Here is a 71,183-nt window from a genome sequence, read left to right on the forward strand (position 1 = left end):
GATTATGGACATTGGGGAGGGTATGTGCTTCGGTGAGTGCTATAAAGTGTGTAAACCTGGCGATTCACAGACCTGTACCCCTGGGGATAAAAATATATGTTTATAAAAATTATAAAAAATTAAAAATTAAAAAAAGTAAATAAAGAGACTGTCTTTTTCCATTGGAAAAAAAAAAAAAAAGAACTGTGCTCACCTGTTTGGTCCACCTGTGGCTGAGTACACAGCTGTGAACCCAGTAGAGAAATCAGAACTTGTCTTCCCGAATTATTTAATTACTATTAGAAGGAAAAAGGACTATGCCCACCAAGCTCTCCCTGACATTGAAAACCAGAGCCTGGAGCCCATTGACCTGCCTTCTCTCTGAGTTTCCTGAATCCTGCACCTCCAGGGAAACGTACATCCAACCACAACCCATGAAAAAGCTCAGAACATGCCAGAACATTAACCTAGCTCTGCATGGAAGCCATGCTTGAATGGAGATCTAGAATTTTCAAAGAACCTGATGCGCCCTCTGAGAGGAGCTACAGCCTGGGGTGGGGAACAGGAGGAGTGCACTCACTTGGCTGCCATGCCAAGTGTCCTATTGGGTACTGATGCATTCCACCAGTGCACTAGGAATGGAGGCTACAGGTGGGGAGAAGATACAGTCTTTGTATTCAAAAGTCTATAGTCCATGGAGATGCTGACAAATAAATATGCAGTTAGTGTCATGGGACAGATGTAAGACTGGAGGGCACATAGGACCTGTGTGAATAACTTGGAGGGGAGTCAGGAAGGGACTGTTCCCCACTGGCCCGCAGGTACATGGAAAGCACCCAGCATCATGAATCTATCACAGTACGCCAACGATGACAACAGAGATGGCTTCACCCATATCATCACACAGGTTTCAAATATAAGTGTGACCACACTGGGTGTTTGGGGACAACACAGCAAAAAGGGAATTCCCATGTTGCTGCTGTAGCAGCGTACGTTGCTGTGTATTAACCACGTCTTTGTTTTCCGTGTTCCGGCATGTTGACACGGGGCCTTGCTGACCATGGAGAGACAGCCCCTCCCCAAGATTAGTAAACCAGAGCCCACACACCCCACCACCTCCTCTACATGCTCTCACACTCTGGCCACTCCTGGCCTCCCCGCCTCCCAGCCACCTGGGGCTGCCCTGTGTGTCTCTTGAGACTTCCATGACTCCTGTTTCTAGAAAACCATGAGTGGGACAAGCTGCTTCTGCCTGATGGTCATTTCCTCCATCTGTGCATCCAACCACAGTGCACAGCCACAAAGCCTGGGCTCCCTTAAAGCATGCATGCCCCTTGGAGGGCGGCAGGCCAAGCCTCAGCTCCCAGAAGCAGCTCTGGTAGCTAAACAATGAGGCTCACACCTGGGAAGCAGCTGGGATGGGTCCCATTCTTAACTGGTCACATTCATGGCAGGTATTCTATGATGGTGGGAAATTTGGAGCAGCCTGGTGCAGGGGAAGGCACTCAGGGGAGCCCTGCAGCCCCCATCTAAGCATATCTCCCTAATGGACGAGCTGAGACACGACGGGGCCAAGGCCACAGGAGTGGTTTCCTCTCTCCCCGCCAGCCTGGGGCAGTGATGCCCAGCAAGGGAACCTCGGAGGTAAGGTCCACCTCCTCCATGGTGGTCATTCAGGGACATAGGCACAAAGCCACTTAACTATCTGAAGTTCGTGGCTTTCAGGAGCCTCTGGTAGTGCTTTCAGAAAGACCTGCAGGGGTTAATTACATTAAAAGTGTTATCTTCCTGACCTTTTTTTCATCTCATCACCTTGCCTTTTCTCCTGTTTTAAGATTCTTCCCTTTAAAGCCACCCTCAGCGCAGCACAAACCAGTTACTCAACGTTCACCCAGCATTCATTCAGCTTCCTTACAAACCTAGCCCTGTAGCACTTACACGTGGCTTCTGCTTATTCGTTCAGCAAATATGTTTTCCGTCCCAGTGCGGAAGATGCTCTCCGGGCCATGGAGAACTAGGACGGAACAAACCAATGATGCTGGTCTTCCTGGAGCGCACATTCCACAGAGGGACACTGCCGTGACTCATCCCCACTCCCCATGCTTCCAGCCCGGAAAGGATGTCCTTCACCTGGGACGTTCCTGATGTTTCAGGACTTTTCTTCTGGAAATGGTTGCCATCTACTGGGAATCTCTAAATTGACAGAGAGCAGGAACAAGGTCTTAATCTTCACATCCATCATGACGCCAAGGGCAACGATTATCCGCTGAATGAAGGAAGGGCGTGTCTTTCCACAGAAACACAACCAGTGTGGCCAAAGCAGGCACTGGACGTGCTTCAGTGAGTGATGGGGACATTTTCTCAGGGGACTTCCTGGCAGAGGACTTTGTAAATATTCACAAAGCCCCCATGTGTAACCCTGCAGTGGACCTGGGACCACCAAGGACAGGGGTGGGTGCAGTCATGGGGCTGTCCTCAGTGGGAATGAGAGTTCTCAGTGGGGATGTCCTTCTGGTCAGGGAGGTAAGAGAAGACTTCAAGAAGAAGTCTTGGGACCAAGACTTCAAGAAGAAGCCCCGTTCCTTTGGGGGGGGGGGACAGTTACTGATGTTGCCCAGAACAGTGGCCATGTAGAGACCCAGATGGATAGACCAAGGTGCCTCTAGCCACCTCCTACTGATAGTAGCCTGGCCGAGACCCTGCCCCAGCTCTCCATGTGGGTGCCCGGGCTGGAACTGGGGGCTAGGGGAGGGCCGAGGGTGCGCACCTACTGATAGTAGCCTGGCCGAGACCCTGCCCCAGCTCTCCATGTGGGTGCCCGGGCTGGAACTGGGGGCTAGTGGAGGGCCGAGGGTGCGCACCCAGCTGCTAACTCCAGCAAAGGGCTCACGTACACGGGCATTATGCTACACGCAGACCCAGTGGACCACCCCGGCCAGATCCCCATGGCACAGCGGTCCCCCTTGTTCAGAGCTTCCTGAAAAACACTTTTCCTTTGAAGTTAAAAACCCCAGGCTCAACTGTAACCAACCAGGGGAGGGAAAGACAGACTTTAAAAACTCCATGCTTTTTTTAAAAGTTTTAACAAACTTAAACTTCAGAAAAACTTCAACAAAATGCCTGTTCTCTTGAGGATGAAAAAGTGACCCCTTACCGGGTACATGATGACATGCAACTCTTCCCCCCACGTTTCTACCAGAAAAACCTCTCTGGATGTTTAGCATTGCAAACTCTTTCCAATAAGATTCCAAAAGTAAGTAACTGTGCCGTTTTGCGTGTCTGGGTCACCATTAGCTAGGAAAGTGCTATTTTGACTCTTTCTTTTCTTCACAAGAATTGGCTAATTACCATCTGCTTTTAATTGCACAAAGGTGACAAATGGGAAAACCATCAAAATCCTGAAGTGCCGCTCCACCGCCAATGCCTAAAATCCTCTCCTGCCCCCCTTGACCACACTGGATTCCACAGCTCTGGTTTGGGTCCTCACTCCATCACCACGGGATGCCCCATCTGTGCCCCCTGTGTAGTACATCCCGTGTGTGCCCGCCGGAGGCCAGCCCCACCTGCGCGGCAGCCGCATGGGCTTGGCAGGGACCACGCTCACAGGGATGCTTCCGCATCCACTCCACCTGCTTACGTGCGGAAGCTCCCACGTGGAAGGTTCGAACCGTGCCTAAATGCTGGTCTCCATGGAAACCCGACTTTCATGGTGCCAGGCTCCTATCCCACTATTTTCTTTTTTTAAAGAAGTTTACAGACTACAGCTTTCATTCTTCGTAGGGCATGAGCCTAAGGTTTCCGCTGACCGCCCGTGGTGCTCACATGAGATTGGTTTTCCTTCACTGTTTGGTGGCTCTTGGATTGTTAGTGCGTCCGTGTCTTGCGTGCGCGCTTGGAGAGTGGCGCTGTGCCGTATTTGTAGATACTGTTACTCTGGGGCATCTGTGTTCTTGGGCGAGGTGAAGAAAACATGGGGAGGGCATGAAATACTGAATTTCTGTGAAACTATTCCAAAGCTGCATTTGGAAAATTCATAATTTACCCTCATATCCAGCCAGTGAGAAAAACACCTTGGACCCAGAAATTATCTTCTTAAAAAAGGCGATCTCAAAGGAATGCAATAGAAATATACCATGATATATATTATATATGGGGCAATTTTAAATTTACTAGTAGCCACATTAAAACAAGCAATATGTGAAATTAACTTTGACAATGTATTTTCTTTAATTTAAGAGAGAGAGAAAGAGAGAACAGGCAGGGGAAGTAGCAGGCAGGGAAAGAACCAGATTCCCCACTGAGCAGGGAGACGGATCTGGGGCTCGATCCCAGGACCCTGGGATCATGACTTGAGCCGAAGGCAGAGGCTTAACCATCTGAGCCACCCAGACACCCCAATAATGTATCTTCTTTAGTTCCTTTTTGTGTTTGAAATAGCATCTCGGGGCGCTTGAGGGGCTCCATTTGTGAAGCGTCTGCCTTCAGCTCAGGTTGATCCCAGGATCCTGGGTGGGAGCCTGGCATTGGGCTCCCGGCTCAGCGGGGAGTCTGCTTCCCCCTCTCCCTCTGCCTGCTCATGCTCTCTCTCACTCTTTCTCTCAAATAAATAAATAAAATATTAAAAAAAATAGCATCTCGGGGTGCCTGGGTGACTCAGTGGGTTAAAGCCTCTGCCTTCGGCTCAGGTCATGATCCCAGGGTCCTAGAATCGAGCCCCGAATAGGGCTCTCTGCTCAGCGGGGAGCCTGCTTTCCCTCTCTCTCTCTCTGCCTGCCTCTCTGCCTACTCATGATCTCTGTCAAATAGATAAATAAAATATTAAAAAAAAAAAGCATCTCAAGTATCCAGTATACAAAAGTGTTGACATATTTGGTCTACTCTCTCACAGTCAGTTTTTGAACTCCAGCATGCATTCTAGAACACTTGACAGTTGGAACCAGCCATAAAGTAGCTCTAAGAGCCAGGAGCGGTGCTGAGAGAGAACTTGAAGTGGCCAGAGCCAGCTTCCCAGGAAGCACGTAGAGCATACTCCCATTTCTGAGAGTAATCTGAATTGTGTGGTCTGAGCACGTTTGCCATATTTTCCAAAACTCCAACAAATGAAAAACAGGGGTCCCAGATCTTTATTTGGCAGAAGGCCCAAATTCTGGGGCATCAGGGAAATGCATTAGGGATTTTCCTGCCAAATAAAAAGAAAGTTGATTGTTTGCAGTATGGAGGAATGCTTGGCAGCTTAGCATTAGGAAAATATCTCTTTCATCTTCCCTGGGGGGCGGGGTGGGCATCAACTCCCCAGGGCTCCATCCAATGCCTGCCCCCTTCTGCTATGCTCCAAGCTCTCTAGCCTCCTTGGCAGCCCTCAGAGGAAATGTGTCTCCTCCCCCACCTCAGTCCAGTCCCTTCCAGGTATTTTATCTGTTGTTCCTCATCTCCAAGACTGTTGCTCCATGGAGCTGGTCACTACCATTCACTCCTGCCCAGGCTTCTCCAGGAGGAATCCACCCTCAGGTCCTGGTCCCTCGACCTCTGACCTGACCCCTCCTGGCCCCCAGCCTCTGTCCAGGTTCACCTTCCTTTTTGCTCACCTGGATCACCGAACCGATCTCCTTGCTCGTCCCTCTCCAATCCTCACTTCTCCCCAGTTTGCCCCCCACACTGCTGCCAGGCTGAGTTGCAAAACATAGACCCACTCAGGTCACTTCTTTCAGCTTCCAGACACTTCTGGGCCCCTCCCTGTTGTCTACACAGTAGATTTTCAGCTCTCTCTATAAGTAGAACTCCAGTTCTCCTCAATGAGGTGTTACCAAGAGCCCCAGGCTGTAGAGCAGGTAAAGCGTGAGCTGCTCCGGGGGGCAGAGAGGCAGAGGAGGGGCTGGGACAGAGGCCTCTGGGCTGCAAAGCTGCCCACCGGGCCTGGGGCCCACGGTAGCTGCCGCAATCCTGGAGTGGGAAGCTCTGCTCCCAGCCAGACATGGAGGTCCTCATGGAAGCCAGGCGTGGCCACAGTCCTGATGTCTTCACGTGGTGTCCCGGCTGCCCCTAACTTTCATGCCAACAGCACCTTGCGTGGAACCCTCCTGACTGACAACCCAGATGAACTCATCTTCTGAACTGGGCCTCTCTCTTCTAGGGATTCTGTTAAAGTCACTAACCACTTGTCACGTCTGTGCCCCAGATGTGTTTCTCCTGGCAACGAGGTGGGCAAGGGCTCCAGATGAACTTCTAACCCTGTGCCACGATCAAGTTAAGACTGTGAGCACCAGGAATGCCCACTTGGACCTTCACCCTGTTGCTGGATTAATCAAAATGGGTAAAGAACCCTAAAGGTCTTCAGAGCATCTCCTAGAGGCCAGAGTCGCACCACATGTGAGCCCACCGTCCAAGATGTCACCCAGAACCAAAGGGCCTGACACCCAGAGAAGGAGGCAATGCAGGCACTTGCCCAGGGAAGAGAAAATGCATGTAGCCCTGCCATGCCCGGCTGATGGGTCTGCAGGGGCGCGGCTATGGGACCAACTCTTGTCCCTTAGTGCTTCAGGCCCAGCCAGGGGAGAATGCTGGCACCCACTGCACTCCCGTTCCCCTTCCTCAGTTCAGCCTCCAAGCCCAAGAGATCTGTGAATCCCCCAAGGGTTGGGAACGAGGGAGTTGACCCCCCCATGGCGCCTCTGCAGGCCTGATTCTTGCACTGGGCGGTGACCCAACAGAAGCTGTGCGCATGCACAGGGGTTCCTGCACGCGCGCTCACTCCTCAGGTTCCAGGTTCTAAAGCTGTGTCCTGGCAACAGGCCCCGCATTGTGCTCTAGGCCTTCAGCCGTGACTTGGCAGCTGAAGGAGAGCGCTGCGAGCCTAGTTCGCTATCCTCAGCGTCTGACCTTACCGGACTGCTCTATGGGCAACTCCTTGAGCAGGCCATGCCCCTCCCCCCATCCCCGGGCTCTGCGGGGTCCGCACCTGCCAGGAGGGCTGGTCCGCCCCCACCGGGCTCACTGTGGCCGCAGACAACTCTTGGAGGCCAGGGCTCACCCGGCGGTCCACGCCCCGGGGTCCACTCACAGGCGGTCTTCCAAGTACCCGGCAAGTTGGCATCCGCGCTCCGTCCTAGCAGCTTGGAGAAGGTACTCAGGGACCCTGGCGACCCCGCGCTTTCTTCTGGGGCTTCTTACCTCCTCCTGTAGGTGGGGCTGCCGGCTGAAATCAGTGCTGTCAGATGCCAGATCACAGATGGCCTGCCGCTGCCGCTCCGAGTCCATCGAGGACACGGTCACCCCCTGTCTGCTGCAGAAGCGGGTCATCACTGGGCTGCGGCCCTCAACACCCAGAAATGACCATGGTGACTCCACAGCGGAGCAGGTGTGCAGAAATCCCAGACAGAGCGGCAAAGGGACAGCCCAGATAGAGACTCACAGAAAGGACCCTAAAGGCACTGAGGCCCCACAGGGGGCATTTAGGCGCCTGGGGGTCCACGGAGGCCTCTCTCCCTTTGTGCCCAGGCCTGGGCCTCTGCCGAGAGCCGTCCCCCGGAAAGAGAGCTCAGAAGACCCATACAGTAAGAAGTCCCCCAGCTCCCACAGGAGCTCCTGCCCCACTCGAAATGCCATCACCAGTTCTTACAGTTCCACCAGGGGCTGCCACCTGGTCCAGAAAAAGAGGCGTCTGGCCACAAGTCAGGCCTCGCAGCCCCCGAGGTCCCCCAAAAAAGTCAGCCAAGAGAGCCTCTTGTGTCCAGCCAGAGTGCCTGCACTCTGCCAAAAGAACCAGCCGGAAAAGGCTGCCGATACCACCACGGGGCAGAAGGCAGCGCAGAGGAACTATTCATCCCCAGCTGACTGTTCCAGGCCCCGAAAACGCAAGTTTCCTCTGCTGCCACACAGGCGAGGGGAGCCTCTGAGGCTGCCATCACCCCCTGAGCCGGGGTTTCGAGTGACGGTTGAGGACCTGGACCGGGAAAGAAAAGCTGCTCTCCAGCGCATCCAAGATGCTCTTCGAGGGGACACAGAGGCCACCTGCAGCTGTGGCCCAGCTAGCCCATCCAGTGCCTTGGCCCTGCCTGCTGCAGTGGCTGCTCCGCTGCCAGCCTCTGACTCCCAGGTCACCTCCAGGGACTGCTCCAGTTCTTCCCAGCCTCTCCCTTTGGGGTCTCACCCTGGCTGCAGTGGGAGCAACGTTGCATCTACCCAGGCCCCCTCGATGCCGTCCGGGGACATCACAGCCTCAGTCACAGTCCCCCCAGGGCTGCCTGCACTGCCTGGAGGTAGGGGCAACCCGGGATCCACTGCCCAGGCCCCACTCTGGGCTGTTGGTGGGCAGTGGCCCGGAGCCAGCACCCTTCAAATCTCTCCCGCGCATGGACAGCCGGCAGCTCAGGCTCCAGACCCACTCCAGGCCCTGAGCACGGCAGTAGTCCAGCTGTCCTTGGGCAGTGGCACCCAGGTAGGTTATGTGGTTCCCTTACCCACATCTGCCTCCCGGGGGACCCGTGCCAGTGCCCAGCCAGGCTCGGTAACCTCCTCTGCTGTCCTCGCCCCTGGCGCAGCTGCTGCCCCTGGCTTGACAGCGGCCCCCCAGTTGCCCAGCGCTGTGCCCAATGCTGGGCCCAACAACCAGCACCCCGGCCCCCCAACTGGCACCACAATGCCGGCCCCCATCAGCATGGGGCTTTCGGCAGCACCCACAGTTTTGGGGAGAGGAGATTATGTTGCAGGCCTGTGCACCAGATTAGGGGCTCTCTGCATCACAGCAGCAACAAGCAGGGCCCCAAATGGCCCACAGGGCTCCAGGGCAAGCCTGGGCCCAAACACAGGGGGCCGCCCATGCCAGAGCACCTTGTCGGGGACCGCTGGAGCCAGCACGACGAACCAGCCTGTGTCGGGAGCCCCGAGTTTCCCTCCCTTCAGTCACATCCCCAGGAACCTGAGCCGGAAGAGGTCCAGATCGGACGGCTACAGCACTTCCAGCAAGGCCGCCTTCAGGGATGGGAGCATCCTGGCCTTTCCTCCTAGTGGCTCCACGTCTCTGGTCAGCAAGGCCCAGAGCAGCCTTGCCACCAAGACCCCCTCATCCCCTGCCCTGCGACTGATTAAGTGCAAAAGACCTGCAACATGTAATAATCCATCTTCGGCCACATCACAGTCCACTGCAGCTGCCCCTGGCTTGGCGGTTGCCGCCCAGGTACTTGGCACCGTGTCCCATGCTGGGCCCAAAAGCCAGCACCCCGGCCCCCCAATTGGGACCGCAATGCAGGCCACCATCAGCATGGGGCTTTCGGCAGCACCCCCAGTTTGGGGGAGAGGGGATGATGTTGCCGATCTGTGCTCCAGATTTGGAGCACTCTGCATCTCAGCATCAACGAGCAGGGCCCCAGGTGGCCCGCAGGGCTCCAGGGCAAGCCTGGGCCCGAACACAGGGGGCCGCCCACGCCAGAGCACCCTGTCGGGGACCACGGGAGCCAGCACAACGAACGAGCCTGTGTCGGGAGCCCCGAGTGCTCCTCCTCCTAGTCACATCCCCAGGCACAAGACCAAGGGGAGGTCCAGATCGGAGGGCGGCACTTCCAGCAAGGCTGCCCACGGGGACGGGGGCGTCCTGGCCACTCCTCCTAGCACCATCGCCTTTGTGGTCAGCACGGCCCACACCAGCCTTGCCACCAAGACCCCCTCATCCCCTGCCCAGAGATTGACTAGGTGCAGAAGAGCTTCAGCGGGCAACAAGATATCTTCCTGCACATCCCAGCCGACTGACGCTGCCCCTGCCTTCACAGCGGCCCCCCAAATGCCCAGCACTGTGTCCCATGCTGGGCCCAACAGCCAGCACACCGGCCCCCAAACTGACACCACAATGCCGGCCACCATCAGCATGAGGCTTTCGGCAGCACCCCCAGTTTTGGGGAGAGGGGATGATGTTGCCGATCTGTGCTCCAGATTTGGGGCACTCTGCATCTCAGCATCAACGAGCAGGGCCCCAGGTGGCCCGCAGGGCTCCAGGGCAAGCCTGGGCCCGAACACAGGGGGCCGCCCACGCCAGAGCACCCTGTCGGGGACCACGGGAGCCAGCACAACGAATGAGCCTGTGTCGGGAGCCCCGAGTGCTCCTCCTCCTAGTCACATCCCCAGGCACAAGACCAAGGGGAGGTCCAGATCGGAGGGCGGCACTTCCAGCAAGGCTGCCCACGGGGACGGGGGCGTCCTGGCCACTCCTCCTAGCACCATCGCCTTTGTGGTCAGCATGGCCCACACCAGCCTTGCCACCAAGACCCCCTCATCCCCTGCCCAGAGATTGACTAGGTGCAGAAGAGCTTCAGCGGGCAACAAGATATCTTCCTGCACATCCCAGCCGACTGACGCTGCCCCTGCCTTCACAGCGGCCCCCCAAATGCCCAGCACTGTGTCCCATGCTGGGCCCAACAGCCAGCACACCGGCCCCCAAACTGACACCACAATGCCGGCCACCATCAGCATGAGGCTTTCGGCAGCAACCCCAGTTTTGGGGAGAGGGGATGATATTGCCGATCTGTGCTCCAGATTTGGGGCACTCTGCATCTCAGCATCAACGAGCAGGGCCCCAGGTGGCCCGCAGAGCTCCAGGGCAAGCCTGGGCCCGAACACAGGGGGCCGACCACGCCAGAGCACCCTGTCGGGGACCACGGGAGCCAGCACAATGAACCAGCCTGTGTCGAGAGCCCCGAGTGCTCCTCCTCCTAGTCACATCCCCAGGCACAAGACCAAGGGGAGGTCCAGATCGGAGGGCGGCACTTCCAGCAAGGCTGCCCACGGGGACGGGGGCGTCCTGGCCACTCCTCCTAGCACCACCGCCTTTGTGGTCAGCACGGCCCACACCAGCCTTGCCACCAAGACCCCCTCATCCCCTGCCCAGAGATTGACTAGGTGCAGAAGAGCTTCAGCGGGCAACAAGATATCTTCCTGCACATCCCAGCCGACTGCCGCTGCCCCTGCCTTCACAGTGGCCCCCCAAATGCCCAGCACTGTGTCCCATGCTGGGCCCAACAGCCAGCACCCCGGCCTCCAAACTGACACCACAATGCCGGCCACCATCAGCATGAGGCTTTCGGCAGCAACCCCAGTTTTGGGGAGAGGGGATGATGTTGCCGATCTGTGCTCCAGATTTGGGGCACTCTGCATCTCAGCATCAACGAGCAGGGCCCCAGGTGGCCCGCAGGGCTCCAGGGCATGCCTGGGCCCAAACAGAGGGGGCCGCCCACGCCAGAGCACCCTGTCGGGGACCACGGGAGCCAGCACAATGAACCAGCCTGTGTCGGGAGCCCCGAGTGCTCCTCCTCCTAGTCATATCCCCAGGCACAAGACCAAGGGGAGGTCCAGATCAGAGGGCGGCACTTCCAGCAAGGCTGCCCACGGGGACGTGGGGGTCCTGGCCACTCCTCCTAGCACCACCGCCTTTGTGGTCAGCACGGCCCACACCAGCCTTGCCACCAAGACCCCCTCATCCCCTGCCCAGAGATTGACTAGGTGCAGAAGAGCTTCAGCGGGCAACAAGCCATCTTCCTGCACATCCCAGCCCACTGTCGCTGCCCCTGCCTTCACAGCGGCCCCCCAAATGCCCAGCACTGTGTCCCATGCTGGGCCCAACAGCCAGCACCCCGGCCCCCAAACTGAAACCTCAATGCCGGCCACCATCAGCTTGGGGCTTTCGGCAGCACCCCCAGTTTTGGGGAGAGGGGATGATGTTGCCGATCTGTGCTCCAGATTTGGGGCACTCTGCATCTCAGCATCAACGAGCAGGGCCCCAGGTGGCCCGCAGAGCTCCAGGGCAAGCCTGGGCCCGAACACAGGGGGCCGACCACGCCAGAGCACCCTGTCGGGGACCACGGGAGCCAGCACAATGAACCAGCCTGTGTCGGGAGCCCCGAGTGCTCTTCCTCCTAGTCACATCCCCAGGCACAAGACCAAGGGGAGGTCCAGATCGGAGGGCGGCACTTCCAGCAAGGCTGCCCACGGGGACGGGGGCGTCCTGGCCACTCCTCCTAGCACCACTGCCTTTGTGGTCAGCACGGCCCACACCAGCCTTGCCACCAAGACCCCCTCATCCCCTGCCCAGAGATTGACTAGGTGCAGAAGAGCTTCAGCGGGCAACAAGATATCTTCCTGCACATCCCAGCCCACTGCCGCTGCCCCTGCCTTGACAGCGGCCCCCCAAATGCCCAGCACTGTGTCCCATGCTGGGCCCAACAGCCAGCACACCGGCCCCCAAACTGACACCACAATGCCGGCCACCATCAGCATGGGGCTTTCGGCAGCACCCCCAGTTTTGGGGAGAGGGGATGATATTGCCGATCTGTGCTCCAGATTTGGGGCACTCTGCATCGCAGAAGCAACGAGCAGGGCCCCAAGTGGCCTGTAGGGCTCCAGGGCAAGCCTGGGCCCGAACACAGGGGGCCGACCACACCAGAGCACCCTGTCGGGGTCCACGGGAGCCAGCACAACGAACCAGCCTCTGTCGGGAGCCCTGAGTGCTCCTCCCTCTAGTCACATTCCCAGGCACCAGACCAAGGAGAGGTCCAGATCGGCCGGCGGCTTTTCCAGCAAGGCTGCCCACGGGGACGGGGGCGTCCTGGCCTCTCCTCCTAGCACCACCATTTTTGTGGTCAGCACGGCCCACACCAGCCTTGCCACCAAGAACCCGTCATCCCGTGCCCAGCACCTAAGAGGACGTAAAAGAGCTGCACCGTGCAAGAAACCATCTTCTCCCCCATCATAGCCCACCTCTTAAGGGCCTAAAGGGAGAGGCTTGGCTGAGCCAATAACTACCTGGAGACATATCTAGTGGTGTACTTCCACCTTCCAACATTGGGAAAACTTCCCAATCCCTGACCTACCATTTTTAAGGAAGGTGGGGGCCTGAAGCCTCGTCTGTGATCCCAGGGGCCATGGGCCTTCGGACAGTACACGGTAATCGGGTCCCTTGGGCCTCCAGTCCCACAGCTCCTGGGACTCCTGCCGCTGCCCACAGATTTCCCCTCCCCTCTCCCCACGTTCCTCTCAGAACCTTTAGGTAGTGTTCATTTCATTAATAAAAGCCTGTTCTAGTTTCTCTGCATAGCTCTCTTGAGTCTCCTCTGTGGGTCATGTGGGCAAAAGTTGGGGGCCGAATGGAGGCTGGCATGGGAAGCCAGACGCCACCGTTTCCAGGTTCCCGTGGCCCAGCGGAGCGGGTAGGGCTGGAAGGACAGACCCTCGAAGAGTGAGAGTAGGTTTTCCGTTTCGGGGATGGGCCTGGGAGAACACTGGCCTGGGGAGGGCAAACTGGGGAGACTCACCCTTGCCTATTGGAAGCGCTGCTCCTCTCTCACTGGGGACCCCACGGAATCTTCTTGCTTCACAGCCCTAGGGCGATGTAAAGACACTCCTGGCCTAGAGTATGGGTCTGGCATCCACGACTGTGGCTCAGGGCAAAGGAGGACAGCTTTGCCTTGAGGGTCTGACAGCTCCCTGAGCGGTGAGTGACATCCCACTTCATACAAGCACCAGGCCTCCCTCCGTGCATCTCTTCCCTCTGCCAGGCATTTGGGGGCCCCTTCCGGATGGCACTCAGGAGAAGAATGAGGAAGAAACAAGTCACCTGGGAGAGGGAGGGAGCAAGGACGACGCTGAAAGTACTGTCACCCCCAAAACTCCTCAGTCCCATATTGATTAGATACAAGATCACAGACAACGAACGAGGAGGTTATACATTAGTCTTGGGTCTTGTAGGTCAACCAGAAGGAATGGGAGTCCTACATCGACCATAGTCTTGCCGGTAAACAGAGTAGGCTGTGCCTGGCCCAGCAGCATGGAATTTTTGGCGGAGAAAAACTCACTCATATGTTTTTAGCTAAGTTTTATCAAGGCCTGAGACAAAATTAAGGAGAAATTATGCCATAAACTAGAAATTCCCAATCTATCAGGGTAGCACACCCATCAAGGACAACACAATTATTAGTAGATCAGAACATTCTGCGGGTACCGCCCATTATCTGTGTTGAATAAATGGAAGATAACAAGAGTCAGGTGGAGCTCTCTACTACTTTGTTGAATCCTTAAAAGGGACACTTGAAAACAGGTGCCAGAAGCAGTAGGAAGCCTGATACCTTCGAAATTCACCAGCGGATAAGAAAGGCAAGCATCCTAACTGCACCCCTCCTCTGTTTCAGTGCATTGCTGCAAGAAAAACTTTAGAAATTTCCTTTGCTTTTTTTGGATAGCCCAGATATCCATTACACACTCCTTGTAAAACCCCTCATCCAAGATCCACTCCACTAAGGAGCACACTCCCAAAGCAAGAGTTAGCTACACTCCCAGTCTAAAATTATTTACTCCCCTAATTGAAATATTTACTGAATCTGAACAACAGTGTAACCACTTTATAGTTGTCATATCCTTTTATGAGGTCAAGAAGAACACAGAATTGCCTAACTAGACGAGAGCCTAGAACAGTATCATCAAAACCAAGTATTCAAGGAAAACACCCACCAACTGTTCAAAAGTACAAGGTCACGAGTATAAAATAAAGGGCAGCTGTCCTAAGACCATATGCTAATGAAGCCATGTCCTGTATTTATTGTACATGGAGTTTGGGGCTTGTCAAAACAAAGCCCTCCTGCCCACCAACCCAGGTTCTTCCTTGTGGCTGATGGCATCTTGTTAGAAAACATCTTAAATTTTTAAAATGCCCATCACCTGCTGCCAAACAAGCCTGATAGTTTCAAGTGAACTGAGCTACACCACATAGTTCTGAGCATGGACGGTTTTAAGAAATAAAGTGGAATCCTCAAAAAATTCCACAGGGAGTGAGCAGTCAATCTAGATAACTTTCCATCTGCCCAAGCTCAGACATAATCTTTAAAAAAAATTAGTTTTACATGGCTTTCTGGTTTGTTGACACAAGTAACTTAATAAAATTGTTTTGCTAAAACCCTGATTTTTTTCCCCTTTGAACTCACACAGTATCTACATATTCCATTAGTTGCTTTTAATACTTCACTTGTCCTTTAAAAAAATCTTTTAAAAGGAAGAGAGGGGTGTAAAGATATGCAGGTAAATACAATAAGTGCTTTTCTCTAAATAAGCTGCCAGCATGTTCATTGCTGTATTGCTTTTATTAGTAAAATATTGGAAGCACCTTAAATAGTTTTCATGAGGGAACTAGCTAAATAGTTATTGATATATAAAGGACTGCAATACAACTATTTTTTTTTAAGTAGCTCTATCTGTACTATCATGAAAGATTTCCATTACAGCATTCAGTGAAAAAATTAAGTGACAGAACAACATGTATAAATGTGAAACCATGAATGTAAAAAACAAAAATATATTTGTGTGCTTGAAAGTTTGAAAGGATTTTACCAATATCTGAGAAAGAGATGGATAGAAGGGAATTACTTTTTGCTGTATACCTGTCTATGATATTTGTTTTTACTACAAGTAAGAATCAGATTGTAAAATAAAGAAAAATGTAAACCTAGAAAAAATCTCTAAGTGCACAAAAGATATACATAGGAAAATGGATACTTATATTTTCCAGTATGCTTTTTAAAATCTACTATCTAGAATTTTATATCATGGGACATATTATATATATGTAATTTCAATAAAGTAAATTTTCTAAAAAAAAAAAAAAAAGAGTGCATGCAGAGGGGGCAGAGGGAGAGAAGGAATCTCAAGCAGACTCCATTGAGCGTGGAGCCCAATGCAGAGCTCAATCCAACGACCCCGAGATCATGACCTGAGCCAAAATCAAGAGCTGGACACTGAACAGACTGAGACACCCAGGCACCCCCCAGAGGCAACTTTAGATCCTTATCAGTGACCCTGAGCCAGCATGTATCACCCTCAAAGTCACCCCACCCTGGACTCTGCAAACTGCTTCTCTGTTCACTAGGTGGCTGGGAGCTGAACTCTGTTGCATGAGCTATGGACACGTATACACTCATTCACATGCAGAGACGATCACACTCACAGGCAGACACACATGATCACATACGTACACACACGACCCACATGCTCACTTGGAGATACACGTGTACATGTACACACATGTCCCCATGCACTAACACACAGACACAAACACACGGGTATGTGCATGTTCACGCTCACACACACATGATCAAAGTCACACACACCGGCACCTACTCAGAGGTCTGTCCAGCTCCACAATACAGACAGGAGGGTGGGTCTTGTGGGCATCCTGAAGGCTGCGGAGGCCCCTCCCTCCAGAGCCCAGGCTTTGTTCCCCCATCTGTGCTGCCTTTAATGCTCTCAGGTTTAAACCCCCTTGGCTGGAGGACAGCTGGACAGTCAGTGCTCACTCTCAGGTGAGTCCTTCTGTCCCGGGTGACCCGTTTGGCCGGGTCAATGCCCTCCAGGAGACCCACGCCTGCTGCCTTGGGAAGTTGTTCATTTGGGCTTCACGATGGGAGGAAGCTGAACAATCATAAGAATGCGTTTCTGCAAATTTTGGATTTACCTAAAGACACAAGCATGTGCCTATTAGGCATGGGGGAAATTATCAGCGAATGTTTTAAAAGAACCAATAAAAAGGAAAATATCATTGCTCGTTGTTTTTTATGGATCCTAATGTTTCTTTCTTTTTTGTTTTCTAATGGAAACATCAACAAACTCCCCTCCTAGATGCCGGCCACTAACTGACACAGTCAGCACACGGTAATGCAGGCACGCGGGTACCCGCCTGTCATAATTCATCTTCAAAACTGAAATTGGCCCAACAAAGAGCACAAAATCACTGCAAAGAGCAGATTCAATAAAAAACCGATTTCACTCTCTTTTCCAAAGCAACAAGCCGGGGACGGGAGCTCTTAAGTACATATCAGGTCGCTTCTCCGATTGCCACTCCCACCCCAATTTGATGAATTCTCAGCTATTTACTGAGGACCTACTCCACTGGAATCATTAGTTAGGTACTGGAGGAAAGCAAAGTTTGAGGCAAATTCCCCATGGCCAGGAAGCACAGTCAGGTGGGGAAGGAGATAAGTTACACTGTTATGAAAGCCCCAGAAGAGAGGCAGTGTGGGTGACTCCTGCCAGGGAATCAGGGAGGGCTTTATGGAGGAGGTGGCATTTACACGTGATGGAGAGGCAGGAAGAGGGTGGGCAGGAGCTCAGACTAGCACGGGGGCAGATTTAGCGGAGTGCAGGGGGTAGTGCGGGAGCGTGCAGAAAGGCAGGTGGAAGGTCCCTGATTGTGGAAGAAGCAGGTGTTGAAATTTGTAGGTGAAACCTGAGCCCCCTTCCCCTCCTACGGTATGGTAGGACAGCAACCTGCCCCCTGCCAGGCCCTGGGTGGTCCAGCTCCCTTGGCTGCAGGCCTGCCCCCAGGAGCCCAGAAGGGCAATGCAAAGGACTCAGCCAATGCTGCTAATCAGAGGAGGCGGGGGCGGGGGGGGGCCTGGGGGGGCTGTCACTGGGGTCACTGCTCACATGGGGCACAGGCCCCACAGTCAACCCCACAGCAGATGGCTCCCGGCGCTTCCAAGGCAAAAGGTTTTGGAGCATTTACTGTTCAGTGATTCTCTCCACCTCTGCTGCTGACATTCCCCTCCTTGAATGTTCGAATGTGCCAGGAAGAGACACTGAAGAGAAATGTTCAGGGGCACAGGAGGGAAATGCTAATGAGAGCCACAAAGCAGAATCCCAGGGAAGGGGAAGTCTCCTGAAGGAGTGGCAACCTGGTTGCTCCCTAACAGGGAAGTCAATTTGGTGACTGGGCAAGAGACTGTCAGAAAAGCGGGGCCCGGGGAACAGAGGCCGGGTGGCAGCCAAGGGTGGTGGGAAGGAGACCCACGCTGGTGCAGGTCTGCTCGCCCGCCGGCCATCCAGACCTCCAAGGGGTATTTGCTAACAGACCGACTGACTGTGGGGAAACTAGGGGTCACAGCTTCTCTGCAGGGGAAGGCAGGTGCTGCTGGGACCTTTCCGTCTCGGAGGATCTTGGCAACATGTGGAATGTGTCCCTCAGGAACGCCCCACCTACACCTGTGGCTCTCACCTGTCTGGGGCAGAAACCCGGACTTGGGGGATCTGGGAGATATTTGCCCTTTCCCTCCCCATGCACATTCCACCTGTTGCCCACTCCGTGTGTCCCCTCTGCTTCTCCTGCGTTTCTCTGCTCCCCCTACCCCACCCAACGACCCCATGGTTTCCTCTGGGACAGACTGAATCTCCAGTTTGGAGGATTCACTGCCTCATTCTAGATCTTATTTCTCAGCCTTCCCCCAGCCCCATGCCCCTCCCAAGACCCCCAGCCCCATCCCCCCACCCCACAGCCCCTCCCCCCAGCCCTTGCCCAGGCACCACAGCCCCTCCCCCCCACCCCACAGCCCTTTTCCCAGGCACCACAGCCCCTCCCCCATCCCCAGAGCCCTTCCCAGGCACCAAAGCCCCACCCCTGGCCCCATGCCCTTCCCAGGCCCTCAGCCCCTCCCCCCACCCCACAGCCCTTCCCCCCAGCCCTTGCCCAGGCACCACAGCCCCTCCACCCCACCCTAAAGCCCTTTCCCAGGCACCACAGCCCCTCCCCCATCCCCAGAGCCCCAAGGCCAGGCCCTGCTCCCTCCCTGCCCTTGGGAGGGAGGTGCACCATGGTGGTCCACATGGGTGGACCATGTGACCTGTCTGGGCTAATGAGCTATTCTTGATGCAATGCCTCCGGAGGCTTGCCACGTCCTTGTGCCCTGGAGTTGGGCAAGCTTTCATTCCTGGGATCCCCCAAGAAGGTTATGCACCAGGCAGAGGCGTCACTTCAGATATGGCCTCTGCAGAAAGCTGAGGAAAAGACCCAAGTCTATTCAGGAGCCTAAAGAATGCCCCGCTCGCCCGCCCCAGAATGAGGGTAGCCCAGATCAGCTGTAGCGAGGTGAACCCGCAGAGCCCTGGTCATGAGAAGAAATAGCCTTTGTCTCAAGTCACGGAGGGTCGGATGCTTTGTTACATGGCGTGGCTGCTCTGTTTGCGGGCTGGTGCAACCCTGGTCATCCAAGCTCCCCCCCTTCCTCCTTAAGCCCAACTGTCATAGGGATGCTCGCTGTAGCAGGAAAGACTTCCCCATGAGAGAGATTCTGACTTTCTTCCAGAGGCTTATTCCTTAGTTCACGTGCCAACATACGGAGATCCATGCTCAGCCTTAGCAGGGGCGACAAGAGGCAAGAGCGGGGTGGTTCTGCAGGAGGCTGAGACATACGCCCTTTCTTCGAGAGTGAGAGAGCAGGGCCAGAAGCCAGCAATCACATGGCAGGGTACCGGCCAAGTTTCTGACCCAAGAGCAGACCACGGGGAGACAAAGTCATCATTCTGCAGATGCCCGTGTTTCTTCTTAAAGACAAATTATCTCTATTTTTTAAAAAAATCCCCAGTAATTACGAGTATCCCTTCTTCTGCACACACCGCATGAGCCAGTGAGGAACTGGAATGCAACACAGCCTTCCCATATGTCAGTACCAGTTACGCCTTCTTTTAAAGCGTGTTCTGTGCATCCTTCTGGAAGGAGGTGAATGAAATGTTCTTGTAAATGGACAAACGATTCACGGGATCATGACTACTTCTCACCAGCTGCATCAATTCTAGGCAGCGATGGGACTTGGTGAGATATTATTTACAACTTGTTAAAAACACTCCTTGAGACACTTCGGGCCTTGTTTGGTCCTGGTGAGCTCAGCTGCACGTGGCTGGGATGGCAGTCGGCCGAAACTGGTCCTCCCGGCACACCCACGCTGCCTGGGCCCAGAGGAACTGCATGCCGGCATGGGGAGGTTTCTGGAACTCTTTCCTCTGAGAGGGAGGACGGGGAAGCCTGAGACATGCACGGGACTTTACTGGGCCATCAACGAGGCATTCGATCAGGCATCGATCCAAGTGACATTCTGTCTGGTGATGGGGTCACAGCTACACAGGGCAAAGGACAAACACACAGTCCTGCTCTCAGGTTGCCTATGGTCTCACAGAGATACGGTTCCCCGTCTATTAGGTAGTCTTCAGGAAAGAAATGACCTGGCTTGCCTGTCCCTTAATCTCCTCCTCCGTCAAATTATGAAAATGAAAATGGTCATCACATCCCAGGACGGTGGGGACAGCCATGTCAGCCAACACATGTCCACCATACCCCCTTGTTCCCTGAGAGGACCCTGAGCTTGTTGGGGCGGCCATGCTTCCTGATGATGGCTCACCTTCTCAGGCTCCCTGCGGCCACGTGGGCCACGCGCCCCGGTTCCTGTCCGTGAGCACAGATAGAAATTTTGGTGAGCGCATTCCTTTCTGAGTAAAAGGACAAAGTTTCGCGAGAGACGCTGCTCATTTGCCTTCTCTCCAGAAACACCTGAATGGAACCTCTGACCACGTGGGACCAAGGGGACAGTGACGGGCTGGAGGGGCCTTGGGCTCCGGACGTGCTCCTGGGCACCTGTCAGCCGTGTTCTACTTAGTTCCAGACAGCTCTTGCTTCAGCAGCTGTCTCACGGGTGAACGTGCTCTGGACAGTGTGAGCCCACAGACTGCAAGGTGTGCAGGAAGTACTCCTTGGGGCCGCACTGTGTGGTTACTGATGCCGTGAGCACCCAGGACGGTGGCGTGGTGAGCGGGTGCGGACGCCAGATGCTTCACGGGGTCTGCAGTCCCAGCCAGTGCCACGGGCTCTGAGCCTCAGAGGTCTTTCCAGGCGGACCCCTCTGCTCCTCCCAGCTGTCCTGCCCTCCACGGGGCTTCTACATTGGCCGTTCCAGGAGGATCCAAGCCGGAGCCCTGGCTTCCGTCCTGCACGAATCGTCCGCCTCGCTTATTTCCAATGGGGGTCTGCTCCCAGCTCACTCCCAGATGAGAACCTCCCGGAGGGACCCCTCACCATCAGTAGCCCCTTGACGTTCCCGTCCTTCGGGCCCGAGTGCCGACACTGCCACGGACATTTCAGCAAGGCCTGGGGAGACACAAAACATACCTCACTTTCAAAAATTCAATCCTAAGAAAAAAAAAAGAACCATGCAATGTTTGCTTTTTTACTGTGATATATTCTTGTTAACTTCAATATAAAAATGTTTTAACTTCCCTGCTGATGGAAAGAATTAATTGTATTCGAGGAAGATGCTGGGTGTTCAGCCGCAGTTTTGCGCGCCCCCTCAGAGGGCGTTCGGGAGCTCCCTGTCCTGTCGTCCATGGGACGTGGGTGCCCTCCTGTGACCCCTTGTTCCACACACCGTCCCGTCCTCATGGAGCGTCGTACCTCCCTGGCCACTGGCAAACTCCCGGGTGTGCTCCCGTCTGAGAGAGCCCAGCAGGCCGGCTGTGCTAACCGCTTCGGCCTCTGGTCCCACCACACACCTGTCAAGCACAGGGAACATTCTGTTCATCGTGGAAGGCTTCCAGTTACTCGTGTGTGACCAACGATCCCCACACCTAGAGACCCCTCCTCCCGAGGGGGACAGGTGCCCCAGGAGCAAGCGGGCACCAGCTGCCTGGACGCGCCTCGGTACCACAAGCGGGGAGGCGTGAGGACAAAGAGAGCGTCTGAGAACGGATGTGCCGGCCGGTGACGTCCCCACGCACCCTCGCAAGCCGTCTCTGCCCCGCACCCGAGTGTGGAGGTTGAGGCTGGGGCAGGAGGGCAGGGAGGGACCTGCTTGCTGCTGGGAGGGACCCGGCACGGAGGGACCCGTCTCCCGCTCCCCGTCCCTGGTATTTCTTATCCCCAACCCCACACGGGAAACAGAGTGCTTGGTGTTCATTCTGAGCGCAGGTCAGTGGTCTGTACAGGAAACCGGGATGGGCTCTGGTGTTGGCCACATCCCCCCAGAGCCACTTCTGTGTCTCCCACTCTCAGGGGCCCAGCAGAACAAGGGGGGCTCTAGGTGTCTCCCCCAAGCCCCTCCCCTCGGCCCTCTGGAGGGGCAGGCTGCCCTCCGGGATCTGTCCATGGCTGTGGGCTAAGTGTCCGAGGTCTAACAGCCCCTCGTCTGCCATTAAGAGCTCCGTTATGGGAGCCTTCATAGCAGGTGTCATTGAACAGACATTAAGACCCAACTGGCCATGGTTAAGGGGACCATTAGCACATGCCTGATGTTTGCCCTGACAAAGGGTGACCCAGCCAAGCACTCATGTGATAATGGGCTGGGAAACACTCCCTGGGGCGAAGAAACAGGATGGGGGGGGCCGGAAGGGCACGCCCTGCCTGGGGCCCTCAGAGCATCTGAGGACTCTAAGTCAGCCTCGCCCTGGCCTCCCTGGGTCTCTGGCGCTCGACCAAGGAGGTGGGGACCGCTGCCTGCCCCACCAGCCAGAGCATGCTCCGGGGAAGCCTGCCTTGTGACGGCAGGACAAAGGGTCACGCTGCCTCAGTTTCCCCTGAGCTGACGGGTCTTTGGGAGCCGAGACCAGCGTCAAAGCGAGCTGAGCTCATTTATGCTTCTGTGGGTCTGAAGGGGGCAGGCCCGTCAGGGCACCGACACCCCACCTCCAGCAGAACTGTGCATCCGCATAGGTGGCCGGCCCCACCAACCCACTCTCCCACCTGCAGCCTTCCATGACCAGGAGGCGGCGCAGTGTGGGGTGCAGATGGGCGCTTTGGGTTCAGGTCTCCCTGGGTTCGACGCCCAGCTCTGCCCCCTGCGAGTCAGGCTCCTCTTTTCTGTTCCCTTGGGGCGCTGCGCATACCATCCCTCTGGCCGCCCAGTTCCCTCTGCTCTGTGTTCATGCCTGCACCTGCTGGAGAGTGGAGAGCCCAGGGTCTCCTGGACCCTGCCACTCCCCAAGGGAGCAGACACCCCCTAAATCACGTTCCATCCATGAAGGTCCTTCCCCTGGGCCACGCCCGATGGCGAGCACAGCCGGAGACTATCCGCAAAGCCACCAACCTGCCCGCTGACCAGACCTTGAGCCCCCACCTGCGTACCCAGCCCCGGCCATGCGCTCAGCTCACTCCTGCCATGCTTTCTGCTCCCAGCGCCCCAGGTACCACTTCCTCCTACCTGCTCCTCCTCCTCCCCTTTCTGAGCCCTTCCCTGCCCCCACCCTGCCTCCTCCCAGGCGGTCCCTCCCCCTGAACCTATGGCTCCCCATAGCCTCTATGTCCCTCAGCCTGTAGGCCCCTTCTGCGGGGCACGTGCCTTCAGGAACCTGCCTCGGGCAGCCGGGTCCTCCTCCTCCTCTCTCTCTGCCATGTGCTGTGGTGACCAGCAGTGTATGTGAACGTGCTCTTGCCAGACTCATCCCAGCCCTAACTGAACGTCAGGTGCACTCTACCCGCCCGCTGAGCCAGTCCCAGGGCTGCGCCCTGCCGAAGGGGTGGGAAGGTCAGCACACCTCGTGCCGGGCCTGTAACCTTGCACACTTAGCCCCCAGCCACGGACAGCCTATACTCCCCCTGCCTGGAGTGCAGGGTACTCCCACGGGCCGCGGCCAGCCAAGCCCGCAGTGTTTCCCGTGGGTCATCCAGCCCCTCTCACGTGCACAAGTGCCTCCTCTAAGATTTCTCGTTCCCCGTGAGTGGTGGCGCTTTTACTCTTAGGACCGCGCTCACTGCGTCAGACATCGCGGTCCGGAAGGGGCTGAACAGTGGCTGCTAGAGAGGCACGTCTGCGTTCGCGACTCTGCAACCTGTGGCGGATACCTTTAACGGGTCTTGCCTAATGTAAATAAACGAAGGATCTCAACATGAGACGGTCCTGGATCATCCCCCAACCCAGACACAAGCGTCCTTTCCAGATACACACACACAGGACAGGACACACGGACACAGAGACAGATGGAGGGACGCAGCCATAACCACGGACCCTGGGGCCACAGCGGCTGTGCAGGGCCAGACAGACCCTGCCTCAGAGCCTGGCCTGAGTGGCTGCTGTGGCCTCGCCTCGCGCATGGACATACGGCCCCCCCGGACACTGATTCCGGATGCCCCACGGACACTTAAGGGGCAGCGGGCAGCTTGTTAGAGTCTCGTGGGTACTGAGGGGCTGAGTCCCAGCCTCCCCGTGAAATGGGGGGGGTAGTTGGTAAAAACAACCGTTTGCCCCTTGGGTTGCTCTGGACTTAAGGGTGTAGAAGAATGGACCCATGGACAGCAGGGAGGGCCCACGTGGGACACAGCATGTGCGTGGAAGGCACCTGCTGTAACAGTCCGTCTGCGGGGTCCCCAGCTCAAGCGCTCTGGTCTCCGGGGTCTCCGGGCTCACACGCTCTGGTCTGAGGGATTCCCCTTCTCATGCACTGTGGTCTGCAGGTTCACCCAGTCTCGTGCTCTTGTCTGTGAGGTCTCCCGCTCATGCACTCTGGTGTGCGGGGTATCCTGGGCTCCCGGTCTCTGGTCTGTAGGGACCCTGGCTCACCCGTACTGATCTGCAGAGTCCTCTGCTCATGAGCCCTGGTCTAGTGGGTCCACTGCTCACATGATCGAGTCTGTAAGGTCTCCGGCTCGTAAGCTCTGGTCCGCGAGGTCTCCCCGACTCTGCACTCTGGTCTGCGGAATTTCCGTGGCTCATGCGCTCTGGTCTGTGGGGTCTCCCCCTCACGCACCCTGGTCTGCAGCACCTCCCTGCCTTGGGCGCTCTGGACTGTGGGGTCCCCTGCTCACGAACCCTGGTCTGTGGGGGTCTCCTGCTAACGCACTCTCATCTGTGGGGTCTCCCCAGCTCTCGTGCTCTAGTCTGGGGGGTCTCCCCAGCTCTACACTCTGGTCTATGGGGTCTCCCCAGCTCATAAGCTCTAGTCGGCAGGGTCTCCCCAGCTCACTCACTCTGGTCTGCGGGGTCTGCCCCTCATGCACTCTGTGTCCACCCCGCCACACAGCATGTGTTTCCCAGCCACCACACTGCTGACACTCCCTGCTGAGAGGCTGTCCTGGGCTCTGTAAGATTTGAGTGGTGTCCTTCCACTGCATTCGCCCCGGCTTGGCTCCCTGTCATGCGGAACGACCCTGGCTCACTCTGGCCCAGGTTGGGAGACACCGCTGCCCTGGTGGAGAATAGCCTACTAGGTGGAGGGGCCAGGACTTCAGAACCTGGTGCTCCTGAGTGCAGTGGGCTTGAGATGCAGGCAGGGGTGCCGGGTGGAGCACTGGAGCCAGCAGATGGTTAGCAAAGGCCCTGGGGTGGGCAGGCCATGCAGGCGGTACACAGACAGGGACCCGGATCGCCCTGGACAGTGGCACCAGCTGCACGGTGACTGCAGGTGCTTCGTGAAGCTGCGATGTGACGGGAGCCATCTGCCCGTCACGGGGTTGGCTGCCCCGTGGCTGTTCCTGCTGTTCCAGCCAGCTGAGTAAACCCTTAATGGGATGCGGGACAAAACATCTCTTCACGGGGCTGCAAAGCCTCCCAATCAACTCTTCAAATAAGAGTCACACGCCCAGGATGGGGGTGGGAGTGTGCAGTGTGATTTGGAGCAGTGTCTCTGCCAGGGCTGAGATTTCTGTCGTGGTGATAGAGGTTCCTAAAGACCCGGGTCCCCCCGGCCTGGGATGACGATACTGGCTGTTTACAGACAAAGCTGAATTGGAAAAAGAGAGACCACGCTTGGGGAATGTCACTTCATTTTCCTTTCCTGTGACTGCGGTCCAATCCACGGCGGTGCCAGCCCCTCCCCGCGGAGCTCCAGGGTGGCCCTTTCCCCCTCACCTGTCCTCTGCCTAGAAACTGAGGGGAAGAAGCACGAAGTCCCTCAGACTCTGGAGGTCTGAGCCCATGCGACTCTGCCCTTTGCTGCTGTGTGACTTCAGGCCATGCGAGCCTGGCCCACCTTTCTGAACAGGACAAGGGTGGCCATGATGATACCACGCCTGCTTACTAGTGGCTTATTCCAGAGCCCACAGGAGTCACGATAGCACTCTGAGGGCGTGTTCTTACTACTCCCATCTTACAAAAGAGAGAGAGGCTTCGAGAGGTCAGACAGTTTGCCAAGGCCAAGCACCTCATCAGGGCCACCCTGTGTGGTTGTTCCGGTTGTGTACTGCAAAAAGGAGCTCCACCTAGGGCGACAGTTACACTGCCGATGAATGCTGACGTCCAAGACAGCATGAAGAGGGCACAGGGCTCCCAGCGTGGCACTGGGCATGTCCGAGAACGATTTCCTTCATGACCCACCCACACGCCCATGCCCGGATCCCCATGCAGGAGCACAGGAGCTCACGCTCCCTCTTGGCCTGACACCTGCTGTGGAGCAGACCCTGAGTCAGCTCTGGCTGCCTGGCTGGAGGATGGAGCAGGTGCATGCTGGTGTCCATGAGACTGGGAGCCCAAGGGAACAGCAGGTGGACGTGGGGCACCAAGCAGGACCCTGCCCAAGGACCAGGACCACAAACACTGCTCTCTAGCAGTCGGGAGGGTAGACATCCCAAGGCAACCTTGCTGGCTGGACCCAGGAATCACAGGGCTAGCCTCCCTGGCCTGACCTGTTTCATGCCTTTTCCAACCTGCCCTTCTGCGCCCCAGGATCTCAGGATGGCCCAAAGACAGAAGGGAGCCTCACATGAGGCCTGTCCTCCAGGGCCCGGGTGGGTCCCACCTGCTTGCTCAGTGAGGAGCATGGGAGGGGCGTCAGCTCTCACCAGGCCTCGAGATTTCTGTAGGTGGATGTGTCCCTAAATGTTCCCTGACTCCTGCCCAACATGTTCCTCTGGTGCTTCAGCAACCCCTCCGAACCGCCCTCCAGCAAGCATGTCGGGCTCCAACTGCAGCACGATGTGCGAGTTCTCCACACACCATGCTGCACCACACGGGACGGGGACTTCATGCCAGCGGCCTCTGTCAGTACTGTGCACGACACACTCTTCCCTTTGTACGACTGCCACTGATGATGAAGTCCTTGAGACTGTGCTAGGGTCACCTCCACCAGGAAGCCCTCTCTGATTACTCAGGAGTCGCCCTGAAGATTCTCACCCTCTCTATGTCACATGGCAGTCCTCAGCTCCGTGGCCTGTGCCCAGGGGCCTGCACTCCCCTCTGTCATGACGTGTACCACTCTTGGTGCTCACCTTCTCCACCAGAATTTGATCTTTTCCACGCTGTGGACTCTATCAGCAGGGACTTGACCAACTGAGAAAAGCTTTCTCAAGGTCTGGTGTGGACCAGAGCCAGGGACTCACAAGTCCTTGTGACTCTGCTAAGTCGGGAGCTCCTCACCAGGCCACCGCCAGCAATGTCCGAGGCTCCCCATCCCCCGCACCTCTGGCCCCCCTTCTGGTCCTGAGCTTATCTGGGACAGGGCAGCTCCTCACAGACGTGCTCTCAAACCCTCCAGCAGGCGCCGAATGCTACCCATTCTTCCCAGGGATACCGTGAGCGTTCCTGTGCCAGGACGGAGCATGCGAGAATCTGATGTGACACGCTCGCCATCCTCAGAGAAGGTTCTGACCAGTGAGGAATGGGCTGCAAGGCAAACCACTGGAACAAGACGTGTTTGCATTGGGTCGAGCAAAGCGCTGTGCAACGCGGTCCTGAGACGGGCTGGCCCTACATGGAGGAGAAGGGGTTGGCTCTGGCCGAGAACAGCGCACGCGAGTTTGGTCCCAAACTGCACAGCACCAGAGCGCCTGACCAGCCCTCCATGCGTCACGCAGGATGCAGGGAAGAGGGATATCCAGAAGAGCCCAGCCCTGGAAGAAAGGCATCTTCACCGCCTGGACAAGGGACCTAGAATTTGCCCTGCATGCGACAGGTGCCAGGACAGTCCCGTACTTCATAGAGACACCACCTTCTTGGGACCTGAGCCAGCGCCCCAGCAGCTGATGCCTTGCTGGCTCTGAGCTCCTCCGGCAGCAGAAAGGACAGACAACCAGGAAGGCCCAGGAGGTGGGAGACCGGGGGCAGCTGTCCTTCTGATGGGGATGTCCTCTTCTTGGCCAGAACCTTCTGCAGCCCTCAAAGCAGGAGCTCATCAAGGAACAGACAGAGTGACCGGGCCATGGACACCTCCTGGATCCTGGGAGCATGCTCAGGTCCGGGCGAGATGGCGCAGAGGTCAGAGAGAACATGGCCTCACTGGGTCGAGGATGCGGCCCTTCCTTCCAAGGAAGCCTCGGTCTCCACATCCAAACCATCTGAACAGCTTCCCAGGCTTGTGGTCGGGATGCAGCCCTCGAGCACGGAGGGAGGGACGAAGGAATCAGATGCTGCCAGGCCTCTCCCCCAGCACCATGCACGCCATCCCCAGGACCGACCGGGGAGCCCCAGGCCAGGGCAAGCTCCTGCCCTGGACATGAGGACCTGGGCCCAGCCCTGGGGAAGCAGGACGGAGAGGAAGACTACGTTCTTGGTGCTGGTCCTGCCGGCCTGCTGGTCATCCCCTCAGGACCAAGGGGCAAGAAAGAGCAAAAGACAGAGTTCTCATCCCCAGGGATTCTCAGTCCACACAGCAAGAAAGACCCAAAGGAGCACCCCAGCTCATGGCCCCAAAGCCACTGGAATGTCACAGTGTCTAGCCCCTCCTTGGTTCTCCTGCACGAGTGGGAGACACAGCTCCTCTGAGAGACCCCCCGCGTCCATGGCGATGCTCCCTTCCCGCATCCATGGCGACGCTCCCTTGCCTGTGATCCTCCACACCCGTCTGAGCTGGGCCTGCAGCCCAAACCATGCAAAGATCAGCTTTTTCTCAAAACAAGGAGTTCCCTGAGGCCGGTGGCTTTGTCAAGCCCCAGGCATGGCCTGCAGCAGGTGCACAGTCCCTAGTCCTGAACTGCAGAAACACGTGCCATTAGGCCACCATAGAAGCTCATGCGGTGGGTGCGCCACCTGCCCTAGATCCTTCCAAGCTGCTCTCTGAGATGCAGGACCTTAGCACCTGGATGAGCAAAGATCACTGACAGTCTTTGCCCAATGGAGGACCCTCCTTTCTCAGGGAAGTAGGTCCTTGGTGGCCAGTCACATCCCCTGGTCAAACCATGGGGCAACCGCTCCCTGAGCACAGCTGATGCACCCCCACCCCCACCAGGCACCCTGGAGTGTAGGACATGTACGGGCTGGGGCGAGCCTCCAGCGCTGGAGGCCAGTGGGTGACCAGCACACAAAGGCTCTGGGGGCGTCCAGGAGTGGGCAGCCCACAAGAACCATTCCCCCGGTCTCATGGAAACTGTCCACGTGGCGGAGAACCTCGTGAGGCCAGCCCGTGATGGTCCGCCAGCGAAGGAATTAGTTTAAGTCTGATGTCTGCTCTTCATTCCAGGAGACGGAAACTGGGACCGCACGGTGGAAAGCTATTTCTGAACACTCAGAGTGGATGGTGGCTTCCAGTCCACTGCCATCCACGTCACCCTGAGGTCACGGTCAGCACCGAGACGCACTGCTCACAGCCCGTCTCCCTCTTGAACTAGAGGCAGGCTCTCATGCCTCTAACGGGTTTCCCGCGGCCACCGGGAAAAGTCACCACACGCTCTCTTGTAGCTCTGGAGTCACGAGGTCTAAATTCGGGGCCGTGCTCCCCAGACAAGTGTGTTCTCTTGTCTCCGAGGAGTCCAGACACAACTGTGCCCTTGCCCCTTGGGCCCTCCTCCACCTCCAGCAGCGCCTGCAATCCTCTACCTGCTTCCCTCGCTCCCGGTCTGTCTCTTCCACACACAAGCCCACACACAGCAACATATACACGTGTGCACACACATGCCTCTGCTTCCCTTGTCTCACCTCATCTGAGGCAGACCCACCTGCCCCCACGTAGGAAGCTCCTCACACGGAGCTGGTGTGTGGCCCAACAATCCAGGATCACCCCACCCCCAGTGAGAACCTTGAACCAGTCACATCGGCGAAGCCCCTCCTGCAAGGGGATGTCACACATTCCCAGCTTGGGGGCAGCAGGACGTGGCATCTTCTGGAGGCCGGGACCCCACCTGGCCCAAGCCCCGGCCAGCTCCTCAGGTGCAGCTTCTAAAGCCCCTCGGGCCTTGGCCTGACCACCCCCCACCCCAGACAGAAGCCTATCTGTGTGGCTCTGAGCAGTGTGCCACCCCCGCCGCCCGGCCCTCAGTTTCCCGTGTGTGCAGGGCCATGGGCTTCCAGTTCTGCCATCCAGCCGCAAGACCGCTTGGCACATAGGCTGAGCAGGGAGGGCCCGGCCGTTCGCTAGCAGCACGGCAGTGAGGACACCTGTGTCCAGAGAGAGAAGCCACTCACCTAGGACCCAGTCATGGAACGTGAAGAAGTCCCTCAGCTTGCGTGTTCTAATTGAATCAGCACAGATTTAACTCGGGTGTGACGTTCAGAACATGACCCATAAAAACATCCACCAGTGCTGCTCTACGGGGCCTCCCGGAGGAAAGATGCCCTCGGGGGGTTCAGGAAAGGGCCACCTGGCTGGGGCTGTTAGCCGGAGGCTGGGAAGGGCTGGCGGGAAGCGTGTGAGGAAGGATCTACGACAGGCCAGAAGATGTCACCCTCCCACCTGGACGTCCCGAAGCAGAGGACGGGGTGTAGCGAGGGTGACCAAGCTGGCCACGGGTCTGAGGCTCAGTGTTCTTGGCTCCAAGATGCCTGTGCCCCTCAGCATGGCTCTGAGATGGGTTGAAGGCAAACCCCTCGTGCTGATCGGCCAGCAACAACCTCCAACGACAAGTGTCCACTAGACCTCCTGACCTCCGTCTGACCAGCCTTCGCCCAACCCCAGAAACACTCTTACTGGTTCCCACTCTGCTAGTGAGGAAAAAGCCCTCCTAATAAAAGCTCCTCACTAATAACAAGAATCCTCTCTTGTGGAAATTTGGCACACATTCTTCAACAACAAAAAGGAAAACAGGATGTATGCTTTGCAGCACTTACCAGCCCTGAGAAGGAGACGTGGTAGACTCTGACTCATTTTTCCAACCACGCTGGGGAACGGAGATGCTGTCAATGTGAGCGTGAAGGAGCTGTGGGGACAGAAGTTAGAGATGAAGTCCGTGAGAGTCTAACAGATGTTATTTTTGGAACTGGATGTGGGGCAGCAGATAGAACCATCCCTGCTGGGGCTGTGAAGGTCACACCTGTGCTAGGACACCAGGGGCCCCAGTGTCAGAAGCAGAGCTTCCAAGGGCCAGGACCTCCCCATCCCTCACATGGAGGATTTCCTCTAAGAACACCTCCATCCTCACATGAGGGTCCATGTCCACACAGGACGGATGAGAAAGGCTGACACAGAGAGGAGCTTGTGGGAATGGGGACAGAGGTTCAAGCCACCGGCCAAACGTGGCACGTAGCCACCAGGTAAAGCGGCGTGTGGTGCCAGGAAGGTGCCATCAGACGTCCTGGCAGAGAGGATTGGAGAGACCACCTCCCCTGCGGACGCAGGGTGTGGGCAGGAGGCCAGGGTCACCTGTGTACTGGACTTCCAACTCCTGAGGGCTGGCTACAATCTGTCTTGTCCATGCCTCTGTGCCCCATGCAGAGAAACGGGCCCAGCAGAGAGCAGGTCCTCACAACATGGTAGCTGGCTGAAGGAACCATGAATGAGTGAGTTCCTAAGCACACGGCGCTGAACCAGCTCAGAGCTGGGCCCTCGGGACTCCAGCGCACTCTGCTGGGGGATCACCCAAGCCAGGCCGCCTCGAGGACCCCCCCAACCAGCTGCCCTCTACGCAGACTCCTCTGGCTTCTCTGGGACTCCTTTACTCAGCCCTCCCTGATGGCCGGCTGGCCACGAGGTGGGACACAACCCAATGCAGGGGCTCCCGGGGTTCCCCGGACGGCTCCCTCCCAGCCCCGCAGACTTTTGGCCACCAAGCCCTCCTCATTCCACCTTCCATCCTCCTTCTGCCTTACAGCTAGCTCCCTCCGTCTCGGCCGGGCCTGCATCCTGCCCTGCGTCCTGGCCCTCTGGCCAGGGGGCCCGACCCGCCTCTGCTGCACTAACAAGCAAGCCCCATTCCAGAGCCTGTGGTACCATCACTGTCACCCGAGGCAACCACAGTACGGCCACTCTCCCAACACAGGGCCCAGCATTCAGGGAGGGGAAGTCCCGTCTGAGATACTGCGTTTTCACGGTAGAAAGAGAAGCCAAGCCAGGAGTGGAAAAACTCAGTGCCTCCGGGATGGTGCCATAGCTGGTCCCCAAGTGTCTGATGCCCCTCCCTCCATAAGACGGAGTTAAGGGCCCCACTCTAGGTGAGTGGGACTGCGGGCCCGCTGCAGCCAGCAAATGTCTGCCCGGGTTTCCTGGGATCCCTAGGGTGTGGCTGCAGGGTCCCCAGGCAGCGTGCTGGCCTCCACCTGTGCCCACAGGGCTCTATCTCCACCGTCTGGGTGACCTGGACATCCACCACGGGAGGATGGGGTGCAGGGCATTGCCTGAACCCTACACCAGCAACGGGCGCAGAAATGTGTGCAGAGAGGCGGGACAGCAGGCCTGCGGCGAGGTTGGGAAATACGGCTCACCCCCCAGTAGACTGCCGCCTGGGAGTGGAAGACCGGGATCTAGGTGATGCCTGTGTCCCCAGCAGAGGGGGGCTCCCCAACGACCCCTTCAGTCTCCCCTCACAGCACCCCTTCCCCTGCCTCTCACCTCAGGACACACAGTCAACCTGCCAGATCAGGTACATAGACTTATCACAAACCCATGTCAAAGGCAGCACACCTTCCCTGTAAAACCTGCTGTGGCTCCCCGTTCCAGTCGCCCAATGCGGCTCCAGCATCTGGGGGCTAGGAACCAAAGGCTCAGGTCATCTCCCGTGAGTGTGGATTGACGGTGCAGGGACACATGCACAGCGGCCCTCTGCTGGCCGGCAGGGGTCGGGAGCTCTCCTACACGCTGGGCAGACATCCAGCAGGCAGAGCCTGCTGTCTGTCCTCCCCGAGGGCCTCTCTTTACAGGTGGCCCCTCCCCCCAGCAGCATGGGGGCAGGATTGCAGGGAAGTGGGAGCATGGGATGGACCCTCAGGGGTCAGCCCTGAACAACACAGTGTCACTTCTGGCACATTCTTCACATCCAAAAAGACCGCAGGGCAGTCAAGTGCTACAGGAGGGGATGAGATCTGTCCTCGGTCGGGCAGGAGGAACAGCGTGTGCCTTTGTGGAGGGGGGACTCCCTGGGATCCATGCTGGGATGCTGCATCTCATCACAAGCTGAGAACAGGGTGCTCGGTATCCACACACTACAGAGATGCCTTGGGTCATCTCAGGAGGGTCTACATAGGGTTGACCCCAAAGTCACACACTCCGGAGGTCTGCCCAGGGAGACTTGGGATGGTGAGACGAGGTCCCATAGGCACAGACCATGAGCAGGTGCAGGGAGAACTCCATGGGGAAGGAGGACCCCCAGGTCTGGGTGGAAACTGACACCTGGCTGCACTGGCTGGTGCGGGCAGACAGACGGACCAGAAGGAGGAACAACTGGTGAGTGATGCCTGGTGCCCACAGGAGGGGAGTCTCTAGAAAGAGCCATCAAGGGCCACAAAGAGCTCAAGGGCACTGAGAACAGATGACTCCACAGTGTCCGTGGGTTGGCACTCCCACATCCTCCCAGGGCAACACCTCCCAGGAGAATTTCGGAGCCATGGGGGCTGGAAGCACACTGCGGCGGGTCAAAGAGGGAGCTAAGAGTGAGGAGAGAGACTCGGTTCTGTCCCGGGCTGGCCGAGGAGGACCGCTGTGGAGGAACCTGTCCTCACACCCCGTGACTCTTGCCGTTCTGGGACGCCAGGAGCTTCATAAGCCTGAGAGCGGCACATCCATGGGCCAAGAAATGTGTGGGCCAAACCTCACAGCCCCTAAGGCCCGCCGCCATGACCCTCGCCCAGGGCACACCTGCCCCGGGCGATGGCCCACAAGCCTCCTGCACTAATCATGCTCCCTAAGGAGGACTCCATGGTCTCAACCGGGGCTGTGACATGCTTGTCTGCACCACAATATCATGCATCCCACAGGAAGAAGGTACAAGAAGCCAGGCAGCCTATGCTGTCCATCGCTCCCCTTGCCATGACAGCCCAGTACTAGGAACTCCACCCTGCCTCTGCAATGGACAGCTCAGGCTCTAGAAACTTCTGGGAGCCTCCAAGGGGCCACTTCAGCCGACGGGGGAAAGCCACCCCTCATGGTATGGAGCCAGCCAGGGTGCTGGCTGGCTCCATGATCTGCATCACCCATGCATTGGGGAAGAGGCAAGAAGGCACACGGGTGCAGAGAAGGCCTTCTGGAGGTGAGCACGGGACTGGGAAGCTTACTCCTTCAAACCCTCACTCACGCGCAGGCCTAACGATGGCCCTGCTCTCCCAGGAGGTGAGCCCTCCAGGGGCTCTAGCAGGAAGACCTCCCCACAGGAGGTACACAAGGCCGGCTGTGACCTACAGGTGCTCGGGGAGGGAGAGCACAAGTGAGGCAGGCCTACCTTGGGAGAGACTCCCCTGCAGGAGACTTGCTTAAATTTCCTATCTCAGAAATGCAGAAGGACCCCAGACAAAGACGCGCAACCTCCTCCATCTGACTCCAGTGTGCAAGGCAGCCTTCTGATGGCTGCGCGTCGGTGCCTTCTGCTCTAGGAGAAGGAATGAAAGCAGCACTGATGGCAAAGATACCCGGGTTTGATGCACACAGTCCTCATCTCACAGCCAGCCACAATCCGGTAACTCGCAGAGATGCTGCTGTCAGTCTATACACCCAGGGGTGCATACAAGAACCACAGCCGCACTGGGCCTGCCTGGCCCCCGTCACAGGGTCGTGTCGCCCTCCCCAACCCCGGCTACCTCCGGAACCCGCCACGCAGAGCCAGATGCCTGTCCGGTACTTGGCAGGCCATGGGCTCCGCCGCACTTAGCAAGCTGGATCGTGATTCAGCATCAGGCGCCGGCAGCCTCCACCGGAGCAAGGCAGACGCTTAAAAATAGCAGAGCTGTGGCTGCATCCACCAGTGGGGGGCTGCTAGCCCCCAGCCAAGACCAACCTCCCCAGCCCCCCAGAGCAGTGAGCGGGGATCCCATCAATCCCCCCAAAAATCCAGGGAACCCTGGGCAGGGAGCGGGGTTCCCGTCAAGCCCCCCAAGAATGCCAGGGTCCCCTGAGCAATGAGCTCACAGGTCATGAGCTGTGCAGCTGGGATTTGGAGATGGGCTCCAGGCTCTCCCTGAGTCCCACCTCGGCCCAGGGAGCCATTGGTGAATTCCCGGTCTTTAGTCTTCTCTCTGGGCCACAAACACTGATCACAATTACTGCTTCCCAGAAGAGGACTAGAAATCTGCCTTCACAGCACCAATGTGTCTCCCCACCTGTCCCTTTGTCCTCATTCTCATACACCTGCTGGGCTGTTCTACCTGTCGAACACAGATGTCTTGGGACCAAATTCACCATCTTCCTAATAGGAACTCTTCTCCCCGACTTTCCATTCCACATACGGACGCTCGTCACGAGAACTCCGACTACCGCTCCTCCCTTGCTTCATGGCATCTTTTTGGCTTCCTGTCCCCTCCGCCCCAGCCACCGGTGTCCAACACAGCCAGACCATTTTCCAGAGCAGCTCTTCCCAGCCTCGGGCCCAGGGCTGAGCTGGGCTGTGCGCCTCCGCGTGGTTCCACCCGGTGCATGGGCCGGGGTCAGCGGCACCCCTAGTGTCTGCCCTCTGGACGCCAATCCCAGTCACGGCAACCGCTGTGTCTCAGACAGCGTCCAACACCTGAGGACAGATATGCTACAAAGCATGGCTCAAACATGCTGCTCCTCCCAGGGTCCCGCAAGGGCTCGCCGAGGGCTTCCCGAGGAGTTCTTGGGAAGGAAACGGTGTTCAGGGTATTATGCTTCTGGTTCGTCATTTCCTTCCTCTGGGGTTTTGGGCTTAACCTCCCTCAGGCTGGCAAGTCCCTCAAAGGCTCTGGGGCTGAGTGCCCCAGCAGGGAGGCCGTGGGGCCACGGGCCAGGATGGGACCCCAGCCCCACCACCCTAGCCCGCCTGTATCCCAATACTGCAGTTTGAGGTCTGAAAATGGAGATGAACACAGTACCTGAGTACGAATTAATATGTGGAAAGCACGTAAACCATGCATAAAGCAGCCAACCACTACACGCTGGCCTATGGCCACCATGTCACCATCGTCATGCTCACCATCCTGGCAATGCTTCGTGTCTCTTACCTACATGTCTCCAAAACACACTCGCAGTTCAGGCCAGAGTGAGGCCCCCCCAAGCAGCACCAAGCCTCACACTTTGCCCAGGGACAGTGCTGCCTTTGTCCCCTGCCCTCCACCCGTGTTTCTACTCCTGGACCCCACGGTGCTGCCTGCACTCAACACAGAACTTCCCCATCACTGCGGCAGGAGACAGAATTACCTCCCGTCAAACTGCGTCCCAACCCCCGGGGGATGGAATCCCAGCTCGAGGTCCCAGGGAAAGCCGGTGACGGTGCCTGGTGCACAGTGAGTCCTTGGTGATTCTCATGGGAATGCTCTTCCCAATACTGTGATAACTCTTCGCAGAGGGGTATCCCAAGGCAGAGCTGGACACTTGTGCTAAGGTATTCTCCTAAAAGTACAGGGTGAGGACAGGTTTCAAACTCTCAGTTCTTATGTGCAAGGTCAGAAGCATGGCAAGACCACGGCTCTGCTGGTGTAGTGTGTGCAGAGTTCATTCATTTTCTCCCAGAAATCAGCAATTGCTTCATCACAGTTCAGCCTTGGTATTGGCTTTAATGACTTATCCATGGTCAGGAGAGTGAAACCCCATGGACTGTGCTCGGGACCATGACTTTCCCAACATGACGGGTTCCCCACGACACCTGCTCCCTGGTCTCAGCGTGAACAGGTCTGGCTCGGGAACCGTGTTCACTGGGAGCTGTCATTTCTTCACTCAGGCCTCGGGACCCATCACCCCGTGTGTTGGGAAACCCTGGTAGCGCGACCAACCACATTCCCCACACCCTCAGAAAGGGACCTGCCATGCCAGCTGTGGAAAGCTGACTGCCAATGCCCCACAACCCTTCCTCCGGGGGCTGGAACCTCAGGCCCCAGGGGACAGACCTAGCACAGGGACAGATGAGGACACATGGGGCAGACAGATCCTCCACGGGGTCAAGAACAGCTGCATAGTAAAGTATGCAAGAAAGTACCAGCTTATCCGAGTACCCCCCAACCATGAATGTGTCCAAGGGAAATTTAAGAGAGGACAGAGTTGCTCGTGAATGCACAAAGTCTAAAACCCAAGATGTGAGGGAAAGCACCTGCCCAAGGCAGGCTGAAGAGGATTTGTGGAGAATGAGATGCACAGGAGGTACGGATGGCTCGCAGCCGCGGAGCTCGCATGCTGGCCCAGACACCGCTGTAAGTGCTTTTCCACATGTGACCTCATCTAAGCCAGAGAACCCCTGGGAGGTGGCCACCGTTACAGCCCCCACCTATCTGCAGGAAGGCAAGTGACATCACAGGGAAGACCTCAGGGAGAGGAAATCAGGGTCACCATCCTGGCTCCACTGCCAGCCTGCTGGGAGACCCCCAGTCCACCTGCTCAGCGATGATTAATCCGCCCTCCGAGGTCCCTGCAGCATGGGTGCGTGTCCAGGGCCCACGCTGGGTAGGCCACGGGTCTGAACGACCAAGACGTTTACTATGTTGCTAATAGCCATCATGGGAAACAAAAACAAAAACACGGTTTCTCCTATGCCACGAAGCTATCCGTTTATAACAATAGCAGATAATCACACTTAGAAAGCCCATAATACTTCAATGTGTCCTAACGACGTGCTGAATTACAGAGATAACTAAGACAGAAGCATCATTTTTGCCATTTATTGGAGTATTTCTCACTCTACGCCCATTTTCACGGGGGGAGAAATAAAGATGACTATTTCCCACATGTGACTTTCCAGACAACGCAGGCCTTGGGTCCTGCCTGTTGTTCATCTCTGACTCCCACCCTGGCTGGCCCAGAGCCTCGCACATCAGAACGACTCAGAATATTCTTGCTCAGCAAATGATCGCTGCCTCTTCGAGGCTTACTTATTGTTTTACTATTTAGAGTGAAACGGCTGGACAGCAGTCTTTCTAAATTGCGGCTTGTGCCACAGCCAGGGGAGCGAGAGGTTTAACCGCGGGGCGACTCCAAAGGCACCTGCCCATCCCGGTGAGCCCGGCCCCTCCACCCAAAGGTCCCCAGCACATTCTGGTCCCAAGCCCAGGCATTTAAGTCCAAAACTTCAAAAACAAGGAAACCCTAAGTATGAGAAACAGTTTCCCAAGCCCCTGGCCACCGTGTCCTCCCTTGCCTGAGCAAGGGCCCTGAGCAGTTGGCCCTGAGCCTGGGATGTTCTGGACTCTTTTCGGGTAACGAATGCATGTGAGGCTCCTCACACCAGTCTGCACACACCCCTGCGCCGGAGTGGGGCCACCCACATCTGGAAGCTAGAATGTGGGTGGAGACAGAGGGCTCCCAGGAGGCAGTGAGTAGACGGGTGACTGTGGGGAGCCCGACCTCAGCTGGCCTGGCCACCGCCCACCCCATCGGCCTGGAGGAGGCCCCTGAAGAGCTCAGGCCCAGCCACCACACCCGGACCCACAGGTAGGTCAGAAGCCCTGTGCGCTTCAACTGGGAATGTTGGAAGGAGGAGGGGAGGAACAAAGTAAAGGTCCGACTGGGAGAGGAGAAACCGCCCCGGGAGAGATAGATGCAAAGCGACTTAAAATGCAATCCGAGCCAACTTCATACTACTGTAGGTATTAACCCATCACTACTCCGCAGGCCCACTCCAGCAGTAATTCAATGTTTACCTGACCTAAGCCAGACGTGGCCTACTTGGTGGCCCGGGGACCCACTTGCAATTGATTGTTTTAGGGGCCAGCAGCTGTAATCAAATACTGGGAGTGTCTAGCAGTTGGCTGATGAGGGAAGAGCAAACATTACAGCCTGTAATTTGGGAAACTGCACATGTGAGCTTCCGGATCATCCCCGGGCCCCACATCAGTGTCTCCAAGTTCTGTGTAGAGCAAACCACGGGGAACGTTCAGGGAATGACTTAAGAAAACACACGAATTGGAAAACAGCAGATTGTTAACACCCCCCTTCTCTCTCACACACACACACACGCACATTTGCACACATGCCACTCTTCCTTCAGAGCTCCGCTCTGGATCACCTCCTCCTGGAAGCCTTCTCTGCTCTCCCCTGAGCTCTGAGGCCTCACAGTACCCCTTCATCAAAATTCACACTGGTCTGTCTCAGGTACCTGCCAAGGGCTGACTTCTGTCCCCCCTTACCCCCAGACTCATATGTTGAAACCCAAATCCCCCTGAGCGACTGGAGGAGGGGACTCAGATTAACAGAGGTCATGAGGGTGGAGCCCTGAGCCACTATGGCTGGTGTCCTCGTGAGAAGGGACTCCGGGGAGCTCCCTCTCCCCACTCCCTCTACCCACCACACACGGCAGGAATGGCCACTTGGGGCCCCAGCAAGAAGGCGGCCATCTGCATGGACCTCGCTGGCCCCTGACCTCTGATGTCCAGCCTCCAGAACTGCAAGAACATGAAGTGCTGTCTTTTAAGCCACAGGTCTGTGGACTGCCCACACCTGACGCCAGGTCCTCTCCCCCATGTCTCGTCTGAGCTCCTAAAGCAGGACTTACACACAGTAAGCACTTACTAAGTTTCTTTGGTTAGGAGGAACCATGCAACGGGAGGCAGGCAGAGGCTGGCAAGACCACCTCAGTTCCTCACCCACAGCAGCTCAAAGCCCTGCTTGAATCCGGCGGGCTACAGTGAGGAAAATCTCGGGCCCTTCAGGGCTGCATTGGCCGAGGGCAGGACAGGGTTGAAGACTAAACCAGTGTCCTTCTTGCCAGTGACACAGGCATCCAAAGCCAAAGGGAAGGAAGAGTCAGAAGTAAAAATTCTCGATTCAACAGTATCTCTTAATCCCATGGTCTCAGATCTTGGCTGCCAAACCACTAAGGAGCCTATTGACCCGCCGACCAGCCACGAGGCCAGAACAGACTCCGTCCCTCTGTGCTTCCAGAGCTCAGGAGAGCCAGCCCGCCTGGAGACCACCCTGGAAAAGGAACCTAACATTCCCTGCAGAGGCCCAATGCCAGGGCTGCCCTTGGTCCCAGTGCACAACACTGCTCAGGAGAAACCGTTACAATATTTCTAGAACACACAGAGTGCAGTTGGGTCAAGAGTCAGTGGGATCCTGGCATGGTAAGTGAAGATGCTAGGCGCAGCAACCACAGACTGGCACTGGACACGGACAAAGCCCTTGGTGACTCCTGGATCCAAACACAACCCCCTGCCCCCCGTGTCCCACTGGCCCAGTGCCTCCAGCAGCTGAGGTGGTGCCTGGGATAAAGGGAGACAGAGGGGGCATGTGGAGGAACCCCTCCCCTGCTGCAGACTCATTGGGGCTGTCCGGAGTTCTGTGGTGCCTTCCCTCTCCTTCCCCCAGGGAAAGAGAGGAAACCTCCCTGGTCATAAGCCCAAGGCAGCCTTCCAGACTGACATGGACTGAGCGAGCCTTGACCACGTCGGCTGCAGCACGTGCACCCCACTGACAGCACACAAGCCTCCCGGGACCACCAAAGGGTAAGCAGGAACGTCTGCTGGACAGAGGCCAGCTCTGGGATGGGTGGCGGTGGATCCCATCAGAGTCTGCAGAGTACGCAGCAAGAACCCAGGGCTGAGGGGCACCTGGGAAGGAAGGACCACCCACCCATGCCAGGGTGCTGCCAGCAGAGTCCCCGAGAATCCCCGAAGCGTCCCAAAGAGAGAGGACCAGCTTGGACGCAGCCCACCCCGAGCCCCAGCCCCCGGGGGCTGCCCTCCCTCAGCTCCCCCAGTGGTGGAGAGGGGGCGTCCTTGGCCCCTGTTGCCCACGCAGCTGTCGCACCCCACGGGATACCGGGCTGAATGGGGGCTGGAGATGCAGCTGGACACCAGTGAGAGCAGTGGAAGGTCCGGCGCACACCCACCTTGGACGGCAGTTCCTCAGAATCAGGGAGCACCGCGCAGAGCCGTCAGCATACCGGGCGCACGCATTTCCCGTCTCTCGCGGCCTCGGGGGCGTGGGCTCTGCAGACTCTGGAGCAAGTCCATCCCGCAGGCCGCAGGACCTAAGCCCAGCTCTGCCGCCTCAGCCACGCCAATGGAGGCGAAGTGCGCAGCCGCCCGTGACACCCACCAACGCGGGGCTCGAAAAAGAGTCACGGGGTGATTCAACGGGCTGAGCTGGAAGGCGTGGGGTGTCCTTAGCCGAGCTCTCTCAGCGCCTTGGCAGCCGGCCTGGGGGAGCAGGCGGCTGGGCGCAGGCCGGCCGGGCGCCTCAGGGACATCCTGCTCCGCAGCTTGCCACGCTCCCTGTGAGCGCCTGCGGACGTTGCCGGCGTATTTCCGGCACTTCCGGCGTCCTGCCCGCACTTCCGGCTGCGCCCATCCCATGCGGCCGGCTGGCCTGGATACTTAAGGCACTTCCGGGCCGGCCCTCTGATGCCCCTAGCGGGTGTGGACACCCCTGCACTTCCAGCAGCGTGGGGACGACCGGCTGCTGCTGTGGTCCCGCCTCTTTGTGTCCATAGAAATTTTGTGTTCCATAGAAACACAAAATGTCTGGGACGCCTGAGTGGCTCAGAGGGTTAAGCCTCTGCCTTCAGATCAGGTCATGATCTCAGGGTCCTGGGATCAAGTCCTGCATCAGGCTCTCTGCTCGGAAGCAGGGAGCCTGCTTTCCCCTCTGTCTCTCTGCCTGCCTCTCTGCCTACTTGTCATCCCTCTCTCTCTCTGTCAAATAAATAAGTTAAAAAATGTTAATAAAAAAAAAGAAAAAAAAGAAACACAAAATGTCTTTGTGTTCCATAGAAGTTTTAGGACTGTTTCGAGCAGCTCTGTGAAAACTGCTGATGGAATTCTGTTAGGGATTGCATTAAATTTTTTAAGAAGATTTTATTTATTTATTTAACAGAGAAAAATCACAAGTAGGCATAGAGACAGGCAAAGGGCGGGGGAGGGGGGAATCAGGCTCCCCACTGAGAGAGAGCCTGATGCAGGCCTCGAGAACCCTAAGATCCCGACCTGAGTTAAAGGCAGAGGCTTAACACTGAGCCACTCAGGCACCCTAGACATTTAATGGATCTAACTGACTTCCATATCGAGCAGGTGCTAGGTTCTCGCTTAGTCCAAAGTGCCTAATTTAATTAATTATATAACAAAACATCTTTTGAATCAATAAAGTAAATTCAAATGGTTTTCTGATTCTTGACATTCTGACACTTTGTGGTGTGTAAAGCAGTTAAGTTAAAGTCAGTTTTTCTATTTTTTCTGTCTAATAATGGAGTCACCTAACCTTTCATCCATAGAGTGAAAACTCAGGAAATCTGCCATGATCAGGGAAGGTCTTTGGCAGCCACAGTCTCCCACCTTTCCGTCTTTGCCTGGATGAGCAGCCAGCCAGAAGTTGTTTGGGTCTTTTTCATCTTCATAGGGATCTTGATGAGGATGCCCTTCAATTATCCCTGTGAAGGTTTCTAACCTTTGCCAAACTTCAGCACCTCCAACCACACCATGTAGTTATTTCTTATCCCTACAGCTAAATGAAGCCAACCATATCAATTTTATTCTCAGGGCATTTTTACAGCAATGCCAAGTGCTAGCAAACATAGTAGTCAGCTTTTGAGGCAAAAGAGGGGGAAAAGGTGAATGTCTTTCAGGGAAAAACATTTCCTTGTATAGCCTCATTGACACCAGAGACAAGGACAGAGAAACATGCTTCTGTCAACACGAGTTTAATTGGGTGATATTGATCCCGAGAAAAAGAATGCAAAGGACCCTGCAACAAATCACCCAAAAGGAGGCGGATGTTACTTTCCTGAGACATGTACTCTGTCCTCTTTACTTGCTCAAGCAGCTGCATAAACCAGGGAGAAGAGGTTGACACAAAAATCTTATTTGGAATTGACTGAATTTTGGCAGAAAACATGTCCCAAGATAACTATTTCATGATGGTCTTTGGTTGTCTTGGGGAAAATTTAGTTTCGCTGAGAGGGCCCAAGAATATGTTGATGGTGGAGTGCTTCTTCAGAACTTCAAATTGTGAGAAAGGTAGCTCTTCAAACTTCATTGATTTTATTCATGCTAATTTATTAATTAATGCTGATTTTAGTCAGTAACTTGAAATATCATTTTTCCTCACTGGCTATATGATGGTTAGTTTTATGTGTCAGCTTAGTTGGGGTCTAGGACCCACCTATTTATTCAGGCACAATCCAGGTGGTGCTGTGAAGTTGTTTGGTAGATGTGGTTAATAACAACAATAAGTTGACTTGAAATGAAAGAGATTGTTCTCAATAATGGAGATGGGCTTCATCCAATCAGCCAAAGGGACTTAAGAGCAAAAACTGAGGTTTCTCAAAGAGGAAAGAATTCTGTGGGTCATGACCACAGCATCAAACCCCACCTGAGTCTCCAGAATGATGGCCTATCCTATGGATTTTCATGTGCCAACCCCACATCCCATAAGCCAATCCCTTGACTCTTTTCATTTGGAGAATCCTGATACAGTTGCTATCCAGCATGTTTTTTTAAGAAGTTACCACTACTTACACATAAATGGAATGATAAACCATACTCACAGATTGGAAGAATTAATATTAAAATGTGGATACTACCCAAAGCCATCTAGAGATTCAGTGCAATCCCTATCAAAATACCAATAATACTTTTGACAGAACTAGATTGAAGTATCCTGAACTTTGTATGGAACCACAAAATACCCCAAATAGCTAAAGCAATATTGACAAAGAAGAACAAAGCTGAAGGCATCACAGTCCCAGAGTTCAAGATAAATTGCAAAGCCATCATAATCAGGGCAGCATGACCTTGACACAGAAACACACACTCTTTTTTTTTTAATTTAATTTAATTCTTTCAGTGTTCCAAGATTCATTGTTTATGCACCACACCCAGTGCTCCATGCAATATATGCCCTCCTTAATACCCACCACCAGGCTCACTCAACCCCCAACCTCCTCCCCTCCAAAACCTTTAGTTTGTTTCTCAGAGTCCACAGTCTCTCATGGTTTGCCTCCCTCTCCAATTTCCCCCAAATCCATTCCATTCTCCTCCCCTTCTCCCAATGTACTCTCTGTTATTCTTATGCTCCACAAGTAAGTGAAACCATGATAACTGACTCTCTCTGCTTGACTAATTTATTCAGCATAATCTCCTCCAGTCCCATCCATGTTGATAAAAAGTTGGGTATTCATTCTTTCTGATGGAGGCATAATACTCCATAGTGTGTGTGTGTGTGTGTGTGTGTGTGTGTGTGTGTGTGTGTGTGTGAAAGAGACAGAAAGGGATGAAGGCAGAATGGACGTTGCACAGGGATGACAACTCCCGAGGCCGCAGTGAGCCAGGCTGGCACACGGGGACGCGTGGGGCTCTGGCCAAGTACATTTATACGCACACATCTATTTTTGAAGGATAGACCAACAACCTGGTTCAAGACCTCATGATTTCTGTTGCTTTATCCACTGCCCCCAGCTCAGCTGCAGGGAACACAGGCTCCAGAGGCGTCTACTCTCAGTACAAGCGCACAGACATCAGAAAACACAACCCGTACCTTTGAAGAAGCCGCCAGAGCTTTTCCTTTCAAAGCATAAACTCCGTCACAAAGCGAGGCATCCGTTCTGGGCTTGCTGACATGTGTGTGGGGCTGCCTGATGCCAGTGCCAGAGAGGCCTGATCTCAGAAGATGCCCCGCGGCCCATGGAGGACAGGAGGCCCCGCATGGCAGAAAGAGCCGCCATAGCCAAAGAGATGGAGCGTCCGGACACGTCATGTCACCCTTGAGGTGTCCATCCGGGCCTGTGAGAGGAGACACAAGCCTGGCCAGGCTCTGCACCATGATGGGGACATGGGGTGCCAGGGGGGCAGTGAGCGGCTCTTGTCCGCCACACATCCCCTGAGGTGGAGAGCTCCACAGGGTCAGCAGCCAGTCTAGAAAGATGAACCCCTTCCTACGTGTTAGTGCTTCCAAATTGTTTGACTCTGCAAGAAAAGGTTATAAAAACATCACACTGCTTGCCCACGAGGCTGCAAAGTGATCAGAACAAGCTAGTTAGGTGACGCACCCTGACGATAACACGCGCGAGCTCTGACAGGACAGGGACCCATGTCGAGGTCCCAGTGCACCCGTTTCCCAGCTATGTCACTTGCTGAGTTTCTGGAACTTTACAAGCCCAGGCTGGCCCATCTGTGAAGTGCGTCAAAACCAGCGCCTGCCTCACAAGGCGCTAAGTGGCTTGCCACATCAACCCTCTGGCCACATGCTAAGCTCTCAGAACCAATGGCATCACTGGTGCTGCTGAGCACCTCCTCCTGACACGTGGGATTCACCTTCCACGCGAGCACCAGAACACCCTGGACGATCCCGAGTGTGCACAGAAGTGTGGGTACTGGGCTCACATGGCCACGCCCAGGTTCTCACTTATTTACTTAATGTGCCTCTGCACAGAATTCCAAGAAGAATGATAACAGTGGCCCTGGAGGGAACACCCAGCATGTGCCACAAGCCTCCCTAAATGTGTGATGTCCATGCTGGATTCTCACGGTGTCAGGAGGAGCGATGACCATCTGCCCCATGTGACCGGTGAGGGAACAGGGCTGACAGAGCTAAGTGATGCACCCCACGGCAAAGCCATCGTGTGGGAACCTACGATGTGAGCCCAACCAGTCAGACGTCAGTCCACGCTCTTGCTCAACATTGCACGCTGCCTCCCGACCCACTTGGGGACCCCATCTCCTGGCTGTTGGTGGGTGTGGAGAAGGCTTGGGGTGGGGACCACAGCCGACGCACTGGTGGGTCCCGGGGAGCCCCAAAACGGGAGGGAACCACTTTCCTGGCACAGCCAACCAGACCCAGGTGCTCAGGGGGCAGATCACCCCTACATTTAAAAGCCCCTGAAGGCTCCATGCTTCCCAGCACCATGCAGTGGATTTCCCTGGGACATCAAGAAAAATCAGACTGTGTGCTAAGAAAGATGGGAAACTGAAGGGGGAACCAGATGACAGAGGGCAAGGGGCAGAGTCCCTGGGGATGACAACGGGTGCCCCGTGACAGCATGACTCCTCCTTTCAAAGGCCGCATATGATTCCAGTAAGGCTGAGGAAACAGCAACATCGATGCATCTGGATAATCTTCCATGAATCCTTGCCTGGTACCCCGAACCATCGTTCAACCTGGCCCCGTTTCTATCAAGTCTCGAAACACAAAAATCCTTCAGTCGGCGCTGTGCCTCTTGGTTCTGAATCACAGTTTTGGCATCTTTGCCCAGTTAGCAGTTCAAGATCCCACGAGTGCTTCCACCAGATACTTTACAGGGAGAGCAGACATGCGAGGATTATTAAACACATACACATGGTGTACATACATGTGTACATGTGCATGTGTACACACACACACATGCACGCAGCCATGCATGCACACACTCGCACACCAAAACCTCAGAGGAAAGGCCACTGTGGCCTTTGTGGCAGCGGTCACTCTGGCCATAGCCCTTGCTGGCGGAGGACGAGGCTACACTCCAGTTCTATGTTCCAACCTTAGCTACCAGCTACTAACACTAGGGTCTGTTTCATTTGCTCCCTGCAGATCCTCCAGACTCCACAGAAACAGCTCTCAAAGCTTCAAAATGAAGCTTATCGGAAGGTAACCGATTGAAAAACATTTAAACAAAACTTGTCAAAATCTTGAAACAGGCATCTTGGACTGATAGAATCGTAATCATGACACCGTCCACCCAATCTAGTTCTGGCTTTCTGAGCAACGAGACACCCCCAGGCCCAGAGGAGCCCCTTTCCTTATGGCCCAGGCTCACCTCTACCTGCCTGCACTTCTGGACATGGGGGACACCGCATCCCTGCAGGTGAGGGTCCCCAGAGTTAACAGGTGAAAGTACTGGGTGCTCAGTTATATTTGAATTGAGAATTTAACAAATGAGTTAAGTCCCATGCAATATTGAGAGTACGCTCAAATTAAGAAATGATTTGTCATTTATCTGAAATTCAGCTTTTACCAGGCATACCGTGTCTTACCTGACACATGCACTGGAGGCCCAACCCCAGGGACCTGGGACGGGTGGGGGCCGGACTCACGAGAGCATGCCTGCTGCTGTCCCAGGGGCCCCCACTTGCCCTTCCCCCAGCACTGCTTTAGGACGCCCCCCTGGCCTCTTTTGGCTGTCAGCACTCCACACAACCCATGGTCCAGCGGCGTCTTCCCTGCTGCATGCACACCCTTGAAAGAACGTCATGTGGTCGTGTCTTGTTTCCAGGAAAAGCTCCAGGGGCCTCCTAACTGGAGCCTGCTTTTGTTTTCCTCTTCCCCCTCGTAGACCCGTCCTGCACGCTGTGCTCAGAGGCCCACATGCAAATCAGTGTGTGTGCGTCAGTCATAATTTCAAGACCCACATGAAACTGAGAGCTGAACCAGTATGCCCACCTTCGCTAGCAGGAAACCCCTCAGACCCCGACCTGCTGCTGTCCCTGGATGCCCTGTCCCCTCACTACTGCGAACCACTGCTCAGGGAAATGACACACATTCGAGGAGAACAGGAAGAAAGGAGCCCTCAGCTCCAGGCTTCCCAGCGTGTGCCAGCCACGGCTCAAGCCCAGCCATAAAATGCACAGGAACAGGGAGAAGCACGGACAACACAATAAAGCAAGGAGAAAATGAATGACGCCATAATACAGTCTGTTTTCATTTCGTGCAGAGAAAATTAATTTTTTAGGACATTTCACTTAACTTGGCAATATTTTACGGTTTAACCTCTGATGCCTGAAGCGCCTCTCTTTCATGCCCTTCAGCCTCAGACGGGGGAAGCCCGTTTTACGACTAGCTGTAGGTCCTGCCTCTTGGGGGATGACCAGCCTCATGGCCCAGCTCAGGGCCGTGTGCACTCAAAGGAAGGGGAGTTGCGCTGACCAGGATTCCCAGCTCATCACCTCCCGCAGGAGCACCCGCTGTAACTGTGAGTCACCCTCCTGAAGAGTGGACACATTACTTTCCAGAGCAAGGAACCGGCGTGGGCTGGTCGACCAGATGAGGCTGTGTAGGCACTCGAGGTGCTCGGCCCCCTCCAACTTGTACCCAGGGCAGCAGTGGTAGGAGATGACATCCCCACGGGGAAGGAGGTCTGCAACTCGGAGATGTTCGCGTAGCCATTGGAAGAGGCAAGAGGTCTCAGGCAGCCTGTGGCGAGGAAAAGAGGAGGGACGGTCGCACTTGGTCCCCTCTGCACCAACGAGACCCGCAAAACCCTGGCCCCCTGCCCGCCACCAAGGGCTCTTCAGCCAGACGCCCGTAACCACTTTCCTGTTCGATTCATGTCGCAGAATTTGGCGTCATGCTTGCAAACCACACAGAGAGGCCCAGGGGAAGAGGGAGGAAGTGAGGGGGGTACAGCTGGGATCAGGGAGCCCCAGACACACCTCAGAATCATCCGGGAACCTTTAAGCAACACAATCCTGGCTGCGAGCCCTAGGTCTATGCACAGCCAGGGCACCCCGAATTTTTTAAATCTCCCCAGGTGATGCTAACATGCTCCTGGGGGTGAGAAGCACTGAGGTGCTGTGCAGCAAACATACACCCCAACTGTTTCAACAATGGGGACACCTGGGGGGTCTGAGGAGGTGGCAGCAAAAACACCCTTCCCCTGCTTGGACTGTGAGGCAGGGGCCTGCGGACCCCGTGTGATGCTACGTGAAGATCAATTTGCATTTTAGGTGCACTTGACATGGTTCTCAGCCTTGAGAACTACCCAGAAAAAGGGTGTCTCAGAATACACCCCACTGGGCCCCCTCCCAAGGAGCTCCTGGTCAGGGTCTGCGCAGAGCCCAAGGACATGCACGGCAGGCATGGGGCTGGGTGTCGCAAGCCCCCACGCACACCCAGAATTCTCCATGCTGTCTGTGTTCCCACACTTCTGCTTCTGCCAAACGGAAGCTGCTTTTCCGTGTTGAAACCTGTGCCTGGGGAACATTCCCAGGGGCACAGAATCCCGTTCTGTGTGGCCCCCGCTGCGATCCTGGCATTTCCTGTCGGGGTCAGTGGTCTCACTAGAGGAAATAATGACTCTGCAGAGCTGGGGCTCTTCCCGCGGAGAACTAATTGTGTGTGAAGTAAATAACTTATAATGGAAATCCCGACTCTCCCTTCCAGTCGCCGAGCACGGATCACAGCATGCCCATGGCAGCAGGTGTCTGAGCTCTGCTCCCGAGCTGGCTTGCTTTGACATTCTGAGCCTCGAACGGCTTCATGCTCCGCCGACTGCCCTGGTCAGTGAGCTGGTACGTGGGATCGATGTTTCGGCGTGAGACCAGAGAGGCCAGGGCAGCCCTGGCATGCAGAACTTAGGGAAATGCTCCCTTTGGGGCTGACAGTGTCCCGTGCCACAGAGATCCACGGGCCTACTACCACACAGGCCACATCTGAGACACGTGGCCACATCCTTTCTCCACGGCCTGGAAGGATTTACCCGTTGAGCTGAACATGAACTGTGTTCACAGGAAAAGTGAAGTGTCGGGGAGGAGGGGGAGATTGGGACTCAGGAATAAACAGAATCCGTGACTGAGAAAAGTAAGACAAGCACGTCAACATGAACAACTGACCGTATCAGAGTCCCTAAGTGCTGTTCAAATGAGCTGGCACAAGGGACAGTGCCTGCGGCTCCTCCCAAGAAGGAGTGTCATTCCTGGCCACTCCCACAGAGAAGCTGGAGTCCCCTGAATATAAAACGGACAGACCCACAGTGAACAGCAGGTGCGTCTGGACACTGCTCTCCAAAACACAAAGTTCCCAAGGAAAACATGGCCTTGGAACATGCCCGCCTGCTTGCCTGCCCCAAAAGAAGCCAGAAGGGGTTGTAACTGCAGTAGTAAACCAGGGAAAGAGAGACATGCTCCTTGGCTGGGGACAGCCCATCCCAAGCATGGCAGCAGACACCAGGCTTTGACACAATAGCTTGGTGCAACCTCTATTTACACTTCCAGGCAATGGCGAGCCAGCTTGTCAGGCTCTCTCCCCCGGATCTGGAAGTGCAAAGAAAAGCCACAGGACGAGACGTCATGCTAAGGGCCAGTCATGCTCCCCGTGGCGCTCCGAGGTGTCAGGCCATCTAATGCCGCCAGACCCCTCACGCCCATGCCATGTTGGGCAGTCACTGCTTGGGCAGCCAGGCCCCTACCTGCCTCTGCATGGAGATGAGTTCAGGGCACAGAGCAGGGGACATGCCCTGAGGGAGGGTGGTGTGGGTGACGGTGCTATCCGGGGAAGGGCACCTTCCGAGAGCAGCCAGCCGGCTCTGGGCGACGCTCTGAGATGCAAGCGCAGGGTGGTGGACAGAGCAGAGCAGGAGGCCACACCTGAGCCCATGATGAGGATGCCACCCTCGGGCATTTCTTAAGAAATAATAGGGACCAAAAGAACTCGTAAATAGGTGCACGGAATTTGCAAGACCTAAGAGGGAGAAATCTCTAGAAAGGGCAGGAGAACAGGGGACAGTGGGGGATGCAGGATTCATGAAGGCAGAGGGGGCTGGCATCCGAGGGAGCGTTCTTGGCCCCGGGAAGGAAAGGGACCAGTCGTTGGTAATGTTCACGTGAATATTCAGCCCAACCTCAGATCACGGTGACAACTCTCCACAGCCTCCCGAGAAGTGCCCCCAAAGCACATGTATCCCTGGAAATGTCATCTGTGCAGGCTACGTGGCACAGGGAGTTTGAGCAGAGAAGCTCACAAAGGGGTGGCCTGGCCGCCCTTGGTCCTCCCGATCCAGAGCCTCTGTTTCTGCAAAGGGCCATGTAGGACTCTTAAGCCCTCACAGAAGGAAATAATTCATTTCCGACCCCGGGGCACGCAGAGTAATATCAGAGCCTGCCAGCCATGACCTAGAGCCCAGCGCTAGCATTCGTCTCAACCGGAACACGCCAAGGCTCCGGCGCAAACAAGCCTCCTCCCCGAAGAATGAATTATGCACTGGCTTTCAAGTCACATGTCAAGAAAATAAAATCAGAATTAATGTGCACGGAAGGACTTATTTTCACAAACAGGGTCCTCCGTGTTGGCCCAGGCAAATGTTAAAAAGGCAAGAGGATTCTTATTTACTGGGTAGTTTGGATAAAATCTGAATTTGATTATTTTTCTGCTCCTCATGCATTATAAAAATGGATAACGTTAAGAAAAAATAGCCTCTGTAAAGATGCATCTTTAATCTACCCTCACCACCACTGAAATAAGTATAAACGTTCTGCTGTTTTCATTAAAAATGCCATAGTTCATCATCGTGCTCACAGCCTGGTTACAAAATGCCTATTTCTTAAAAGACTTTTGGTTCTCGGTGTGAAGGAGAAGTCAACATGCTCAAGAACAAGGGCTCTTCTGGTCTGGGCTCTCACGGTGGGCACGAGGGGCTGTTGGGGACCGCAGGGAGGGTGTGCGGATGCCAAGGCCAGAGCCGGTGGGCCCTGCTTCCCTCCACGTCCCAGTGGAGAGACACACACGTGTTCCCAGCCCGCGCCCCTACCTTGACAGAGCGGCAGGTTGTCCCACGTCCCGTCATCACGGCACAGAGAAACCATGTTGTACAGATCAGGGTAGCGGATCTTGAATCCCTCGTGACAGGTGACGATCAGCTTGTCTCCGTGTCTGTATGTCCTGTTATGAATCTCAGCATCGTCGATTTGAGGGATACGGCAATCTGCAAAGGTGTAAAATGGACACGTTATTTTTTTAAATTTCAGCCTGTTGTGCTTCCCAGCTTGGCACAAAGCTCTTCTTTTCGGACCTGGCCTCAGGCTTCCCTGTGATAAAACGCCCTCGCACACGGACTGCTAGCCCCTGGTCTGGAGGGGACTGAGGACAAGATGTCCCAATCCAGCCATGAAAGGAGCTTCACCTCCAGCCTGGAACCCTTCACACCTCACAGTGGAGCCTCAGGCGATTTTGGAACTAAGAGAGGAAGGACAGAGCTAGGGGCTCACAATGACCTGCTAAGTGGTCCCACCCAGCCTACCGCCTCTGCCTTGGGGCAGAAGAAAAAAAAAGGCCTTGCAGAACAGTGGGGACAAGCTGGGGCCACACCGGCCGGCACCTCCCTCCTACCGGATCTGCTCCACGCGGGTAATAACATGGAAGCACATGCAACCACCAACACCACACAGCCCCCCACAGGTAGGTGACCTGCTTCTTGGAAGCAGGTGGGAGCAGAATACAGACTCGGAAAGGGTCTGTAGCCCAGCATCAGGGGCGCAGGAACAGGAAGTCCACACAGAACGTGATTGAGAGATAAAATACAGTGGATAAATTATAACCCTCCACTTCGAACATGGTCTCCTCCCAATTCCGCGTGTGTCCCCACATAACCTTGTGCAGCCATCCCCGGAGGCGTACAGAGGGGTTGCGCTCCAAGCTTCGCAAGTTTTAAAAATGAAGCAAAATCCAAGCACAGCATTTCGACAATCACAGAAACTTTCTCCAAGAGTATCTCAATGCTGTAAGACTGGGTTTCTCAGCCACTCCCGAAAGCCTTCTGAATCAGCCATATGGTTGGAATGGTGGGAGACTTGACCATGAACTGCTGGCTCTGAGGCCTGAGCCCAGGAGTCCTGAGGCTGCGGAGGGAAGGGACCCAAGCAGCCCATGGCCGGGAACACAGGTGGGTTTAAAAAGCACATCCCAGGAGTTTTGATGTAGGGTTGGGGCTGGGTTTACAGGGACCAATGAAGAATCTGACAACAGACTCTAGAAAACAGGATGACCTCTTCGCGGGGTCAAAGTCAAAGCTTGGGCGTGGCATCTGCCTTCATCTCCAGATTAGCTGGAGAGCAGGGACTGCACCCCTGCATTCTCCCACATGCCCTTGGAACTCCGGGACTCCACACGTGGCTGGCAAAGAAATGTCGAGGAAGTGCGGCCATGGAGCCCCGGGACAACCCCATCAACCCTCTGTCTGCAAATTTCAGCAGGAAGCGTCCTTGATGGAAAACTGTTGTGGTTCTAGTTCGACCTCTTATTTTTGAGTTTCAAACTGTGGAAAGGGGTTTCCAACCTCTCACGTTTAACCAAAAATTTTTCTACCAGAATAGACAAATTCCCCCAAAGTCAATGCCAGAATGATCCTGACTGGAGTCACAAGGCAAGTGACAACTTGGCACCACTGCTGCCTTCTTAATGGAAACGGGAAATCACGTTTCTCAGTAGTGCTAACGCAGGCATTACTCAGAGCAAATAAAAACACCTTTATCCAGGCGCCCCTCTGTAAAACCCCAGCTGCCAACTAACCCCATGTTGCTGATTTACGCGACAAAGCCACCGTTCCCCTGACTGGCTTCCGACTTCTCCGGGAGCTGACCCAGGTCCTTAGCAGGCAGCCAGCGTCAGTGAGTAAAGCCAGTGGACAGAAGGGACACTGCGGCCCGTGAGTGTGTGGTCACTGGCTGTGCAGAAGCAGCAGTCACTCACACAGAGTGCCCTGAACTCCTGACCAGATGCCTCTGTCCACAGCCAGGAGCTGGGGGCCACCACGGGGCACATGGCCCAAGGATCCCAGGGCACTACGGCCTCCCAAGTTCTGCTCATGATGGAGTCACCATGGGGACTGGCTGCTATGGAACAGAGACTCGCACTGACCAGGGAGCTGGGAGCAGGCACCGGAGCTATGGCCAGGAGGCCAGGAGGGCTGTGGCCCAGATAAAGGACAGAACAAAACAGACCAGCAGTAGCTTCACAGAAGTCGGCCCCCCAAAGCTGAGCTATGATCCTACCCTTGGCGTCTGGCGCCTGAGCCCCCCACCAGAGGAGGGGAGATAGGAAGACGAGCCTGGCCCAGCCAGGCCATCCTTAGCCGGACGTGACTATGCACTTCATGTCTATGGAAACAGAGAAGCCAGGATCTTTAGTGCCCCAAAACAAATACATATAATCTTCATCAGTTCTGAAGTTTCAAACAGAAATAAGAGAAATTTCCTACAGTATGAGTGCATCCCGTCAGCCAGAAGAATGTTTAAAAGCCGCTCCAAAAATGCCATTACCAAGGATGACAGATAAAGCTCCATCGGTATCTGACTCTGGCAGGAGTGGGGATGTGATCAAACCCGACACAGACAGACACAAACGGGCACTTTGGGGATACAGCTGAGAGGGTGCAAAGCTTCCACTTTGAGACATCCTTTCTCCCCAGACCACTGCATCGCTGCATCTGAGTCCTGCTCGTGTAATAGGGGATTTAATAGAAACAAGTCAAAGAGGGGATATTAAGGTGATATTACACAGTTATACCTAAGAACAAATTATTCAATGACATTAGTTAGCATAGAGCAGAGTCCTAAGGAGCAGAAAAGGCAAAGTTCTAAGAATACATACCACGACCAATATTTACTGGCCTTTTTAAATGCCAGTTATATGTGAACATGAACCTGATTCCTTCAAGTGCCAACTCTGACACCCATTCTCCCTAAAAAGTGTTTCCAGGAACATAACTACGTAATCGACCCTGGAGACACAGCATTCATATCCACACAGGAAAGGTGCTGGAAGCCTCGCTGTAAAGGATGGTGTTGGGTTTTGTTTACCCCTGCATTTATAACACCCGGTATTCATCCATCCAACCATCCATCTGTCCACTGGTGACTCGCTGAGCACCCAGCTGCAAGCGCTGGGCACGGAGAGTTAGGAATCCTACCCTCGCTGCATGGAGAAGGCCGCTAACAAGTTAGTAAATCTGCGAGGTAGAGACTAACATGCAGTGATTGCTGCTCGCATGAGGAGGAACAGGTGCTGAGGTCACAGGGACCTACCAGGGGCCCCTGGAATCTGGGTGCATGGGACAGGCACCCTGAGGAGATAATGTTTATGATGCAGGGCCACATGGCAAGGTGGCCTTATCGAGCAGATCTGGGAGAAGACAGCTTTAGGCAGAGGGAGAGTAAGTGCAAAAGCCAGGAGAACACGAGTGTCCTTAAAATCACACAGGAGGAGGGGACGCCTGGGTGGCTCAGTGGGTTAAGCCGCTGCCTTCGGCTCAGGTCATGATCTCAGGGTCCTAGGATGGATTCCCGCATCGGGCTCTGCTCAGCGGGGAGCCTGCTTCCTTCTCTCTCTCTCTGCCTGCCTGCCTCTCCATCTACTTGTGATTTCTCTCTGTCAAATAAATAAATAAAAAATCTTTAAAAAAAAAAAAACACACACACAGGAGGGGGACACCTGGCTGGCTCAGTCCCAGGGTCCTGGGATCAAGTCCCGCATCGGGCTCCTGGCTCAGTACAGTGTCTAATTCTCCCTCTGCTCCTGCACGCTCTCTCTCTGACATATAAATAATAAATAAAATCTTTTAAACACACAGACACACACAGGAGGGTCCATGTGTCTGAGACACAGTGAGCAAGGGGAGATGAAGGCCTTCTAACTTGGGGCATACTTCATTAGGTAGTTAGGACAGGACTGGCAAGAGGTTGTCTTTTAGATAAGCTCTCTGTTTCCCAGGATGATAAAACAATAGAAGGCCTTTGTCTCCAGGCAATATTCGCGGAGCCTGCGTGTTCTACTATTGCTGATATGTTCCTGAGCCTGTCTGGGTTTTAAATGCTGAGTATCTTGGGCCAAAGGATTTATCAGGGAAGTTGATCTACAAAACCAAATAAACTTTTCATTACTGAAACCTTATGGAAACCACAGCCTGCATGGGCTGCGCATAGCAGAAAATATTCATTTATTTCTAAAATCCTTTTCAAAATTTGTTTTGATTTTTCAAGAGAAAGCTTGTGTAACCTGCAAGGCTGCAAAGTTAAAGAGGAAAAACCACATGCCTGTCTCAATAAATATAGAGAAGCATCTGTATCAAGGGACACAGACTCCTACCTGCAACACAGGGAGCCACCTTCCCTACACAGCATCCACCCGAGGCCCATAGCACCCGTTCTGAATGGTGACGCTGACCATTATTAATTGAAGGATACTTGACCAACCATGCCCTCTTGCTATTAGGCATAACCACGGTGATTCCATATTTCAGAACTTCCGACAGTGCCGCCAGGGGTGTCCCCGTCTGTCCCCACACACCATGGTCACAGTACCACAGACAGTACTCCCGGGCGCATGTTCCTTCCTGCGACCCACCTCACAGCTGGAGCTCTCTCAGCCCTGCTCAGCCACCACTCCCATGTTCGTTCCAACGCTTCTCTTACTTGTTCATTTGTTTTGTTGTTGAGATTCCACCTGTCACACACACACCTGTCCTTCTCTGTGTGATTTAGTTCACTTTACTTCTTTGTTTTAATTTTGACTCTTTTAGAAAAAGACCTCAAAAATAAAAGCAGAGACCACGCATGCTCTCAGCTTGGGGAAGCCTTTGCCTATGCTCAGTGACAGTCGAGTTCGGTGCTTCGAAGACTTCCATAAACACGGTCTATGCTAATTCCGAAAAACAGTGAGCTGTCAAGGTCAGGAAAGCTCCATCCACACCCACGGTCAGGGGTGGTGGGGAGAGACGGAGCCCTTGCCCGCACCGGCACTGCCTCCCTTGCGTCAGCCCAACCTGCCGCGGAGACAGTCAGCCCCCTGCCCGCCGCCAGGTAACCTCTGAGCAGTGTTCTAAACTCACACACACCCACGCAGCATGAACCACACAGAGCAGACACCGCCACGCTTGCCAGAGGTAGGCAGATACCGCGCCATGACGAGAGACCATAGGGTAACTGCTGGAAACAAATGCCCACTGTGCCGCCCTGTCTCCCTATCAAAACCCGCCTGGAACAGACGCGACAGTGACTGAGTGGATCTCCCGAGTACCACACGTTCCTGCCTCCACGGGCAAGTCTGAGCAGCACGTACTCTGCTTTCTCAGGCGCCGGGGCTGGGAGTGCGCGGCTGGCTAGGGACGCAGCAGTGAGCACCCCTGGTGTGACCTGAGCTGCTCTCCTGCCTCGACAGAAACCAGGACCTGGGTCGTCATTGAGGTTGAGGAGGGACACGGTGACTTGTGACACCGAGCCTCCTTTGCGCCCGGCCTGGCCACAATGCTCTCCCGCCAGCATGTGGGGTGGGCCCCTGGGCTGACGCGGCTGGTCCCCACAGCCCCACGAGCAGCCTCCACGGACGAGGGGGGCACTTTACCTTCTTGTGCACAGAAGGGCTTATCACTGGGGATCCAGCCGAGGGTTCCATTGAGATGTCTCACACACAGCCTCTTTGTAGGGCCCTGGAGCGTGAACCCGTCTTGGCAGTGAAACTGGGTGACAGACCTTTCAAGGAAAAGCCCTCCACCGGGTGTCCTGAAGCCATTCTCAGGGACACCGGAAGGTCATCGAACCCTACATTGACAGAGAGAAGAAAAGGAGCCTCTAAATATGTGCTTCCGAGGCTGGGAGCCTTCCTGCATCCGTGACGGACACTGTCACACACCGCCAACACCTAGCCACTCCAATCAGCCCAGAATGTCCGCATTCTGCCGTGTGCCACACTGGCTTCTTGCTTAGAACAGCGCCCGGAGCGTCCTCCATCCCCCGGCCGACCACAGCCCTTCATGGAGGCTCGGGGAGGAGCAGGGGAGAAGGAAGCCACACAGGGAACGACGCCGTGCAAGACGCTGCAGGGGGGTGAGGCGGGAGGGTCAGGGAGGAGGCATGGACTCTGAGCCACCCAGCAGGCCAGACGACATTTCAGGGATAGAACCAAGGATGTAGGACTGGCAGGGCTGGCATTCTCACAGGACAGGCCTGAGCCACCAACACTCGTCTCCTCCCCGGCCCTCAGCCTGGCCCCTCCCGCCAGGCCTCCTCCGGACTTCCCGAGGATCTGGGTACCTTCCAAACCTCCCAGCCACCCATTCTGTGCTCCAACTAGAGCTCAACCGCCACGGGTGCTGAGCTGGGAGCCCTCCAAGGACGAGTCACCTGTTCATCTTTGTGACTCTTTTGCAACTCTTCCCCTGGAAACCGTGAGAATGCTTCCCCGTTTCAAGAAGTATCCAGAGATGAATACAAAGTCAGCTGTGTCACAGCATCTAAGTAAATGCAGCAAAAGTAAATCTTAATAGCATAATTTAGACTTGATTAAAATGCATAAAGACCACAGATGTGGAAGTCGACGCTCTCTCCATCTGATGCCAAAACTGATATTTTCCCCCTCTTGATTAATTCGCTTGGATTACCCAATTATTCCAAAACCCTCTCACTCGGTTTCAGCTCCTACAAAACCGATAACAGTGCTAATGCCTAACATGCTTTCCACTCCAGTTTCAATACTGCTCCATAAATGTGCGACCAACACGACAGAATTACTCCAGACTGCATCCCAACATGGAGGAAAAGAACAGGCCTTCCTATAGAAAACCACCCATCAGAATAACCCGAGGGCCTCGTCTATCAACCAGAGATGGGGCACTCACACCTCATCACTGACATAAACCTCGGGGTTATTAGCTGACGGCATCCCACAAACACGTGGATAAATTACAAAGCTGATTAGTAAGTTGAAAATGGCAGGGGGGGGGGGGGCGCCTGGATGGCCGTTGGTTAAATGTCTGCCTTGGGCTCAGGTCATGATCCTGGTGTCCTGGGATTGAGTCCCACGTCAGGCTCCCTGCTCCACGGGGAGCCTGGCTCTCCCTCTGCCTGCCCCTCCCTGTGCTCGTGCGTGTGCGTGCTCTCTCTCTGATAAATAAAATCTTTAAAAATATTTTGAAAACTACAAAATAATATGTATGTATGTATCAGCTGAAGCTTTTTAACTACACACAATTTACAGAATGTTCTTGCTGGAAGGAATCTTAAAATTCACCCAAAATAATTTCCCTCATTTTATAGCTGAGAAATCTGAGACCAAAAAGTTTAACGGAGTGTGCAGACTCACGCAGCTCTGAATGAGGGGGCCCAGGTCTGCATCTGATCGGGGAGGCCACGGTGCGGCACCCCCAACAATGGGCACCCTGACCAATGAATCTGTACCTCCGGCCACTGCCAAAACTGACCTCCAACACACACATAGGGGTCAAGGCGTTGAATAGAAGGCTCTCCTCTGGGTTAGGATGACAACATGAATTCGTTCCAACAAACTCGCATAGTCTGCCACTCTGTCATTCTTTTCTGACCGTAAGATGCAGGCACATGACCCTTCTGATGCTCTGTCCCTCCATCAGCCACCTCCAAGCATGAAGGGCAAGGCCGGCCTTAAACAGCTTCCTGCCACAGGTCAACAGGGCTGCAGGGTAAAACGAAAACAAGGAGGTGGCAGGGTACACACGCCCTCACTGTCCCACAGGTCCCCACACCCGCGTGTGGACCACTCCTTCCTTTTGCACCTTGCCCTATGCTGTCTACCCTTCCCCAGCTGCCTCTGTCCCAGGGACAGCCGTGGGAACAGGGGCATGTAGGGGCCAGGGAAGCAGGACTGGCATCATGATCAGCTTTGGGGGATGCAGCCTGAGCCCTCCAGGAGGAGCCAGGCCTATGACACGGGCCTGGGCAACCCCAGAAGGCAACGTGGCAGCCGCCAAGGATGGACAACCCAGGGTTCTCCCTGCCAGCACCACGGGAAGCCCAGGTGGCTGCCTGGCCCAAGGACCATGGAACGACTGTGGAAGGAGCACCCCAGCCAGGCAGTGAGTGGCTCTGAGGATGTCACATTTAATCTAGAAAAATGCAGGAATCTGCCACATCTGGGCCCTCTGTCTCCCCGCAGAGCCTCATCCCCAGTACAGACGTCTGGCGCAAGAGAGAAGGAGCCGACCCCCACGGCGGCTACTCCAAGATACACCAGACTCAGGTGAAAGGCATCCCCGAGCACAAGAGGTACCCAACCAGTAACTGGTGTTTGCGTCTGAGCCCAACAGACCTTTGACAGGCAGGCTTTTCTGATCTTATTTGTCCTTCATGAAACACAGGAAATCGGGGTTCCCCGTGTGATCTTTCTCATCACACCCCCAACGTCTGGCCGCCGAGTTCTAAACCCATCCACACAAGAGCTCCAGCACCAGGAGTGCCTGAAAGGGAGGGGAGGGCCTCCCTCGGGGCCTGGTGGTGGAGAGACGGAGGGGAACGTCCCGGGTGCATGCAGGAAAAGGCTGTGTCCCACTTCAGGGAGTCCTGGGGTCCTGCAAGGCTCCCCCATCTCTGGGGGCGGGCAGGCCCTGGGTTGGTGCCGTTCCGCAAATGGGGAGGGCAGCAATTCAGATCCGACCTCAGCGGCACCCCGCAACTGTTCCTTCAGCACGGCTGGCCAGCTGTGATGCTCCGGCCTCGCTACAGCAAGCCAGTGTGCTCCCTATCACCCTCCTCCCGGGAACCCTCACATGCCTGCCTGCCCCACAGCACTTCCCCAGGAGCCCCCACACAGCAGGCCCCCAAACCTCCAGCGTCGCTAGTGATCCATTCACACCACGCAAGGCTCTCAAGATCTTCTGATCATTAAATGTGGGTGATTATGAGACAATTCCCTGCATAGTTAATTTAAAAAACCACAAAATAGCATACACATCATGATCCTTGTTTTTAACATACAAAAAGCACACGTGTGTGTGGAGAAAGACAGATGCCCCAATAGGACCTGTGTTATTTGGGATTCAGGACTGATGAGCAACTTTTATAGTCTTCTTTATGCATTTCTGTGTTTTCCAAATTCTCTATGATGAACGCTTATAATCAAGAAGCCCACATTATGTTTTAATGAACCCTGGTGGGAAGGGAGTATCGGACTGGGGCGGGTAAGAGCCGGCCCAAGGGGATCTTGGCAAAGTCACTGTCTCAGAGATGGACAGAGTGAAATGGGCTCTCCCGAGGCAGCACATACGAGGACAGGCTCTGTATTGGCGGGTAGTAAATCTACCCAGGTGCCTGCAGACCACATACCTCCCTCGAGTGGTATCCCTAAATCATCTCCCCACTGGGGGAGTGGTGCTGACTCAGCTCCCCGGGCCCCCGCAGGTTTATAGGGAGCGTCCCCCGGCCACGGGCACTGAGATGCCATGGGCGTGATTGACAGGTCTCATTCCGGTATGGGGTCCTGCACGCTGAAAACCGATGGCCGCAGGCGGGGCAGGCACTGGGAGACCACGAGAGCAAAACAGATGGATGCCGGGGATAAAAGTGCTGTCTGGCCGACATCGAGAATAAACCGTTACATCCTATCCGAATTACTAAATTTCTGAAACTGTGTTATAAATATGCTGTCAGTGGGCTTAGCTGGGGAAGAAAGGAGACGGAGAAGAAACCGGGCTAATGGAACACCACCCCTTCCCAAAACAAACATCAATCTCTCTGATCTCAGCAACACACTACCTTGGAGGATGAAGGGAAATGCTACACATGATGCAGGCTGTTCTGCTCAGCCTGGGGTTGCTAATGAGCAGCTTTGCTTTCAAAAAAATCACACTCACTAAAGGGCATCGAAAGACACCCCGTTCATCACAGATTTCCACCCTCACCCACAGCGTGAAATGTTGCCTTACTGTATTACCGCAGGGATGGTGGGGGTTTGTGAACAGTCCGGGTGGGAACACAGTAATTTCAGATGAACGCAAAGGGGGAAAAAATGCAGCAGGTGTTTGTTGACTCAGAAAGAGCTCGGGGTTTGTTATTATTTTTCTTGCAAAATTTTATAAGCTCCCCAAACCTCTACGATACAGAAGCGAACTAGGCTTTCCTTCCTAGTGCCAAGATGCAGTCCATACTGTTGTCATAGGCCAGACCCCAGAACAAAGTGGGAGGAACTGCACTGAGGATGGGGGTGAACCTAAGGCTTGCACTGTTCCTCAGTGACCGTTGCTAAAACAGCAGCATCTGGGGTCTGGGATTCCGCATCTGGCTAATCTTCCCCCGGCTCACATCACCTGCTCCTTCCACCTCCTTGCTAGTATTCCAAAGACAAGCTGCAGGTGCTTCCCCTACCTGAACGGCGTTATTAATTAGAGCTACCAGGCTGAGCAGGCATCCCGTGCTTCATGAACATGGTGACTGGTTCGGGTTGGGAATGCCAGTGCTCAGAATATTTCACTCTGGCCAACCCGAAAACACAGCAGGACTATGCTTACATTTCAGGGTTCTTGGGCGCTACAGGCCCCAAAAGCCCTAGCTGGAGCTGCCTGCAAATGAGGTCATCATGATCTCAAAGTTGGAGAGGAAGAAAATGAAGCAGCTGCTGTTTAATTTGTTTATGGAGCCTACAATTGGTCTCATTAGCTGGCAAATAGGACAGGCTGGGCAGGAAAGAAGCTCTGGCCTCAAGTCTGCATGCGGAAAACCAATCCACATGCAATCACTCATGGGGCTTAGGGTTGGTGTACCCAGTGGCAGCTACCTGTTCTAGCACCTCAGGGACACGTCTCCTTCAGCAAATTGCATCAGCTTCCAGAGCCTTGTTACTATCTGTAAAAAAGAGAGATCTGGAATTACCTTGCCTGTCTTGAACCTCTGGGGGTGGCAAGGGGAGCAAAGACCCCTAACTTCTCTGAAAACTCTGAAAGGCTATCCGAATGTAATTTGAGAAGGACCTGGACTGGTAAACTGAGGTCCCAGAGCAGTACGGCTAGATGCCTGGGCCCCCAATCACCCTGGTCTGCTCCCCATGTCCCCGGTCCCCGTGTCCCCAGGCGGCTGGAGAGAGGCGGGATGACAGTGTTTCCAGGATCACTGCAACTCAGAAGCACGGTATGTTACCCAGAGGCAGGCGGTGGTAGCCTGCTGACGAGGTCGAGGACCGCGGGGCCGGCCGGCGGGGGACGGGAGGATCTAGCTGAGATGGGGGCAGGCTGAGGTCTGGAAGGAGGAAAGCCCAGGCGACAGTGGCAGTGGGTGGGGGCAAGAAAGAATCTGCCTGTCCCGCCCCCCCACCCCACCCCCACCGCTATTCCTCCAGATCCCCTGAGTAGCACGTCTCTTTCTTACCCATGGTGGCCCTCAAACAGCGCCCACAAGCCGGATGACTCAGGTTGGAGATGGGCCACGGCAGAAACACCAGTCACGTGACCAGGGGTTGGTGCTTCAGTGAACCAAGCCGGCCCTCGGTGGAGGAGGGGGTGTTACAGCTGCAGCTCACCCATGTGGTCCGTGACGCAATCAACCGTTCGGAGGAGAAGCTCCCTGCCACCTCAGAGGCCCATGCGCACACTCGAGGGCACTTCCCTGCCGGGATGCATGCGGACACCCGGAAGATGAGGCTCCCGAGGACATGCGCTCCGCATCTGGGACTCTCCCTGCCATCACCCTGCCTGTGTGCTATCTAACTGACCTGTACTTACCATCAGCTGTAATCCCATCAGCTCCCCCGGGAGCCGCGGTCGTTACGGAACCTGAGGAGTGGGGGACTCCCAAACCCACAGCCAGCCTGTCAGGGCACGGACCTGGCGGCCCCCCATCGCGGGTGGCCCAGGTTTGGGGTAGGAGGACGGATAGGCGAACTGGACGGCAAACCCTGGGACCGAGCTGTTGCTCCATCGCTCCACCCTGTGACAATGAGGTCACTAACCTTCCTCTGCCCAAAGCTCAGTCTCCACATGGAGGACCACACGGAGCCACGAGGGAGGAGCAGAGTGTCCCCCTGGAACCTGGGTGGGTATTCAACAGACAGCCGCTCCACGCTGGGTAGAAACTGCCGGGCAGACATCTACATGTGGGGAGGTGCTACAGAACCTTACAGCAAGTCTTTCCCCAGGGGCTTATCAAGATCCCCCTCAGACGGACAGCAAGGCCCAGGCAGGGGGCTATGGGACCACCACTCATCTCATGTCTTCTGTGTTGGGGGTGACAGGTAAGACTCATTTGGAAAAAGTGTCTGATGCTGTATGTAGGTGTGTCTTAGAAAACAGATGTGTGTGCCAGCTCCCCAGCTCCTATGGACCCAAGAGTTCGGGTGGGAGGTCCAAGCCTGGAGAGGGATAGGCTGCTCACCAGAAGTCAGTTCTGGGTCTGAATGCAGGGCTGTGCAGCCTGGGGCCCCTCCCCACACAACCCCCCCCCCCAGGCCTTGAACCCTGGCACAGGGCTGGGCTCAGAGGGCAATTCAGCCACTTTGTCAGGACAGGTGGTTCCCTCTTCACCCTGAAGCTGTTCATCTTTCTGGAGGAGGAGGAGGGCCTCCATTGTCTCCCTGGGGGGAGGGATGAAGACAGTGGCCTGGAGGGGGCTGTTTTTGCAGAGGTGGGAAAGCTGTGGGAGGGGTGTTGGTCTGGATTTATGCTTTCCCCAAAACCCCAACTTTGGGCCTGCTTCCTCTTTCCTGTTCTCTGCAGCACCTGGTACCCTCGAATTTAGGTTGGGCTGAAGAGTGAAGAAGGTGTGAGCAAAGCACATGCCATGGGGGATGGCTCACCCCAAGGCCCAGGCCTCTAGCACCTTGGTCTGATTGCTCCTGCAGGTGTTCCTGCCCCTCGCCTGCCGCAGCTTCTGCAAGCCCTCACGCTGCTCTTCGTGGCTCAGCCAACTCCTCAGTCCACCCTCTGCTTTTAAAAAACTTAGAGACTGTTTCTGCATGGTCACTTCTCTTGTTTTCAAGTGTTGTTGGGGATTTGTGTGTTTTCTTATTCCTTAATTCTCATTTTAGTAGAGTTTTGGGAAAGGAAAAAAAAAAAAAACTCTCCACGTGTTAAATCTGTCGGGTTTAGCAAAAAGCCCTAATTTCATTTTATCTTCTTGCAGAGTTATTTTTTTCTTGCATGGATGATAGTACAAGACATGTTCTGAGTGGTTTATGTGTGCAATCCCGCTGAATCCTCACACTCAACCTGGCAGGAGGTGCTGGTACTGTGGCCAACAGTTCTGCAGACACAAACTGCCACAACTGGTGACGAGCGGCATTTCTGGGTCCTCCCACAGCAACTTCGCATCACGGAGCATTGCAGAATAACTCAGACCAGTGCCCAAGAAGCGAATGCTCAACTCTCGGATCCAAACTACAGCCTTAAAAACAACTCCGGACCTCTGGCTGATGGACAGATACTAAGAAACCATGTGGGTTCAATGGGCCAGGAAGGCTGATGTTCAAGAACGCAGATGCCTGGAAGTTGTTATAGGGGCCAGCAGCAGGTGACATGTGATTTTTGCAAGACCTCACCAAGGTCATTTAATCCCGGTGGCGCTTGCTGGAATCCAGGTAGTATGTGTGAATATAGATGTGTCTTTTACATACATACTGTACCATTTCCTGCAGGAACATGGGTCTGTCATCAGGAATACAACAGGCTGTGCTGAGGGAGCCCAGGATTTCACGAGCCACATCCGATGTATCTTATGGCTGCTTGTAGCGTCCCCAACAAGCCCCCGCCCCCCCCCCCACAGCTGCCTGCCTCCCATCGTACCCGGCACCTGACCAGGAGGAGCCATGCTCAGAGACAGGGGAACCTGTCCCTCCATCACCAAGACTCATTTCTCTGCAGCGACCAGGCTGGGATTTCATGAAGCAAGATGCAAGCGGGCAACAGCCAGTAGGGTACAGGAGGTGGACAGCCCCTTGGGGGCTCATGAAGTGTGCTCTGGCTGCCTCATCCGAGACTTTACCACTGTCTTCAGTACACCCTGGACGGTGTCCTTCAGTGTGTGTGGGCGGTGATCTCTCTGGGAAGATGGGGAGGGCACACGCGCTCCCAGCTGGGACAGGGCATCTCAGGATCCTTGCCGGAGCCTGTTGCGGAAGCAGATGGCATCTTCCCAGCACGGCTGGGGGAGGCGCACACAGTCCTGTGAGTGGTGGCCCCGTGCAGCTTGAGCCAGCCAGGCAAGCTGTGTTAGCTCAGCCCCGAGAACCTCATCTCTGCCTTGCGCCAACCAACAGGGCCTCGGAAGTCAGCAAGGGCTTCGGGGCAGCCAGTGTGGATGACTGCCATCCCCAGGCCACGTTGCTCTTGCTCGGCCCCAGCCATGGAGTACGCAGGTTCACCTGTGGTTTTACAGCAAAGGACAGAGCGTGGCTGGTACACAAGATTGCAAAGAATAAAGAAAAAACTGAAAACTTGTGTTTGGGGCCCAGGGGACGATTACACAGGCAGGAGCAGGTCTCCTCGTGGCACTGGGAAGCCCCCTGTAGGGTCCAGAGCTAGAGCTGAGTGCTTGCTACTGTTTCCCGTCAGGGGTGGGTAGTACAGGCTCCTCTGAGTGGCTGGGATCCAAGACAAGCATGACCACGGTGTTGGTATTGGAACAGGTGGCCTGAGGGAGGGGCTGTCTCAGGGGACCTGCTGCATGGGATGCATGCGCCTTTGTTTCTCATGGTGCCTAGTCTGGGAGGGAGTGAAAGGCAGACACTCCAACACATGGCGTCATCCGTGATGCTCCCTTTGCTGTCAGAGAACCTACCGCATTTTCTCCCTGGTTGTGCTTTTTGAATGTCTTTGTTTAAAATTAAAATTTGATGAGAACTGGCAGCACCTATGGAAAGAATGAAGACACTTGGGAGCACTTGGAAGGCACGTTAAGCAGGTGTGAGAGGGCAGGCCTGCAGAGTTTCCCGTCGGAAAACTTTCAGCTCCTAAACATGAAGGGAGAACAGTGATCTGTGGCTGGTGCTTCAGGCAGAGATCTAGCCACTCAAGTTTTGGAATGCCCGTGGCTTTCCCACTGCGGGTACACTTTTACTCTGGTGGTCCTAGAGAAACCACACAACCTCCCAGCTGGGAGTGTGCTTGAGTCGAGCAGGCACAATAACAAGGCAGGTGTGGGTAGCTTTTCCAAAGAAAGACGGAAAGAGAGTTGTAGTGGCTGCAGAGAGGAGGAGTCCCTCTTCTCTGCCTTTTGTCCATCTGTCTATCCATCTATGCCCATCTTTCCATTTTTCCATCGACAACCCATCCATAGTCCACCACCGACCATCCATCTGTCTGTCCATTTGTCTATGCCCATCTTTCCATCTATGCCCTTCTTTCCATCATTCCATCGACCATCCATCTATCCACCCGTCCATCTGCCTACCGACCATCCTTCAACCATCCGTCCATCATCTCTTCACTGACCATCCCTCTGTCTATGCCATCCATCTTTCTGCCCGTCCACCGATCATCCATGCATCTGTCCATCCACCATCCATCCATAATCCATCCACTGACCATCATCCATCTATGCCCGACCATCCATCCACCATCCATTCACCCACTGACCATCCGTCCATAATCCATGCACTGACCATCCATCTGTCCCATCAGCTGTGCATCCATCCATCCATCCATACCAGTCTGTCCACCCATCTGTCCATCCACGACATCCATCCATCCATCACTAAGTCTGCTTCTGCTGGGCCCTTTCTGGCATAAAAGGCCTGAGGAGTGAACCCAGGGGAGCCTGAGGGGCGTGGGGCAGGGGCATGCATGGAACATAAGGCTGCAGGGCACAGAAAGCAAAAAGGGGAGAGATGCTGCCCCAGGAAAAGGTGATTTCTCGCAAAGGTGTTTCTGGTTTCTTGGAATGAGACTATAAATCACCAAGTCAGAACAGATAACCCATGGTTTTTCGTATGAGACTAAGAGAGCTGGGGGTAGAGTTTGCTGATAACCCCAAATTCTGTTTCCATGTGTTCCAGCCTGCCCCCGATCAAAACAGAAAGTTGGGCCTAACCCCCTTCTGCCCCCATACCCATGGGTAAGGCTCCAAATGGAAGTGAAATTCGCCCCAGACAGGGTGGTGGGCTGAACGTACATAGGAGGCATCCACAGAGGGAGACCCGAGAGCCAGGGCATGAGCCAAAGGTCACAGCTGAACTCAGCACCCAGCTCCTGCTTTCCTGGCACAACCCAGGTACACAGGGATTTGGAGACCCCGAGCTTGGAGCGTGTACTCATGCTCATGAGACCAAAGCCAAAATCCACAGAGGACTGGAACAGCAGACCCCTCTATGGCCAGGACATGCCGCGTTCTGACCGAATGGCGGAATGGTGGTGCAGTCGCAGGAGTCAGCGGGTCGACCAGCCAGGGCAATGGGGCGGGCACCAGAGGGTTAGCTGCTGGCGCAAGCTCAGTGGCACAGAATAAGTCGGGTTCGCACCAGGAACCAGGGCACGAGGAAAGGGTGGGGACTTGGCCCACGGGTGCCGAGTGGTGGGCAGCAGCAGCACTGAGCCCTTCTCTGACTCGCGCCCTGCCTCTGACGGCGGTGGTTAGCCAAAGCGAAAACACACAGGTCCACGCCAAGCAGAGGAGTCCCTGGCGTGTCCCCCCGCGGTTGACGGACTATTTAGGAACAGAGTGGGTGAATTCTCTCAGAAGGACTCCCAGCTGCGCCCTGAGCACTGAGAGGCTAGCTCAGGAGGGCTGGTGGTGGTTGTGGTCCTGACTCTGCCACATCCCTGTGACCACACACAAGTCATGGGACATCAAGATCACCGTGCCTCATCCCTACAGCACAGGACATGCGGGCACGAAGGAAGGACGAAGTGCAATGCTGGGCCCAAGAGCCCTCATAAATCCAAAGTCCAACAACCGGGGCGCGGCGGTGGGGAGGTCTTGTAAGAGTCATTGGGCTGCCGTTGTCACATCCAGGAGCAGAAGAAAATGGCAGAGCTCCTTAAAATTTTTAGAAGAACTCTCATTACTGATGACAGATGACACTACACCTGCTGTGTCCCGACCCCATTGTGACCCCATCCCATCCTGACCCCGTCCCAACCCCATCCTGACCCCATCCCGAACCTTTCCTGACCCCATCCTGACCCATTTTTGACCCCATCCCGACCCTTCCCAACCCTGTCCCATCCCAATCCCACCCCGACTCCAATCCATCTTGGGGGGAAAGGTTGCCTCTGTGGCCAAAGAGAAGGGTGGCAGCGGCTGCGAACCAGCCGCTGTCTGGTGCTTCCTCAGAGCCAGACCACAACTCACCCCTCAAGAAGACACAGTTCCGGCAAACAGGAGCTTCCAAGTGAGTAGCAGGCGTGTTAACATAGGATCTCACGGAGTCTTTATGTGTATAGCCAGCTCCCTGGGACAGTCACACAGGGGTCCCAGCCTGGGTACCAGGCCAGGAGAAGGCACACTCCTCGTGTCCTGACGCTGGCCTGGAACCCCCATCTGCCTCTTCCCGCATGCGTGGGGGCTGCCCCCTGCCATCAAGGACCCTGTGCCCCCCACAGAGTGGGCAGAGTGCGGCCGGGTCACACAGTCAGGAAGGATGCTTGCTCTTCTTTCCTTGGTGAAATTGGGACAAGCTCAACCTGTAGTTCACAGGAAAATGCACACGTCGACAAAGCTTCATGTACATTTTGAGTTGTTTTCTCTAGAAATCTGTAGAACCTTTGTAACCTGCAAAATTCATCTCATCGTCACTGTGAACATGTTTCTATTAGAGTCAGGTCTTCTCTGAATTTTCTTTCATGGCTCCATTTGATCCATTGATAGTATTATTTAGGAATCCTCTTATTTTGGGAAGTTGTTTATTGATTTTTTTTTTTTTTTTTACTAAAATCTGGCATGCGGGAGGGTGGGGAAGATAGGAGAGAGGGAACTTAGAATAGCAGCTTTCAGCCCCATCCTGGTCGGGGACAACCAACGGAAGCAGGCACTCAGGCTCCTTCCCCCGTGATAGAATGAAGGCAGAGGACTTCACAGGCCCATCTCAACTGGGTAGAGGGAGGACTGATGCCGGGGACTGTGCTGACCTGGGGGCAGGTGCGCCGTGATGAGAACAGCGTGTGCAGTCCCACTGTGCCACAGGGCTCTGCTGCGGCCCATCGCTGCCTCTTCACTTCGTCACGTGGAGGTGGTGTTCCAACCCTGCACTCCAAGTGCTGGTGAGTCGTCTGGGGAGGGAAACCCAGATGTCCTCAGGGTGGCAGGCACAGTAAGCTGGGTTGGAGCTCCTCTTCCCAGAGGCTCTGCCCCGTGGCCACCAGGCGTCCTGCTGGCATCCAGGGCGTGAGTCTGTCACTGGTGAACGCTTGGGAGTGTGTGTGAGGTCCCCCGTCAAAGCTGCCTGCTACTGCCCTACCCGGAGTCTCAGCCTTGTGCTCCTGCCCATCCCCAGCCTGTCTCCTCTCCCTGCACACCCTGGACTCCCTGGCCCACCGCCCTCAGCTGCCTTACGTGGCCACGTTGGCTCCCTTTACGCCGCATGGCAGCCGAGAGCCCCACCATCACTGCAGCATTTCCCTTCCGTGGCCGACGTGAGCTGGCAATGCCAAGGGACCAGGGTCTCCGACAGATGCAAGGTGGTAGTGCTCTCAGCCGTGTCTCCTCAGGGCCCTTCCCCAGCAAGGAGACCTGTCCACTCCCCTGGCTGTCGTGGCAGGTGGTGCCTTCATCTCCAGACCTCCTTCCCTCTCTTGGCCTTCCTGGGGCTGCGTTCCTTGGCCCTGGGGACAGGCCAGACTGCAGGGAGCATGATTATTAGGGAATGAAAATACATCCTCTTAATACTTTCAAATTATCAGTCCCATTGCACAAACATAAATGAAACATGGTCTGTGTCCATGGAAATCCTGCTCCAGTCAAGGAGAGAGATTCACAGCCAGAGAGTCACAACATGTGAGACACACACAGCTCCATCATGGCCCTGCATTCCTCCCACACGTGTGCACATACACACGCACATGTACATCCAGGCCTCACACTCCTGACCACACACGTGCACACACAAACCACACGTGCACAGACACACCCAAGCCCCACACTCCTGACCATGTGCGCACACACGCACATACATACCCAGGGCCTGCACTCTCGACTGCACATACACAAACACACACAGACGCCCTGGACTCATGACCACACATATGCACACACACACACCCAAGCCCCACACTCCTGACCATGCATGCACACAACATGCACACACACACACCCAGGCCCTGTACTCCTGACTGCACACACATGCACACACACACCCAGGCCATGCACTCTTGACTGCACACACCCATGCACACACACCAAGGCCCCATACTCGTAACCGCACACACGGAGGCACGCACACACACACACACGCACACACACACAACAGGTCTCGCAATCCTGACCACAAACACATGCACATGCACGCATAGGCCCTACACTCCGGACAGCACACGGACACACACACACACACCTAGACCCTGCACTCCAGAACACACACACACACAGACACACACATACACTCAGGCCCCGCACTCCTGACCTCACGCACACACATGCACACACACCCAGGTCCTGCACTCCAGACCGCACATGCACACACACCCAGTCCTGGCACTCCTGACCACATGCACCCACACATACACGCACGCATCCCTGGCCATCTACCTTCCTAACTGCCTGCCTTACAGCATCTCCCAGCTTCTATCTTGCATCAGTTATTTGCCTACAGATTTTAGCTTCTAATAAGGAAGGAGCCTCACCTGTTCTGTGGCATGTCCTAGGTTT

At 55.3% G+C, this 71,183-nt stretch overlaps 1 protein-coding gene across 1 annotated transcript; it reads right to left on the reverse strand.

The window, feature by feature from the left end:
- Positions 1-20,652: 20,652 nt before the first annotated feature.
- LOC309857538 (uncharacterized protein) lies at positions 20,653-57,169 on the reverse strand. The gene is made up of 6 exons (XM_082750273.1): positions 56,995-57,169; positions 51,410-51,583; positions 47,891-48,078; positions 30,723-30,811; positions 21,215-21,312; positions 20,653-20,911 (listed from the first exon to the last, which is right to left on the reverse strand). The coding sequence occupies exons 2-6, from the start codon at positions 51,462-51,464 to the stop codon at positions 20,802-20,804; spliced, it is 540 nt and encodes a 179-aa protein (XP_082606399.1). The 5' UTR covers positions 51,465-51,583; positions 56,995-57,169; the 3' UTR covers positions 20,653-20,801.
- Positions 57,170-71,183: the final 14,014 nt, after the last annotated feature.

Source organism: Mustela nivalis (genome assembly GCF_964662115.1).
Source record: "Mustela nivalis genome assembly, contig: HAP1_SCAFFOLD_860, whole genome shotgun sequence".
NCBI classification, from domain to species: Eukaryota; Metazoa; Chordata; class Mammalia; order Carnivora; family Mustelidae; genus Mustela; species Mustela nivalis.

Bases quoted from the DNA above. Each gene is read 5' to 3' on its own strand.
- LOC309857538 (XM_082750273.1), bottom strand. From the start codon at position 51,464: ATGGTTTCTCTGTGCCGTGATGACGGGACGTGGGACAACCTGCCGCTC. The intron at 21,313-30,722 runs GTAAGTGCTGCA...TGTGCTTGACAG, and splicing joins ACGTCTCCTTCTCAGGGCTG to GTGTGTGGTGGGACCAGAGG. The intron at 20,912-21,214 runs GTACGACGCTCC...GTGTCTCCCCAG, and splicing joins GTTTGCCAGTGGCCAGGGAG to GCCTTGCTGAAATGTCCGTG.